The 69,067-nt window shown below is 27.1% G+C and overlaps 1 protein-coding gene and 2 long non-coding RNA genes across 3 annotated transcripts; 1 reads left to right on the plus strand and 2 right to left on the minus strand.

The window, feature by feature from the left end:
• Positions 1 to 27,149: 27,149 nt before the first annotated feature.
• On the minus strand, positions 27,150 to 33,203 carry LOC107171367 (transmembrane protein 205-like). Its single transcript, XM_015521606.2, has 4 exons — positions 32,786 to 33,203; positions 30,124 to 30,332; positions 29,780 to 29,946; positions 27,150 to 27,422 (listed from the first exon to the last, which is right to left on the minus strand). Exons 1-4 carry the CDS (start codon positions 33,016 to 33,018, stop codon positions 27,150 to 27,152), a joined length of 882 nt encoding a protein of 293 aa, XP_015377092.1. The 5' UTR covers positions 33,019 to 33,203.
• A 13,289-nt stretch (positions 33,204 to 46,492) lies between these two features.
• On the plus strand, positions 46,493 to 48,562 carry LOC149060875 (uncharacterized). Its single transcript, XR_016189935.1, has 2 exons — positions 46,493 to 46,866; positions 48,391 to 48,562. It is a non-coding gene; the product is annotated as an uncharacterized LOC149060875 (long non-coding RNA).
• Positions 48,563 to 61,172: 12,610 nt separating this feature from the next.
• LOC149060876 (uncharacterized) lies at positions 61,173 to 63,273 on the minus strand. Its single transcript, XR_016189740.1, has 2 exons — positions 63,090 to 63,273; positions 61,173 to 61,305 (listed from the first exon to the last, which is right to left on the minus strand). It is a non-coding gene; the product is annotated as an uncharacterized LOC149060876 (long non-coding RNA).
• Between the last annotated feature and the right edge of the window lie 5,794 nt (positions 63,274 to 69,067).

The following is a 69,067-nucleotide window of genomic DNA, read 5'->3' on the forward strand; positions in this document are numbered from 1 at the left end:
ACTTGTGAATAGCGACAAAGTACTATTAAAATGTTAAATGTGAAAAATTGTGCAAATACAAAATTCTCATTATAGATATAGGTACACTTCAAATTTTATTTTTAATTGTATTTATCTTTTTTATAATGTCATTATTTTATTAGTTGGCATTAACTATTATATTAAAATATAAATGTATTGTAAACAATTTGTTAATACATCATTCATTACTTATTCGTACAATTTTTGAACTTGTTAATCTGATGTGCTAAATGATAATAATGTGATTCATTTTATGATATATTATTATAAATTAATTAATATTGAACCTCTATCTCAGCATAGTGTTCTGCAAGATCAAAATGATTAATTATAATGTAATAATTGATGAACAAATTAGCATTAAAACCCTTCAAGTTAATAAAGTAAAAGTACCTTAATCGGCTGCTGGAAAAATTGAGATTTAAAAAGTAACATAAGTGTTAGTTTAAGTATACAATACATAATATTGTGTAGAAAACTGTATAGTAATTTATTTAAAAATGCAACGAATTTAAGTAGTGAAGAAATTTATATTTCACTATCAAAATCACACCTATTGCAATCACTATCTTAGAATATCAAACCATCTGAAACTAACTGAGATATATTATATGGACCGTAAATTTTTAATTACAAAGAAAACCTAAACCTAAACCTTTTTATATGACGAGCTCAGTTGGCGGGATGAGCATGCACATAACAGAGATGTATAAAACGTAGAGCATATAACTCGATATCTTCAGTAAAATATTTTTTTGTTTCCAAGCTGAAAATGATTTGAAAAAAAAAACTTTCAGTTGCAATGTCATATATTATTAATTTGTACATTTTTATGATTACAGACCATGGGTAAAATAGCGAAACCCGTCAAAAAACCTTACATCGCATTTGATAGCTGCGATCCTAGTTTAATACCCCAAAAAATAATTGATGTGAAACAATCAACTGCCGGTAGTCTCTATTTTCTTGTAAAATGGAAGAGGAAAAGAAATCCATCGTATTTAATTGCAGAGGTGGCAAAAAAAAAGTGTCCGACTCTTGTATGCGAGTTCTACCAAAAACACTTAGTTTTTGATGACACAATCGATACACATCAAACATGAAAAGGTAAATATAATTTAATTAAAAACATCAAAATAAAAACCTACCATTTGCAAATTATATAGGTACAGCTTAAATAAAATCATTTTTGAATAAAAACTTAAAAACTATAGAAATCATACTATACTAATATAAAACAATTCAGTATATTAGTGAATTGAATAAACAAATGAATCCTACATTTAATATGTGGAATCATGTTGATTATTATAATTTTTGTAATGTATTAACTATTAAATAATTCAAAAATTATATAAATTTATTAAGATTATATTTTTTTAATACAATCAAAAAGTCAACAGATTGTTTGTTAATGAGAATAACATATTTTGGAACTTTGTAAACATAATATTATGTAAAATAAATTTAGCTGTACATATAAATTTTGATGTTTTGGAAAAATGACTGAGCAAATTAAATAGCATAAATCATAGCAAATAGTACTTATTAACCACTTGGTCAACCGTTAGAAATCTCTAAACATGCTAAGAAAGAGTAATACTACAAACTACCTACCTATCTACCGATTTTTTTAGATGAAACTAACATAAAATTAATATAAACTATTTTCAGATAATGAATGAACTTTGCGATGGAGTCTTCCGTACCTATGGAATGTTCAATAGATTAAGAAGAATTTTAGACGTATAACAAATTTTAATTTTAATTTTAACTTTTAATGAACTTATGTTATTTATTTATTTTTGTAAAATACTTACATAATGAAATAAATATGCACATTTCAAGTTAAGTATTTATAAATGTTATAGTACAGAAAAATAATATATTTAAATAATACATTAAGTTAAGCACTTATTAATTACATATTATTATGTTGTAAAATCTTATTAGTTTAGTATTTAAATGCTTATAAAACCCTAATCCTATGTTATAATATTCCTAAAAATGCAAGGCTGGGCAAGTTAATTTATTTTTTTTACTTAGTATGTTAAATTAATCTAGAACAATGTAAATTATGTTTAAAGCTAAAAATTACCTTTATATGAATGTTTTACAATTTTTAATTAAATATATGTTTTAAAATTAATTACTGTAGGTATTTGTATAACACCATGATCCAATACAATCCATAAAGAATAATTAATTTTTTTTAAATTTATTTTGTAGTAGTCCAAATTATACTAAATATTATAATAATACAATTGGTTATTACTTATTAGGTTATAACAAATTGGTAATAACTAATTGATTACAAAATTTAGAATTTCAAATATTATGCAATTTAGAATAAAATATTTATAAAAGCTTGTTCATATATTTAATTAGGTAAATAGTAAATATCACATGTCCATGAATAGCATGAACTCCAAAATTGAATAAAAATATAGTAATAAGTAATACAATTAATAATGATTAGGTAGATACTAGGTAATGAGTAATGAATGTAAAACATGTATGGGATATTGAAAATAAATCATTATATTTTTCTATTATTTATGACGTGGTGACCCCTTTAAAATTTGTTCATATTATATTGGCATGTATTATATTCTGTGAATATGTGATGTAATAACTACTATTATTGCTTCTTATTCATTAATTTATATTTGCTTAGTATTTCAATTTTTATATAACAAGTTTTTTTTCATCTGATGTTTAGGAATAAAATTAATATTATGTGGAGATGAAATAAATTAAATCAAAAGTTTCTGAATAATGTGAAAAAAATTTAACATCTTAAGTTAGAACTTTAAAAAAAATTAACTCAATTTTTATTACTTAAATAGTAACATAAATTTAACTTTTTAATCTGTTGATGGCCAGCCTGCAAGCATGAACTATTTATGATAATTTTAGTTTTCAATTTTTATTCATTATAGCCTATATCTATGAAAATTGAACATTTTACACATTTTAAACTAAATATTTTTGTACATTTTAACAAAATTTAAATTTTCAAAAAACTTAAAATGTCAAAATTTTTTATAATTTTTTTTATATATTTAGAAAATGATTAACGTTTAGTAAAAACTGAATGTATCTGCGGTTATTCGCTTTTTAATAAAAACAGAATATCAATTTTCAGTTGAAGTATATTTGAATTGGAATAGTAAATGTCAAACACATTTGTACTTAAACAAATAAAGGGTCATAAAGATATAATCTAACTTTCTTGTAAAATTTTTTATTGGGAGGAAAATTCATGAGCAATTTTATTTTGCATTTTGAAATTTCAAATATAAATATAAAACCATAAATCATTTTTTTATTCACTTAACATTTTTGTGATAATTTATTCGAAAATATAATTTTAAACTTTTATAAAACAAAATCAAGACTTCTATTATATTATTACGTATTACTATATTGTCTATAATTATGTTTATATTATGAATTACGTATTTTAAATCGCATTTCCTCAATAACTATATTTACTCATGAATAAGAATACATTTTTTTAGACTTGCAGAATATTATGCACGTTTATTCCTTTAAACTGCAATAACTGCATGTTTAATAAGACGTATAAGCGGTATAACACTGGAATTTGTTGTCTCCGCCTTACAAGTACGTAACATTCTAAATTTGCTCTCGGCAGATCACTTGTAGCTTCATAGCGTTATTAGTTTAAAAAATAGAGTGAATTGACCTCTGATGAGAATTGATGCTATTAAGATTATCTTTGTTTGTATATGGTTTTTTTTATAATGATTCACTCTAATTTTTAAACTAACGAAACGAAGCTATACTACGTGATCTGCTTAGCGTAAATTTGCCATGTTCCGCACTTGTACCTTAGAGATAGAGAGAGAGAGAGAGAGAGAGAGACAACAAATGTGTACTTCCATTTAAAAAAATGCATACTAGATCAATAAAGATAATAAATCATACATTTTAAATTGTATAAATATTTGAAATTTGTTTACCGCATGGCGTATGTCCGCGGTGCTTTTTCGTATGTAGAAAATATAAATTTGAAATTCAAGTTTGAGTACCAAGCAAAATAGCAAGTTATTAGTCACCTCAATTTAATATTGGAAGAAATCTCAAGTTTAATCACCCATATGTATTACTTTAAAATGTAGAATAGTCTATTTTGATAATACCGAGACATAAATTTCTGCATAAAAAAAATTAAAAATTATAATCAATTATATACAATGTGTTCATCGATTTAGGGAACACTGAATTTCTCGGCCGGATTTGTTTGGAATGAATCGATTTTTTTTTTACATTTCAAAATTTTTTGAGAATTTGGTCTGCGCATGGGCAGTAAAAACTTTTCTTTTAAATAGCAACACCTATTTTTAATACCATATTCGGGTAGGCCTATTTTTCATGTAATTTTCATGTGTCAACTATGGCTCTAGGATCAATATTGACTGAATAAGCACCATGCCAATTTTATTAAATAATACATTTTTAAAATTATATTTAAACATTTATAATTAATTCTTATTGGTCACTTTTTGAATATTAGTACGTATTTTTTTTTTTAGAAAATATGTTATAACTAGGGCTCGGATGTTGTTGCACTAAAAATGTTATAAAATTGATTGCATTATTGCTGTGAATAATACCAGAGATTGCACTTCAAAATTGCAATAAAAAAATATTTTGTACCAAAAAATTTTAAAAAAAAGCAGGTAAGTCGTGGATGTCGCTCTGCTGTACTGTAGGTTACTGTAATGGATGGGATTAAATTTGAATGCAATGATGGGTATCATCATCGTATATGAAAAACGATTCTGAACGGAGATGATTTGTCAGTCTAGGATATATTATATTTAAATATTGTCATATAGGTATTCTATTTTGAAACAAATATTTTATTTTTTAATTAAGACGCATTTTGCATAAGGCATGGTTAATCAATTAGTGTAGTTATCATGTAGTTATCATAATTCATAATACCTTATATATACGAATACCTGGTTTGAGGATAAATCGTTATCATTACGCGATTTCATAAAAATTTAAAACTCAAACGCTCAAAACATTTTTCCTATAATGACGCTTCAAATAGCTTTATCTATAGCTATTTGAAGCAAAATTTATGGAAAACTTAGTGTTCAATTTTATAACCTTAGATGATATAAATACAAACAATATTATGAGTTTTGAACAACAAAATAATTTGCAAATATTCATGGCTTTGACGAATTTTTGTCACTATTTGAAATTAAAATGCTAATAAAAATTTAATTTGAATTTCCGGTGGACATTTTTTTTGTGATAAAGATTGACAAATTTGTAAGGAATCATATACTAAATTTTCAAATCTTAGATTTAAAAATAAAATTTTTTATGAATTTCTAGCTTATAATGATTTACGAATCTTCGTGATTTTTACGTATGTTGTCAAAATTAAAATTTAAATGCTAGTAAAAAAAAAATGTGACTACACATTTCTTGTATTTTTCAACTGCTATTCCAAAAACATTTTAGGAGCCATGTATTAATTTTTAAATCTCAGTAATAAAAGGAAAATTTTTTATGAATTTCTAGAATAAAATAATTTATGAATTTTCGTGATTTTTACGTATGTTGTCAAAATTAAAATTTGAATGCATGTAAAAAAAATGTGGCTATATATTTCTTTTATTTTTCAACTGCTATTGCAAAACTATATTATGAGCCTTGTATTAAATTCTCAAATCTTAGAATTAAAAAGAAAAATTTGTATGAATTTTGATCTAAGATGATTTGAACATTGCCGTAATTTTTACGTATTAAGTCAATATTTGAACTTCAAATACTAATAAAAAAAAATTGTGCCTATGTATTCTTATAATTTTTTAATCACTATAAGAATAACTTATGAAGAACTTTGTATTAAATTTTCAAGTATTTTGATATGGCCATAAAAATTTTATCGACACTTCAAAAAAACATTTTCAGACAAATTGAAAATTTCAGTTGTCTATAAATACCTCAAAAAAAGTCAAAATATTTTGCAAATTAAATCATGTTAAGAAAATTCCAATCTAAATAACTGATAAAAATTTTCAATTATCTATGACTTATACATTTTGAATAATAACAAATGTTTAAAATCGTTTGAGGATAAATCGTTATCGTTACGCTATTTCGTAAAAATTTAAAATTCAAACGCACTTAAAATTTTTCCTATGATGATGCTTCGAGTTTTCTCTATAGCTACTTGAAGGAAAACTTAGTGTTGTATTTTTAATCCTTAGTTATAAACGCAAAAAATTTTATGATTTTTCAATTTCAAAATTACTTGCAAATTTTCGCGTTTTCGACAGATTTCGTACAATTTTGAACTATAAACGCTTATTAAAAAAAATTGTGACTTACGATTTTTAATTTTTTTAGCTACAATAAGAACAACTCGTAAGGAACCGTGTATTAAATTTTCAAGTTTTTTTGGTCGTCCAACATTTTTTTACTGACACTTCAAAAAAAAATCGAAAATTTCACTGGTCTATATATAAATAACTCAAAAAAAGTCAATTTTTTTTGAAAATTAAACTGTATATATATAACACTAACATAAGCATTTGGTGAAAATTTCAAGTATTCACAGTGATTAGTTTTTGAATTACAACCATATAAAAAAATCGATTTTTTTGAAAACTGTTGGAAAATGTTTACTTTTGACCTTTATAATGCACCATGGATCTTCAATTTTACATTGGAAACCACCCCCAAAGTTTGAAATCGAACCATTATTTCGACTAGTTATGCTGTACACAGACATAAAAAAAAAAAAAAAAACACATCATTGTAAAAGCAATACTGTAAAAGCAACAACTCAAAAGGAACCTTGTATTAAATTTTTAAATTTTTTTGGTCATCCAAAATTTTTTTACCGGCACTTCAAAAAACAATTCTCAAAAAAATTGAAAATTTCAGTTGTCTATATATAACTCAAAAAGTCAATAATTTTTGAAAATAAACTGTATATGGATAACACTAACATAAATATTTGGTAAAAATTTCAAGTATTTACAGTGATTAGTTTTTGAATAACAACCATAAAAAAAAACCGATTTGGTCGAAAACTGATTTTGCGTAAAAATTCCCTTTTTTTTTGTTGTTTTTCTCGATTTTTTTGAAAACTGTTGGAAAATGTTTACTTTTTACCTCTATAATGCACCAAGGATCTTCACTTTTACATCGGAAACCACCCCCAAAGTTTGAAATCGAAGCATTATTTCGACTAGTTATGCTGTGCACAGACACAAAAAAAAAAAAAAAAAAAAAAAAAAAACACATCATTGTAAAATCAATACATTCATCACTTCGTTCAGAATCTAAAATTATAATAAACTGATACTATAAGCTAAGTATATATATAACTGACTAATAATATATAATTAAAATTTCTGGATGCTGCTGATAGACTGTAGTACGGCCGTATACATACCGATATGTGTATATAAATGTAATCAATAATTTATCCACTATCGTAGTATTCATTGTCTTAATTAAAATTAAAATATTTATACAATAGTACTATTTAGCACAAATTTTTATAAAAAAAAACTTAGAACGGGCAATTTTGTACAACATACAACTTTTTTTAATTTAATTTACACCTCTTGATTTTTCAAAGATCAATGTGTAAATATGTAATAGGTCTCAAAATATTAAATAATATATTTCAACGTAATTCGTCAAGAAAAGAATAATATTTTTTAAACATAGTAATTTTATCAAAAAAATCTTATCGTCTAGAGGCGATTTTCCAATTTTTCAAATTAAAAAATTTTCAGCATATTAACTATTTTTAATTTTTAATTAGCTTCTAAAAATGTTAGTGCGAGTGAATTTTTATAATTATATCTACCTATATTAAGCTGTAAATATTGTTAATTATCAACATACATATAACGGCATTGTTAGTAAATTAATTAAAAAGTAAAATTAATATTAAACAACACAAACAATTTGAAAGAACGACACAGATTAATCATGCTAAATATACAGGGTCTCCCACGAGTATTTAACCGTTGCGATATCTCTTGAGATAATTAATATATCATAAATCTGATTTTTTTATTGGACTCATATACACAAGGACTACATAATTTTTTCATTAAATAAAGATACCGATTTTATAGAATTTATTTATCTGAAAATTTTGACCTTTTATTGAACATTTTATTATCATTAATTTCACGATTTTTAATAAATTTTTTATCTAAACCTTACGATTTACAGATTACTGACTCGATATTTATGTGGCAGTCAATAAATTTGCTTAAGTTAACAGAAAACAGGAACATATAGAGTACGAGCATATAATATATCATTGGTATAGCCAGACAGTCGAGTTTGAAACACAGTCAGGACTGTAACACGATCAAGTCTGAACCACAGTCAAGCCTACATAATTAAATTGATTAACTCGTACTCTGCTACTCCTGTGATCTTCAATAAACTACCCTCAACAATAGCGTTACTCGGGTGAATGTGTAGTAAAGAATATAATTATTAGTCAATCATTAAATAAATACTGTCTTAGTTACTATATTGTGTCCAATTGTGATAGTCTATGAACGCAGGTCATAAGTTCCTAGGATCTGTAAAATATAACTTAGGAAACTGTATTTTTATCTGTCCAACAACCCGGTTCTCAAGACCAGAATAGCTAACCGATTACTTCTTAACTGGATAGGATTTGGTATAAATATCAACAGCCACTTATTTTAAATAAACGAAGTAGATGTGTTACGACGGCAAAAAACTGGTTTTTATTCAGGCAGCAAGTCCCATTCTAAGGCTAATGGGTATATTCTCCCGCGACCCTCTTTATTTATTATAATATACAAAATAGATTTATTCGATATTTACAGGTGGCCGTGCCGTGCACTGAAAAAATATCAGGAATGGAGTGGGGACGGACTCAAACATACCACCACCGCAATTCCAGTCTTCTGGCGATAAGGATCTTCAAGAATGTTTGTGGGGGTTGTGACCAACCTGTAACCATAACCGGTGTAGTCTTTTCTGCGAAGCAGTGATTCAGCAGACAGCCACGTCGAAACGACCATATTCGCGAACTCATCACATTAAAAATTTAATATTAAATAGTAATACATATTTATGAAATAATATACTAGTTGTTATATTTATACTGACCATCAGATCGTAATATATACTGCAGATAAAGTAAGTAAATGCGAATTATATCTTATTAATATAAAGTATTCTTTTAAGTTATAAGGGTGCTACGTGGGTGTAGTTATTAAGGCAAAACATTATTGCAAAATGCAACCACGTCGCTGCCTACAGAGACTAATCTATTAAAATAATTGATAATTAGTAAGAGTGAATCTATTCACAATGATATTGAGTAATGCCCCTATTTGCGCTCCGATTTCAAGCGCGAACTGTCTACGGCACCGCTGTAGCCGAACAAGAATTAAAAACTCGATTTTTCGCTGAAAACATGCTTTACATGATAAAATCTCATGCTCCGTAGTGGACAGATTTTATTATTTTTCTTTATATGATAATTATTTTTTTAGATTATGCATAAATATTGTATTTAACAGGGAAATTATAAATAATGATAAGCAATATCTTAATATTATGAAAATATTAAAACCAAGGGAGAAATGTTACCTTTCTAAGATAAACATATTCAGAACTGGGTATTTAATTAAGATTTGAAGAAATATTAGAGAAAAATGCTGTGCTGGTTGTCGTGAATATATTTTACCTTTTTATATGACGAGCTCAGTTGACAGGATGAGCATGCACCATAGGCGTGCGAGATGTGCTCTTGCTGCCCTTGTGCGGTTTGAATAAATTTGAATGGGCTGAAGTTTATAATAATAACATATAACATAATATAATAATACTTGTATAACCGAATTAAAATAATAAAGAATAGTGTATTATTGATATTTGATGTATTTTTAATTTTGATATGGTTCTATCTATGATTAACCAATGATTATCGTTTAAAATATTTTTATTTGAGGATCAAAGTTTAAATTTTAATTTTGAGCTTAAAAATTATAACTAAATACCCAAGTATGGGATGGTAAAAATATTAGATGCCCCTGACTTGAAACTCTGCGCACGCCCATGGCATGCACATAACAGAGATGTATAAAAAATAGAGCATATAACTCGATATCCTCAGTAAAATAATTTTTGTTTCCTTGATGAAAATTATTTGAAAAAAAAACTTTCAGTTGCAATGCCATATATTATTAATTTGTACATTTTTATGATTACAGGCCATGGGTAAAAATGCGAAACCAGTGAAAAAAACTTACACCGCATTTGATAGCTTCGATCCTAGTTTAATACCAGAAAAAATAACTGATATGAAACAATCAACTGCCGGTAGTCTCTATTTTCGTGTAAAATGGAAGAAGAAAAGATATCCAACGTATTTATTGGCAGAGGTTGCAAAAAAATTGTTTCCAACACTTGTCTGTGAGTTTTATCAAAAGCACTTTGTTTTTGTTGAAGCAGTCGATACACATCAAACATGAAAAGGTAAATATAATTTAATTAAAAACATCAAAATAAAAACCTACCATTAGCGAATTATATAGGTACTGCTTAAATAAAATCATTTTTAAATAATAACTTAAAAACTATAGAAATCATACTATACTAATATAAAATAATTGAGTATATTAGTTAATTGACTAAATAAATGAATCCTATATTTAATATGTGGAATCATGTTGATTATTATAATTTTTGTAATGTATTAACTATTCAATAATTTGAAAATTATATAAATTTAAAAAGATTATATTTTTTTAATACAATAACATATATTGGAACTTTTTCTATTAAAATATTATACTATTGGTTCCCAAAAGTTAAAATTCTTGTTATACCTACCTAAAATCTAAATATTCTGACACAGTTCACATAATATATTAACGTAACAACTGATATTTCTCTTACCTGCAATGATAAGTTGTCAACATAAATTTGTTTATTATATTATTATTATAAAACCATCCAAATGCTGGTGATAAAATTAAGGGGGTTGTTTTCAATCAACAGGAATTATTGATACAAGTATATCACAAGTCACAGTATTTGAAGTATATCCATAAGTATTAGGTAACTGAATAACATAATATTATGTAAAATAAATTTACATGTACATATAAATTTTGATGTTTTTGAAAAATGACTGAGCAAATAAAAATATAGCATAAATCATAGCGAATAGAACTTATTAACCACTTGGTCAACCATTAGAAATCTCAAAACATGCTAAGAAAGAGTACTACTACAAACTACCTACCTACCTACCGTTTTTTTTTAAATGAAACTAACATAAAATTAATATAAACTATTTTCAGATAATGAATGAACTTTGCGATTGAGTCTTCCGTACCTATGGAGAGTTCAATACATTAAGAAGAATTTCAGAAGTATAACAAATTTTAATTTTAATATGAACTTATGTTATTTTTTTTTTTTTTTTTTTGTAAAATACTTAAATAGTGAAATAAATATGCATATTTCAATTTAAGTATTTATAAATGTTATAATACAGAAAAATAATATATTTAAATAGTACATTAAGTTAAGCACTTATTAATTACATATTATTATGTTGTAAAATGTTATAAGTTTAGTATTTAAATGCTTATAAAACCCTAATCCTATGTTATATAATATTCCTGAAAATACAAGGCTGGGCAAGTTAATTTATTTTTTTTACTTAATAAGTTAAATTAATCTAGAACAATATAAATTAAGTTTAAAGCTAAAAATTACCTTTATATGAATGTTTTACAATTTTTAATTAAATATATGTTTTAAAATTAATTACTGTAGGTATTTATATAATACTGTGATCCAATACAATCAAAAACGAATAATTAAATTGTTTTTATGTTCTTGTAGTCGTCCAAATTATACCAAATATTATAATAATACAATTGGTTATTACTTATTAGATTATAACTAATTGATTACGAAATTTAGAATTTCAAATATTATGCAATTTAGAATAAAATATTTATAAAAGCTTGTTCATATATTTAATTAGGTAAATAGTTAATATCACATGTCCATGAATAGCGTGAACTCCAAAATTGAATAAAAATATAGTAATAAGTAATACAATTAATAATGATTAGGTAGATACTAGGTAATGAGTAATGAATGTAAAACATGTATGGGATACTGAAAATAAATCATTATATTTTTCTATTATTTATGACGTGGTTACCCGTTTAAAATTTGTTCATATTATATTCTGTGAATATGCGATGTAGGTTTCTGAATAACTTGAAAAAAATTTAACACTTTATAAAGTTAAAAGTTACTTTAAAAAAAATTATTTCAATATTTAACTTGTGAATAGCGACAAAGTACTATTAAAATGTTAAATGTGAAAAATTGTGCAAATACAAAATTCTCATTATAGATATAGGTACACTTCAAATTTTATTTTTAATTGTATTTATCTTTTTTATAATGTCATTATTTTATTAGTTGGCAATAACTATTATATTAAAATATAAAATTAACAAAAAAAAAATTAATTTCAATTAAATTATAATAAACTGATACTATGTATATAACTGACTTTACAATATTTGATTAAAATTTCTGGCTGCTGCCGATTGACTGCAGTACAGTATGTATATATAAAGGTAATCGATAATTTATCGACTATCGTAGTATTCATCGTTTTAATCATAATTAAAATATTTATACAAGAGTACTATAATTTAGCACATATTTACAAAAAAACTCAATACGAGCAATTTTTCTGCAACATAAAACTTTTTTTAATTTAATCTACACCTCATGATTTGAATTTGTAGCTTGTTTATGTATAATTTAGAACACATTATAAAAAAATGCAATTCCATGAGGATCCGGTCTTTAAAGTGATATTGAGTCAATAATTGTTGCGCGACTAATCATAAAACAAATAATAATACAGACATGAAATTTTAGGGACATTAATATAATTATGTGGTGAAATAATGTAGGTACCTATATACTTATTGTTAAGTGTACTTTAAGCCAAAAGACTAACTTGTTAGGTTTTTTCTCATTTATTTTAAAATAAAAAAAAAATCAGATGAAAGTCGGTTGGGGTTCCTAGTCATTCAGTATGAGTTAAATTTTAATACAATTATACATCAATCAAAAACGATTCTGAGCTAACATGTTTAACCTAAATTATTAAGTATATCTTCTAATAATATATATATGTATACAGGTTGATTCAAAATTTTTGTTATGGCCATTTTATCACATAAATATACAAATGTATTGTTATATAATTTAGGTATATTAAATTAAATAAGTACCTACATAAAATCAATTAGTTATCCTAGTCGTAGCTATGATTATTTATTGATAACATATGTAAATATATTTGATTTTTTTTTTTTGTTTGTTTCTTATTATTTTATTACTTATTATATTTATAAGAATATCAGGTATATCTATAGCCAATCAGTTATTGTAATATAATTTTCATGTTTTGTGCATTTTATTTGCAATTCACCTAGATACACATTTTTATTATCATTCAAAAAATACTTGTATTGTATTCATATTTTCCAATGATTTATTAATGGATTAAGTACTTATTGCTAATCTCGACTAAAAATGTTTTAATGGTATTCTAACATTTATAACTTTGCTTAAAAAACTACTATATGTATTGAAAATTTCAGACATTATAATGTAATTATAATATAACAATGGTCATCAATTGTCATCAATTTTCATAAAATAAAATAATTGTTTATTGTAAAAAAAATATTCGTTTTCAATAAACCTTAGTACCTATACCTATGCAAAAATATGAAATTTTTCATAGATGTTTTTAAATTTGTTACAACTTGAAACAAACATTGTTGTCCTAGGGAAATTGGTCTATTCAATAAAAATATGCAAATTAAATAAGTCTCGAGTCTTAATTATAGTATCTTATATTGTTAACTGTATTAAATAATCAATAGAAATACATGTAGGTACTGTATGTGTAATAGTGTAACTATAGGGTTGCGGTATATACTATATACATAATAGCTTAAAATAATTATTATTCTAAATATTTTTAAAATATCATAACAATTAAATAATCTCTAAATAGAAATTATTATTATTATTATTATAATTAATATTAATGTCTTAAAATATTCGTTTTATGATAAGATTTAATAAAATTAATTATAATACTATACTTTCAAATACTATAAATTATTGTGAAGGAGTAATAATAAATTATAATTTATATTAATAATAATTTTAATTGTTAAAAAAAACACTGGTTCACATTGCCCGGTATTCCACTTTGTCTGTAACATATTATACAGGGTGTCCCACAAAGATCTGACATTCTGACAAATGAAATAACTTTTGTTCTAATCAATATTTTTTTTAAATTTCTTTTAAATATAATCAATAGACACTTACGCTACATTTTTAGAATACATTTTTTATTTTTTAATACTGAAAATAAAAAACTTAAAAATTGATAAAATTTTTTTTCGAAATATTCAATATAGTCAATTTGTAAATCTGATTTTTAGAAAAGTTTATATGGTAAAAACGCTTATTTAAGTCAAAAGGCTGATTTTTTACAATTTTTTTAAATATAAATATTTTCGTTAAGTAAATTAAGATCTAGTTTATGTAAGAAACTTTGTAATTTCAAATAATATTAAATTTTTTTTTAAATGTTTTATAAGAACATTTTTGAATAAGTGCTTGTTAAAATCTAATTAATTTTTTTATTGTATTTAATTTAATAATATGTGATGTATAAACTATAAATTACTATAATTTACCTAACGAAAATATTGATATTTAAAAAAATTGTAAAAAATCAGCCCTTTTACTTAAATAAGTGTTTTTAACATATACATTTTTCTAAAAATCAGATTTACAAATTGGCTATATTGAATATTTCGAAAAAAATTTTATCAATTTTTAAGTTTTTAATTTTCAGTATTTAAAAATAAAAAATAAAAATAATGTAGCGCAAGTGTCTATGAATTATATTTAAAAGAAATTTTTTTTAAATATTGATTAGGGCAAAAGTTATTTCATTTGTCAGAATGTCAGATCTCTGTGGGACACATATATAATATATAGGTACATATAAATAACGTATGCTCTCCAATCTACTTATTTCTTATATTGGTATACAATATTATACATTATTAAGTTTTTATTAATATTCGTTATAACTTATAACTGTGATAACTGATAAGCATATATTTTAATATAAACATAAGTGATAAGTATAAAACACTGACATTTTCCATAACATTTTCATAATTCTCGGATAAGAATTTTTAATTTTAACCAGTTTTAACTGTAAGCAAAAAAGTGTCAAAATTTAACATGGCCACTACTAACTGTAAGCATGGATTATTTATGAAAATTCTAGTTTTAAATTTTATTCATTATAGCTATGAAAATTGAACATTTCACACATTTTTAATAAATATTTTTTGTACTTTTAAAAAAAATTTCAAATTTCAAAAGACTCAAAATGTTTTAAAAATTCTATTATGTATAGAAAATGATAAACGTTTAGTAAAAACTGTAGGTAGAGCACACTGGTACTTATAATAAAAATATATAAATGTAGGTAAGATGTATTATGGAGGATTTGGACTATTCCAAAAAATTATTGTCCCAGCCCCCAAATGAGGTTCTGTATTGGTCTAGATATGTACCTGTATAACTATATTAATAAGTCCAAGGCGTATATTTAGTGTTTTCTTTTTACCTAATAATTAATTAAATTGCCTATTTTCGTATACGATATAAGACTTGAACCAGTTGAAGTTATTCTCAATAATTTTATATCAATACTTTAAGTATAACATAATGATTAAATTATATTATATAGTCTTAATAAAATATTCATTCGTATCTTGAATAGGATTTGTCAAATCTGTTCTCCTATAAAGAAAAGTTTTTAAGAACTGTTCAGATGACATATTATTGTGGAAGTTCAAGAAAGGCTTTACGACTTCCTTACAAACATAAATAAAATGTCAGGACAGATGAAAATCCGTTTAATATTGACATTACCTTATGGGTATGACAACAAAACTTCTTCTTTAATAGACGTTGAAATGAAGGACCAATTTTCTATTCAAAAATAATATTTTGATACTTAATAATTCTAATTCCCATATACTAATTAAAACAATATTACGATATAACAACTATTATATTAATTATTTATTGCAAAATATTCCATATTAATTACCCAAAGTACACAGTATAGGTTGGTATTGTCCGTTTCAAAAATTGTAATAATGTATTTTATATAATGAAATTTCGTCAAAATTCACGATCTGTACAAATTTCACTACCTATCTGTTTATCCAGTTTATGGAATGAGCGATTTCATTATGTGGACGCGACATAGTATAAACCTAATAAACATAAGATGTATAATCAAATTTTGCTCAATTTTCATAATGACACATTTTTACTAAGTAGATCTTGCTTTTATCATGTATATAATTATCTAAATTTTACGCTAAGTTAACAGATTTGAGTTGCTTAATAAAATTAAGTATTTTTTTTAAAGAAATTTTTATAATTTTTTGAACAAGTAGTAGTTCTTAATCATTGAATAAATTTAAATTTTTACTATTGTATTTATGGAAAAATAGGTAGTAGGTGCTTATCTAAATTCATATTTAAAATTCTGAGAAAAGCAATGAATGTATTTATTTTATAATAGCTGATAATGTGTATTTTTTTGTCATCATATAATAGATCAGAAAATATGCTTTACTCATTGAAGTTGAAAGTACCTAGTGTCTTGATAGTAGCAGATTACTGTCAAAAGCATCTCCAGTACTTTTTAAAATAATCTATAAACTTAAAAATTTACGAAATAACTAAAAAATGGGATATTTAAACTTTACCAGTTTTTATCAAAATTAAATTAGTTATTATATTGCAATTTTAAGTTATAATTTAAAAATTTTGATAGTGTCAGAAAATATTTTTATACAATCATTTTCTGAACCCTGTATGATTTTCAAAATATTTTAGCTATCTATAGCTCTATGAATAGGCATTTTTAATAAAAAAATTTTTTTTAAACACTGTCGAACTGGATGACCTGAGCGGCCTCTTACACAATGTACGTTGCGTCATTGCTGGGGGACTTACGCGGGCGATTCGCTTGAACTTGGTGGCAAGAAGTTACCATCACGCCATGTTCGATAGAAGGAATATTTTTATCAAGAATAATAAGCAAAACAACTTACCACGTAATTGTATAGAATTTATGAGGTTTATTTTGTTGCGATGAGACACTTGTTGATCGCTTGACTAGTGGTTCGACATTACCATTGGACATTCATAAAGTTAGCAGCACAACTATATGACAGACACTCATGAAACACAGGTAGAGCTTTCGACACTTTTGTGCTGCTAAATATACTACAGCAGCACAACTTTATGTCAGCAAAGTTTCACCCCTATAAAAAATGTCAAGCATGATTTGTTGGACGTTGTTGGACCTATCTGACTGTTTGTGTTTTGAATATTCAAAGCTTAAGAATATCTAAAACTATTAGTTCAATAGGTAGCATAATTTAAACTGCTGAATTCCAACAGAATACGTAGAATACATTATATTTACGTTTAATTTAAACTAACTTTCATTGTAATGCAATTAAAATGTATGATACTTTGTTTAATATTTAAGTTAAGTTTTGTTTTAAATAGTCTATTTAGTTTTTGTTTAAATGTTTAATTTCGTCCAGGGTACCTATATCATACTAAACCTAATAAATCAGCTTATCGACATTATGTTTAATAACTATATTATAAGTACTGTTTCTAACATATGGAAATGATTCCAATTATTATTATATTATTATGAAGTTTATAGTACCACAGTTTGCAAACGATTCAATGCGTGCTACTTTTAAAAATGATAATACCCTTTTGTAAATTTTAGTTTTATTTGTAATATTCCGTGTATTCAAATTATACAAACTTAATCACAAATATAATTTTGAAAATACTAAATAGGTTAATTCTAACTGAAATTTATAACGAAAATAAATTTATTTTTTAAATGCACGTGTATTTAAATTACACATCTAAAATTACAGTTTAAAACTCACATAGAAGTGTATGGTTAGGTTTTTTACCTATGGTTTTTAGTTACATTTTATAGTAAGGTAGACACTGAAGGATTTAGGGGGTGGGGTTCTTGCGAGCAGAAGCACCCTTCGTTCCGCTTAATATTATTATTAAAATGTTTTTTTGTTATTATTATTGTATATGACTTAGATATAACATATAACATAGAGTTAAACATTTTAATTCTAGACTACTACTCAAAAAAAGGTTAATTTTTATTTTAATCCCGAAGTTTTATTTTATATGAAAGTATTTTCTTTCAACCTATCTTTTTTTTTTATTTAGTTAATATTATTTATATAAACTATTTTTAGTAAATTATTATTTTTAAATCAAATTATATTTTTTATACCAACTTAGGTTTATTTATTCAACTAATATTTTTAGAATAATAATACAAACACAATATTCGATTTAGATTTTTTTTTACAATCGCGGATTTCTATTTTTTCAACTTAGTTTTAAATATTCAACGTGAACTTTTTTATTTAATTCAAATAGCATAAAAATATAGATTGATTACAGATATCTGAATTTTCTGATTAGAGAAGTTGAAATAAAAAATATAATTTGATTAAATAATATTATTGATAAACAAGTCAAAATAAAAAAAAGCGGGTAAGTCGTGGATGTCGCTCTGCTGTACAGTAGGTTACAAGTGGGTTACTGTAATGGATGGAATTAAATTTGAATCCAATGGTATTATATCATTGTATACGAAATACGATTCTGAGCGAAGACGATTTATCTGTCTAGGATATATTATATACAGTAGAATCCGCTTATTTGGGACACCGCATAAAGGGGACAACCGCTTAATGGAGACAAATTGTCATAGTCCCGAACGGATGTATAAGCTTAATACAATTTAACTTCGTTTATCCGGGACAAACATCGGTTATAAGGGACAAAAAAAAAAGCGTTTAACAAGATATTTTGGCCTAAATTATCTGATTTCTTATCGAAACTGTAATTATCTAATCTTTATGGCTCTATTATATTTTATATACGGACGTATATGTACAGGCAATGTACGTATATCTTACGTCAATTATGTCAATCATTTTTTTTCCATTTCCACAATAAGAGTCAACTAGCCTACGTACAAAATCGAAAACCTTTAGTTCAAGTTCGTTCGTCGATGTGCATTAATGTATGTGCGTTTTTATTATTCCCAGTTTGTGATAGTACGTAATAATATTATGTCTCGTAAAGATTTAACATTGATTGAAAAAATTTCTATACTGGATAAAATTAAGGCTCAACCTCATAATACTAGTCTTCGTGAGTTAGAGAAATTAATAGGCACGTGCAGATTTTATCAATAAACAAAGATTTAATAAATTAAATCAAAGAACAATGGACGATTTTCTGCAGCCTAACAAAATATAAATTAAGTATGTTAATCAATTAATGTATCATAAATATATATATGTAATAAAATAATAATCTAATTAATTTACGATATAATATAATACTAAATTGTAAATATAATGTATAACTGCTAATAATAATAATAATAATAATATGTAATTTTTAAATAAAGTATGAATTAAGTGTGTATGTATGTATGTATTTTTTAAATAAAGTTATTATGTATGGATATATGCACTAAAATAGTTTTGGTTTATTAGTTATCCGGTTAATCGGGACAGTCGGATAATGGGGACAAATAGGTCACCGCCCAATGTGTCCCAATTAAGCGGATTCTACTGTATTATTAAAAATTTTCAAATCTTAGATTTAAAAAGAAAATTTTTTTTGAATTTCTAGTTTGAAATAACTTGCGAATTTTCGTGATTTTCGTGATTTTTACATATGTTGTCAAAATTCAAACTTTGAATGCTTGTAAAAAAAAATTGTGACTGAATTTATTTTATTTTTCAACTTCTATAGTTAAAATGTGTTAGAAGCCTTGTATTAAATTTTCAAGCTTTTCTACCGAACAAATAAATTTTTATCGATATTTATAGAAAAAAAAACTAAAAAAGTTGAAAAATTAAAATGTTAGTAAACAGCTCAAAACAAATCTAAATATTTTGAAAATGTTATCAAATATATAATATGCCTATATAAACATTCAGTTAAAATTTCAAGTATCTGCGGTCATTTGTTTTAGAGTTACACCAAAATTTCATGTATCTATGGTCATTCGTTTTAAAGTTACATCAAAAACCAAAATCGATTTTGTCGAAAAATGAGTGTGCGTAAAATTTCCTGTTTTTACCTTAATTTTTGGTTTGTTTTTCTCGATTATTTAGAAAAGTATTAAGAATTTTTTACTTTTGACCCCCCAAAGTTCCAACTAGATTCACTTGAACGAGGTACTGAAGTCAAAAATCGAAGCATTTTTACTGCCCCAAAACATGACAGACACAAAAAGAAAAAAAATAAAGAAAAACACACATCATGGTAAAATCAATACATTCATCGCTCCGCTCAGAATCTAAAATCTGAATTGAATTAAAAAATATGTCTTACTTCATTAAAAAAACTACATTTTTTATTCTACTCAGCCCTTTTTTATTTAAATTTAAATTTTGAAGTAAACTTCATTATTTCATTAATATTCTTCATATAAACTTAGATTTTGTTTCTTCAATTGCTATGTTTTAATGAAATTATATTTTATAATTCACTTAGATATTTTTATTCAGATTAATTTTTTTTATCATTTGTAAAATACGCCAAAAATAATAATTATTAACATTATGAAGAGTTAAAACTAGTCGGGGTGAGTTATTGTTTCATATATATCTATATATATTCCCACTTTAAAAAGTTCATTAAAAATCATGGTTTTATTATTTTTTTTATTTTAGCTAAGGAATATCAGTAATTTCCTTTTTATTTAAAATTTTTTCGATATTCAGTTTTTAAACATTTTATCTGTAAAAAAAATTTTTTTTATCATCCCCCTCGGTTTATTTTTCGATTTCTAAGCTTTCTGGTGATTTACAAATTCAGGGAATGAATTTACAATTATTTACAATGGATTTATAATTGTTTAAAATTTGTTCGGAGGTGATAGATCAAAGTAGGGGGGCCAACTTTCATGTAACGCGCTTTCAATCACTTTACCAAATTGTTTATTATAAATGTATAAAAATAAATAACTCAGCTGACAATCAAGTACGGAGTACCCTTGGTTTTTCCGCGGCCGCCTCCGCCTCGTGCTATCTTAATTTATCTGATAACGACTGCACCTGCCACCTATATTATAATTGCTATATATTAGAGATGTTACGAACTGTTCGATTTTCGAACCGAACTCTACGTGTTTGGTTCGGTTCGAAATCCGAACTGGAAATTCCAAATAATCGAACCGAACCAAATATCTAATAGTTCCGTTCGATAATCGAACCAGAGAAATAAAATTAAAAGTCGATAGAGTAACGGCTAAAATTATAAATTATTATTAAATAATTAATAATTAATAGATTAATATATATTAGTTGTTTAATGTTTTAAATATTGACGTTTTTCGCTTATTCTTATCAGCTATCATCATATTAATAATTAAAAATTAAAAATCTCATGCATAATAATTATTAACTAGGTATTAAAGTATTTAAAGTATTTAAGTAAATAATAGTAAAATCTATATTCAATAATTCTGAGGTATGGTGGCTAAATGATAAATAAATAAATAAATAAATAAATAAATAAATAAATAAATAAATATTAAATAAAATAATATTATAGGGGTATAACATTGCTGACATAAAGTTGTGCTGTTGGCAGCAAAACTTTGAAAAAGCTCTACCTGCAAAAATAATGTCCAACAAATTTTCAGATTGGTCCAACAATGTCCAACAAATCACGCTTGACATTTTTTATAGGGGTGAAACTTTGCTGACATAAAGTTGTGCTGTTGGAAACACAACTTTGAAAAAGCTCTACCTGCGAAAATAATGTCCAACAAATTGTCAGATTGGTCCAAAAATGTCCAACAAATCACGCTTGACATTTTTTATAGGGGTGAAACTTTGCTGACATAAATGTGCTGCTGTAGTATATTTAGCAGCACAAAAGTGTCGAAAGCTCTACCTGCGAAAATAATGTCCAACAAATTCTGAGATTGATCCAACAATGTCCAACAAGTTGCCAACATATTTGTTGGATGTGTTTCATGAGTGTCTTGACAGACACTCAGAGTTGTGCTGCTAACTTTATGAGGGTTACTATTGGGTCACTTTAATCGCGAACCACAAAAAAGAACAATAATTTGGTTCCCTTTATAATAGCGGACAACAAGAAAAAGAACAATAGGGTAGAAGACACGTAAACATCAGTGGCGGCTCGTGAACCGTATGATGGGTGAGGCAGATATTTTCAAAATGTAAACACACCATAAGGCAATGGGAAATAATTTCCCAACCAAAAAATTAAAATCTTGAAGGTTCTGTTAAAATAATTCATCGGTAGAGTGCGTCAAAACAAATGTCAACATATCACTAAACACAGATAATTGTATATTATATTATATATATATATATATATAATTACTATTATTAAATCTCTATTTAGTATTTACTACACAATTTTATATTATTATTATTATTATTATTATTATTATTTTTTTTTTTTTTTTGGGGGGGGGGGGTTATATAAAAATGAGTTTTAAGTTAACTTTTAAAATAATTCAATTTAATATTTAATATTAACCTTTAAAAATATATAAATAATAAAGCATACTCAATATTATCTGAAATATCAGAATAAAGTCAACTTTAAAAAAAAAAAATACTTATTACATAAATTTAATTTACTAAAACAATAACAAAATTCATTTTTTATTATGTTTTATAAATTAAATCTATTCTTCTGTCTTTGAGTAATGCAAATTTGTCAATTATTATTTTTATTTATTACTCTACTAAACTATAGTACAAATTACAAGACACTAAACAGATAAGAACCGATATCTTTAGTTTGTGATAAAAGTATTATAGGAGGTATACACTTACACTAAACAACATTACGACAACCTACCAGTTCCTATTTCCATTAGTGGAAGTTACGTCACTTCGACAAATGACTAATGGATAATGTTGACAAACTCTGAGGCCCGAATCATTCTGCCTCATTTCATAATAAAATTCCGACTTCCCCCTCTACCATGATATATTTTATAATCGTCTGAGGCAAAATATTACTAGCTTCTCGGCACTCTTCGGCTTTCGTCGAGATCGTTCTATCGTTTCTATCGTTCTAACCTAACCTAACCTAACCTAACGAACATCTTTGTCGTGATTTTTGATAACAGTGACGAAGTATAAAGTACTATCATAATAATATTATACACGATAAAATACATTTTTTTTTGTCAGTCTAATAATATTATATAATAACATTAATAACAAAAAGATATTGTATTTTAAAATGTATAATGTCGATTGGAAATAACAATAATTATAGAATATGTCCCTCCTTTTTCTTCATAATACTTAGGTGAGGCTGAGCCTCACTTGCCTCCCTTGAGGAGCCGCCACTGGTAAACATGACAATGCCAATATATATTATAGGTATACACATATATAGCGAAAAATAAAAATGTTAACATCTAAATTCATACAAAAAATGTTTTTATTAATTAATGATCTTTTTATTATAAGTTATCGTTTGAAAATCAAAATTTAATAGTGCTTCAACGGTTTTGCCAATAAATATGATGGTGAACAAAATTAAAATGTTATACCTAGGTAAATTTAAAAAAAAAACAAATCTAAATGTTAAACAAAAAAAGTTAATATTTTTTAAAATAATTTGTACCCACAAATTTAACGGTACAATTACTCGGTAAATTACCAAAAAGTTTTTTTATGGAAAATCCACATCACTAATAGTTCCCGGTAAGGTTACCGTTCAAATCATTGATACATTATACAGTAATAACGCCGAATAAAAGTAAAGAAAAATTAAGTAGAAACTCCGAAATATGTATTCTAAAGCGATTAGTATTCCATTTTTTTAAACCTTGTTAGATAAGAACTTTTTGACATACTCTGAGAGGTTTTTTAAATTGTCTAATGGTTATAAATGTAGGGAAAATTAGCATATTAAATAAAATTATAGATCTAAATGTACTACATTTTCTTTTTCAACTTAATTATATTACTATAAATAATAAAATCTAAAAATTAATTAATTATACTAAGCTGTACCTAATAGTTAATAATTATAAATTGTATTCATGTTCAACAGAATTTTTGATCTACCTAGGTAGATGTCGATGTTCTATAATAATTACAATGTTTCATGTTAGAAAGTTGGAAGCAATGAGAAAGTATTATTCTGAAAAGGATTCATCTAACAATAATAAAAATTAATAATGAAGAACGAAAAACTCTAATTAAATGAATTATTTTTTAATCTAAAAATTAGAATCTTTTTATACTAAACAATTATTAATTTTAATTTTATTAATTTTTATACCAACCTATATGCATTGAATTGTTAATATAACTTTGTAAAGTTATAATCTATACAAGTTACTAGATGCCTTAGAACTTGAACTATAAAAAATGTTGTACAAGGAGTAAAATATTTGAACTCCAGCCTTAAAATTGTTCTCCTGGACAATTTCATATAAACGATTTAGAACATTTTCATTTTAAACCCACGAGTTGCAGTCAATTTAATTATTGTTTTATGAAGTATAGAATAAGTAAATTTGTTCAAAAAAAAAAATGGCATAAAATTCAACCCCCCTCCCCCATATCTGGGGTAAATCCATATTTTTTCCAAAAAAAGTTAAAGTTAAATTAAACACACACGCATATATATATATACACACATAGAAATATTATTGTTGATTTAACTTTTTACAATTTTGTTGACAGTGTAGTTGTTAATTATACAAATTTTGTAGTTTAATTAACACCAACAGGAGTATATTTAAACCATATGGTTTGACTATAATTAATATTAAAATAACAATGTACATATTATTATTTCAACTTATTAGTTATTAATATAGTTAATTTGAATATAATCTTGTTAAAATAAAACCTTTATATATTGGAAATAACACGAAATGTAATTACCTTAGCAATTATAATTTTTTTATTTTAAAACAGCTAATAAAACGTTGTTTTTAACTGCGATTTGATTTTAAATTGGCAATGCGCTGTTGAGTGTTGTTATTTCAACATTAATAGTGTTGTTTTAATCAGGAACTGATGTTATCAATGATTGTTTAATTATTGTGTTAATACCTATTTTTAGTAGAAAACCACAAAATCGGTACTAATATGTATACAAACTCTATGTGTCTATGTAATAGGTATTTGCCTATAATTATTAACATAATTATGTTGTACAATGTTTATAAAATAAAACTTACCTTATACCTACCTATATTATAATGTTATTGGAATTTTATTTAAACTATATACCTAGTCTGCAATACCATAATGCATCAAAAATAATTATATTTAAATAACATTACCTATTAAAATACCTACCTAGATAAAAAATAATGGTATGGACATAGGAAATTACATTGTGTATCAAGATGACAAGATGAATAAATTTAAACTTACCTAGCTAAAATGCAAATTGGCAAAAAGTACCTAGGTATAATAATAATATAGCATATTAAAATATATGGGTAGAATTATAAAAATATTCTCTTAAATACCATGGTTTTGTTTAGTTTTCTCATCTGGATAGGTAGGTAAGTAGTTAAAACAACCCAGTGGTAGCGAGATCGAATCCGTTATGATGATCGATGGTCGCAATTATAAAACCCCATGTATTTTGCATTTTTATTACAATTTATTTTCAAAATCAATTAATTAGACATTTACATAACATTAGGTTGGTGTTGTTTTAAAATGTTTGGCCATTTGTTAAAATAAAACATAGAACACCCAATACAACAACAAGCTTGTAGTTAATATAAAATGAGTTGGTGTAGATTTGACAACTAATATGATAGTAAATCCAACTACATAATATGCAATTTAATATAACCAATAATTTGTTGTTATTTTAACGTAATTTGGAACTTAAGAGGACCAATATAGCGGGATAATTTGAGAATTACAATGTTATCTTGACACCAAACCGACCTTAGTCGGAATATAACGTGCAAGTGTGTATGAGATTAACTCAAATTGGTGTTGAATCTACAAAAGTTTTCTATGTGTGTATTTATATATATATATATGTATAAATCGTAATTAAGTTTCAAATAAATTTGTAGAACCGTAAGTTTTTCTATGTTTATCAGTTGAAAATATTTAATTTCGTAAAAATTACAGGATTCATACTTCCTAAAAACTTAACCAGTCAACCATACTGTATTCACTTTACATTATTTATAGTATAGTTGTAGTGACATATTTTTCTAGTAGGTAGCGTTATAACAATATTTTAATTCAGTTTAAATATAATAGTATAATAAAATTAATAAGTCTAATATAGGTATATTTTATTATTGCATTTAAAGTGGCTGCGGTGGAAAGAGTGTCTCATATTGATGCCGTTTTCATCGATGGTATAATATAACATTATTCACGGCGAAGATGTGTAAGTTTAGCCTTTCGACGGACCAATATATTTAGTGCTGTCACAATAATGCAAGTTATACTTAATCAGTGGTGTAGTTATGTTTTTGTTTTGTGAGGGGATCTATTCCCACTACCACCACACATAACTACGCCACACTGTACATAATCTATATGATATATGTATATACAATGAAACCTCTCTAACGAACAACTCTACTTAGCGAAATCTACTCCCCCTTTAAATAGAATACGAAACTTCAGCTGCCTAGACTAACCAGTATTTGAGGTTTCACTGTATTTATAAAAATTAATCTAATATATTATTATACATAATTCGCAGCGATCGACTCTTGCAGTGTGTTTGTAGTTTCTCTGCTCTCCTATAGGTACTTCCGGTCGCCAGCGGTGGTTGTCGTGATGTTATTAAGCCGCGATGTACGTCAAGTGAAAAATACTGCACATGATGGTGATTATGTTCCCAATAGCCATGAACATGTGTATCTTTCGGAAAATCCGATGCATGATCATGTAATGCGGGCACTCAGTTAGTCGGCCCAGATCGCAGCGGCCCACTTCCTTGCCCAAGCCCACTGACTTCTCGATGGCTGTCTTAGTGGCGATAAGTCTCAACACCGTTGGCACCACGTACAGTCTGATCGTCAGTTCCAACAGAAAGCACGTACTCAATGCGAAAAACTGTAGTGCAGGGAAATACGTGAAAACGCCATTATTATTATTATTGTTCTAATTAATTATTCTAAGTATGTGACAGATGAAAAGACCTTTGATATACCTTTTTTTAACTCCATTAATTGTGAGCCACAGTTTATTTTTAAGCACGTGTAGTATTATTTGGGATATTTTCCCAAAATACAAGTCTAATATTATATCCGATCACAATTATAGGTAACTAATAACTATTATACTTATACTCGTACATTTAAGCTGGGGTGGACTGGCTATGTTTTGCCTGGGGTGCAAAATAAATTAAGGGCCTGTATTTTTTTTTCAAAGAGTCCAGATAATCAAATAAAAAAATAAATTATGAATAACATTTTATTTTTATTTTATAAAGAGCAGTTATTTTATTTTTATTGCGTAAACACGAGTGATATACGATGTAATATTTTAAATATTATAATAACAACAGTATTGTCAATTTCAATTATAATTTATCTTTATATCCTACATTACCTACAATAAGTGTTAAATTAAAAAGGATCCGACAGTGGTTATCGGTAGATTGGATCATACATACGAATGGGGAACCGGGGTACTACATGGTGTATAGTACTCTGGCCCAGTCCACCCATGCATTTATGTCCGTTTATGTGATTGTGAATATTTTACTTATAACACGATTGTAAACGAATTTTGCTTATCAATGAATTTATTTGTTTTAGCCGAAAACCGATCGATTTTTTAATGTTTTAATTAGGCTACATTGCCAAATTTATAATTTCAAAATATATTTCATTTTATATATTAATAATACAATGTTTCATTATAACTACGTTACGGGATAAAATAAAATGATACAAAATAATAGGTTATGTTTAAAATATTGATTGATTAAAAAACAATTTGATATAAATACTAATTAAACTATAAAATAATGTTGAATAACTACTAATAATTAGTATTAAGCAAGTAAATAAAACAAAATTAAAATAGTTTTTGAAATTTTTTTTTATTTAATTTTTTTCCTTGGTAAGAATTTCAATTTTTTTGTAAATATAAAATTAGATTCTTATGGATTTTATAAATATTGTAACTTTTTATGTTGATTAATTTTAGATTTATCTTTTTTGGCCATAGGATTATGTACGAGTAGGTACATCATTTTTAATAGAATTTTTTATTGTTAAAGTTTGTTCCTGTGTTTGTTTTAAAACTGAAATCACTAGGTGTGTTGGTGGATGGAGGTAATAAAATTGAAATCCTGTGAAAGCTGTCTGTCTCATTAGTAGTTTTAAAAAATAATTATAAAACTTAGAAATATTATATTTACTGGTAAAATTTCAGAATTGAGAAAGAATTTATATAAATAATATAAAATCTTTTTATTATATAAATATGTTGACTAGGTATCACTGAATCTGGCAATGCCATCGCCACACGGAAAAAGCAGGCAAAAAGACTCACAATCGTGATGCAGGAAAAGATCTGTTCGCAATCGTTTATCACTCGTATGTTACGCGCACGTTTTCAGTTTACATACGCCTTTTAGTATATTGAAGCCGTTGAGGGAAATACATCATCGTCGGAGTGGCGCGTATGAATTTAGCTAATGTGATTGAAAATAGGCGTATGATATGCGTCCATATGAAACAGGCTGTCAATATTGTTAAACAAAAGAAGAATACTACAAATCTACAAGAACAATTTTATATTTTTGCTAAATTAATAATCACGAGACTTAGGTATTTAGGTATATTAAAAAACTATAGGAACTTTCTAAGGAAATTATTTTCAGTTATTGAGTTACGGCCTCGTTATAACGGGTGCAGTCGATTTGGATAAAAATTGACCCAAAACAATAGCAATATGTATTACTATAACAAATATTATTTATTAATAATACGTAAAGAAACATGGCTGGATGTGTATAATTTATCTGCCAACAATTTTAATTTTAATTATGGGATTTATGAAAAACATAAAATAATTAAAATTGAATGTATATTTACAAAAAAATAAAAATAAATAAATAATACAAAAATCTAGATCTAGCACTATAAAACTAAATTTCTATAATATTTAAACAATTGCAGTATAAAGTATTATACTTGAAACTCCAGTTATACATACATAGCACTTCTTTATACTTTAAGTACTCTACTATTTTAATCTATATTCTGTATAATAATTAGCAATTAATAACCAATCCCTGGATTTATGAATAATGAATAATGGGAAATGAAAATTAATATGAACTTTATCAACAGTTGACTAAACACCCTTTATCAAGCAGATAGAGATAAACTACTATACCGAGGTTATATGTATTTTTCAGTATTACTATTATTATTATATTTATGAATTGAGTATACCTGCGGAAACGTATGTTGGTCCCACACATTCGTGGTGACATGTATTTTTCCGAACTGTACCAGGGTGATAGCGCTAAGTACACTGTTGATCGAAAAATATTTTGGAAATAGGATCTTTTGGACATCGCCAAAAGCGTGCCTGGACAAGTTGAAATACAAGCTCAGTCCTGTGGAAACGAAAACATATTAATAAATATTTTACTACGACTCTCCAAGTATATGTATATATATATATATATATATATATATTTATATATATATAAATATAGAGAGAGTAGGTACTCATATGTCTATGGACTATCTATATATTAAAATACTTGCAACTTGCGATCTATTTTATTTACCGGAAACGATTGTCATCCAAAATTGAGAACCTAAATGCATACTAAACGATGCCAGATAGATAAAGTGTACGATATACCGTGGTTTCACTTTTACACCATTAAAATTGGCATTCGACGTTGTCTCCAGGTCACTGGGTAGCATCGACACGGTAACCAAAACGACGGCCAAGGCCATTATGATGTGGGCTGACTGTGCTAAGGATAACACTCTGAGGGATAAAAAACAAATTATTATTTATTATTAACCATGGCATAATAATATGTAAAATGTAAATGATTATAATGTGGTGTACAAGATTTTTTATCGCAAATATATGTTTACATTTTACATACAAAAAATAATTAATTATTGATTAAGATATTATTAACTATTATAGCCATAACGTCATAATATATTATAATGTATTTTATTTTTTTTTTCGCTTGCCATTATGCAAAATCTTGCTTATTGAACTGACTTAACGTAAAATTACACTAGGAACGACGTGTGTTTAAGTTCTATTTACGATCATTATTTAAGTACTTAGATATCTGTTTATTTTTTATCAATATTATCATATACGGGTAGGTATAACACTAGGTACCTACACTAAAATATTTTTAGGAGACTTATTTAAGTCAACCTTCTCGTGATATTTGCTGGTTAACACGATGGTATAAAATCGATATTGATTATACACCAAACGTGTTATTTTTCTAAAAATGTGGTTTACTCAAACAGTACCTATATTAATTTGTACCCAAACGTGTTACGATCCTATCCATATTTTTTTAACGAGATAGTTTGCGTTTCAATTTAACATACCAGCTATACATGTAATATTGTAATATGCTACATAAAGTTTTTAAGTCAATTTTTTTTATAAATCGTAAAAAAGTCTTAAAGAATATAGGTATATAAACAACTTTATTTCTATAATTATATAAATATATCGAGCTACTCATTCTATGAGTTGCCTTACGACACAGTTTATCGATCAATACAATTGTACATAGTTTATGGAATAAAATAAAGTGTAGATGTATAAAGATAAAATAAAATAAAAAAAAGATAATAATCAAATTAATAGATAAACAAAGAGATAATACAAAATTATCACTATATTGTAGTAGTTATTAGTTACGATAAGGCACTGAAGAGGTCTTTACAGGGCGCTAGTTACGAGCTTAAATAATAATTGATTATATGCAATGTGTTTTGCAAATTGCAATAAGGACAGATATATTTTTTTGAGATCACTTCGTTGCAAACCGTGGTTCTTGAAGAAGTCCTGCAGAAATTTCGATGCGATTCCGCGTGCGTCGAATAGAATAGATTTTTTTTTGGAATAATTGAATAATTTGAAGCAAATTATACATATAATATTATTAGTTAAATATATAAAAATGTATACCTCGAAAGTGGGTTAATTTCACTTCAAATCTCACATCCACTCTCGTGGTGATGCTTTAAAATGTACCACAGTTCGCAAACACTTTTTAAAAATAACTATTTTTGGAATTGAATAAATCACTTTTTAAGGGAACTATAGAGGCTTAACATTTGTAGTTTGTACCTGACATGCTTTATAATTAAAACAGTGCTTAGAAGTGTGTCTAAGTTTTTAAAATTATTGAAATAATGTAATTACATCATACTGTAAAGGGTATTTTACAGTTTAATATTTATTCAAAATTAAATGTGGGAATTATCTTTTTAATGGTATTATCATAACAATTGAAAGCTTCTATTTTTGTAACACTAATTTTTACCTCATTGTATAAATTACAAAATTGTATAATTATTTTAATTTTATAATATATTTATATATAATGGTAGTTATGTGACACAAATTAGTAAACAAGTTATTTATACAAATTATAATTTAAAGTTAACATATTGTTTGGTCACATGGCTAATTGTCTTCTGAGTCATTTGATGTAATATTTGAGTTTAATTAAAATACCTTATCTAACCTACCTTAATTACATATATTTTAAATGTTGAATAATATATAAAATTCTAAACAGTCTTCGATTGAAAAAAAACATAATAGAAACAGGCAGACAGATTCTATCACTACTCTATCCTAACATCATAAATAAGTTTCCATACGGTATAATATTATCTATGCATATAAATTAATGTTTCTTTTTATTAATTTATTAATTATGATTTTCAGTAATGTATTTCATTTTGCCATTTAGGTTAATATAGCTATTCTATACCTATAAATGTATAATTGAATAACAGCTATTATATTAAATAGAGGCAAACTGTATAAATTGATTGGAGTTTATGTAAAAAAAAACATACCTAAGGTTTGATCAAAACCACAAAGGTTTTTTTATTAAAAAAATTAAATTAAATTATGTATCATACAAAGTCCGTTTTCTATGATCAGGCCTACGTTTTAAAACACCAGAATAAAAATCACCGAATAAAAATCGAAGCCTAATTAGTTATTATTATCCGTTATACTATTACTAATTTAGGTTTAATTTATCCCCCCACACAACAATGAGTATAGGATCCAACACCCTGCAGCGATAGCGATGATGGTTGCGTTTTAGAGCCCATACAAAATTATTTTACTGCCATCGCTGCAGTGTGTGGTGGCCTTAGTATTTCATATTTTTATATGTATTATTAATTATTACATTATAATAATTTGATGCTCACTTGTAGATCAGCGATACATTCAGACTTCTGAATATCAGCGCACACTTGTTGAGTGTGATCCTAGTAACGGCGGTCTGCGCATTACCGGTTGATGGTACTACAGCAGTCTTCGTGGTTTGCCATTCCTCGTCCATGGACTCATGAGTGGTTGCGTCGGTCACGGGTATCTTGAAAAAGTGATGTGGATGACGACCGTATCTGTGTTTTGGCGTTTGACTAACCGTTTTACTCATTTTTGCCGTAATCGTAAATATTAAATTGTACAGGGGTTGATGGCGAGAGAGACAAATGTAGCGTGAAAAAGAAAGAGAGGAAGAGAGACTTAGAAACGTAAAGAATAAGATCTATGTTGTCTTCGGATAATCGTTTTCGGAGAACGGTGATGCAGTAGGTAACCTGGATATAAATGAGTAGACAGTGTTTGCGTACGTGCGTATCAAACGTGGACGTTGTTGGAAGTGAAAACTGGCAGTGAAAAAGATCATATACAACACATTAACCAGTCTGTAGTGGTACGGTGGGGGTGGCGGTGGCGAATTGGCCTACGTGACTAACGCACAGGCGACGTTTACACCGAAACACTATTTTGCTCATTATTGTCAACAATAATATAATCGATCATTATATAGGTACATTATATTGAAGTGGATTCCGAGCGCCCGGCGCCCTCTGAGAACGCGTTTCTGGCCAATGTAGACGCTCTGTTGGACATTTTTTTTTTGTGTGGGCTTGGTATTGTATAGCCGATATATCAAAACAGCATCAATACAATTACATAGTACCAACTTCCATCGATTTTATTAAATAATATTATACGTATATGCGATACCTAACTTGATTCGATCATTGTTTTATTTTATTATTCTGACAGTGGCGCCGAACCCGATGTGCTGGTGGGGTGACCGACCTACTCCTAAAAGTGAGTGGGTGGGTCGTAGATGGTTAGTGTAGCCGTGGCCGGGGGTAGGATATGATTGTGATGTATAAAAATAATTCTTATAAAGATAAATAAAATATAAATATTCCCGAATATAAATACTTATGCGAATACGCGATTTAACCGGGTGTCACTGGGTGGGGTACTGGGGTTAGTATTAATTTTTGTACTTTGCCTGAACTTTAAAAATTTATTTCGGTGCTACTGATTATTCCCATATTATAACATAAAAATAATATAATTGTACATACTATTTTACGGTAGGTTAAACGCTGCTAGCCTAGACGTACAGATGATAATGGGTGCGTAATGATTTTAAATTGTTTTTTCCTGAACAAGATTAGTTATAAAGTTTTGGAATATATTAATATTCTGAATGAAACGAACATACAATATTACTACAATATAGTTTCCTATGTTTATATTTTATAATTTTATTATTAGGTATTATAATTTAATATCATTGCATACATAAGTATGGGTGGCAAATAATATTTGTAAAATTGCGATTAGATACGTCAAAAAGATCATTGTACTTTTAATTTGTTGCGTTGCCGAGTGATCTTTTTTTTAGACGGTAACCTGTATTTTTATAAACCCTCGTCAGTGGATCATAAGTATGGGAGAAAATACCAACGGACAGCCGTCGAACATTGAACCGTTGATTCAAATCAGACCGCGGTCGAGTAGGTAGTGGGGCTCTGCGTTAACGCCCCTCCAAACCCTCTGACAACGTAGTGACCAGTCTTAATAGGTTGCACTGTACGATCTATCAGCCCTACGATTTGATCGCAGCAATGAATGCGAGAAACCCGTGATTCTAATGTTATAGTTACGATGCAGCCACAGGTAGTGTATTTAATAGAGAGGGGGGGGGGAGGATATAAAATGTTAAAAGTTTGAATCCACATCCTAAATTGTTATAAATTTAACTTATAAACATTATTAACTAAAAATATGCTTGAAAAATTGTAGTAACAATAATATACAAGTTCATAATATATTATAATATTAGAGTTTTAATTTTCTATTTTTCCTATAATAAGCTTGGTTTAGCGTGCGTTACTTCTAAAACAGAATAGACAATGACTCAAGATTTCGTTTCAAAAGTAAAAAGTCAAACGATTACAGATATTCTATGACACAGTTTTTAGCCAGAAATTCAGAAACTTCGCTTTTATTGGTGAAAGACAAGTATAAAAGACTCGATATCCGCGGTCGTGGTCTCACACGTTGCTAAGTGAGCTTTTTCTAAAATAATTACTTACTAACATATTATGTTATTACCTGAATCCTATATAGTAAAATAATATAGTAATTATGGATAATACTCCCAATGTACAAATCCATTAATTCTCAAACAGTTTCAGTTTTTGACAAAATAAATATAAATTCCTTAATATTGTCCATATGAGTACTTAGAATTGTGTCAAAATAGGTTAGTAATATGATGGTATTTTTTTTTCACAAAAGTAATTTATAAAATTGGAGTAGTATAAAAGAACATAGGTTACAAAAATTATAAATTTTAAAAATGTGTTGATTAGTTGTGCTATTAAGAAGACAGGTAATAACTATTAATTATTAAAATTATAATTTTTGTACCAATATGGCTAAATTTGTGGTACATACTATTATAATATTGCATAAAATAATATATTTAGGATAGTCTGTGTCAAATTTTTCAGAAAGTTCATTAGGTATTGTTCATTATTTTTGCAATTATTGAAGTCATTCTTCGTATCAATAGATGTATTCCAAAACTACAAAATGGGTTTTTATTAAAGGGTTTTGTTATAGTAAAATGTGTAAATGTCCAGTATACACGTTATTGACAGGATGAACGCAGGGGGGGAGGGGTTTGAACACCCCCCGAAATAGTAGGTACAAAAAATAAATTATCTGACCTACAAATGTATTAGTGTATTACTAATAACATTTCAAAAAAATTAAAATAAATTATTAGTGATTAAAAAGTTTCCCTTTTCCCGTGGTTTGTAAATTAATGGATACAGTAAAATCACCAATAAAATGTATGATAATGCAGTTTCGAAGTGAGTATGACAGTATGTTATAACTTATTAATAACTGATCGACATCGAAGGTCGCCAATCCGATGATGTACGTAATGTAGACGGACAACTAGTGTAATTGCCGTCTACCGGAAATTCCTACAACTAACCTACACTAACCTACAAATTTAAATAATTAGTAATTAATTATTATCTATGATATTATATTATCATGTAATATGTATATTATATATGTATTATGTATTTATGTATATATAAAATAAAATATAGAAAAGTGTAATACAGACATACAGTATGAATAATATGATATTTATGATATTTATGATATTTATACCTTCTTTAAATGTTTTCACCACCCCCCCCCCTCCCCCCCCCCCGAGAAATTTTTTCCTGCGTTCGCCCTGGTTATTGAGAATCGAATTTTACTTACACCTTGAAACCGATATCAAACCAAAAAAAAGAATATTAAGTACTCAAACCTATAATCATTATAGTGATATTTTTTCTTTCAGTTCAACCATTCAGTTGAAGATTAAATGGTAATATTAACTAATTATGTCTAAAAGCAACACCTGCATATTTTATTTAACGATAATAGGAAAGTAATCGGTTTACTTCTAACGTTGGATTCCGAGCATAGTCAATGGTCAATAAATTACCAATTATAATCAGACTACTTCAGATACGAAAATAAATAAAATAAAATAATTTACCAGAACACCTTAACAAAATCCCAAGACCCCAAACAAAAGCAACCAAAAAATTAACGACATTTAAAAATAAATCTCAGAATTATACAAACCAATTTAGTAGTAAAACATTTAAAGGACCATAACACTAAAAAAAAAAGAAGTCTATTTTAAAATATAGTATTAAGTGAAATAAAAACAGAGATACCATTAAAATATATTTACAACTATTATTTAGCCTGCGGCAGTCATTTGAAAAAATACGCATGACGTCATAATTTCGCCGCCGCCAATTACTCTGTATACGATTTTACGGGAGTAATACGACTTTTGCTGTTTAATCTCTAATAGTCTGCTATAAGTCTGCTAATACTCAATTTATTGATGTAGACCTTTATAATAATTCAAAGTTCACAAATTTTTCTTTTATTGCATGTTTTTACAATAATAAGTTCATTATATGATTCAATTAAACATTAAACAAACATTTATTTATACGACTGTAGACTATTTTAGGACTGTTGTACATCGTACTATTATTGTGTAAATGTAACTATATTTATACATGTTTGTAGATAATATTTACAGTATTGTTTAATTTAGTATAATGTTGTGTTTATCGTAATATAAATAACAATGTTTGCCCAGTGGTGTATTAAAATAAAAACTGTAATAATTAATATAAATAATACTGTTTAGTCGTCTATTTCGTGTAATCATATGTTTAGTTTTCGTATGCGCGGTATAGTTTATATTTATACAATAAAATAAAAGATTGCACCTATTAAAATGTTGTGTTCCGTTTATGGTTGTTCTAATCATAGTGAAGAAGGTATTAAAACAGGCCCAGAAAAAATACATTATTTTACATTTCCTAAAAGAGAAAAATCTCCTGAACGATTTAAAAAATGGAGTGATTTCTGTAAAAGAAAAAATTTCGTTCCAGGAAAATCAGCTGTAATATGTTCAAAACATTTAAACAAAAATGATTTAAATCAATCGGATTTACTTCGTCAAAAACGTATGCCGAAAAGGCGAAAATATTGCTAAGAAAGTTTATCATTCGTTTATAAATAAACCGTTTAATAATTTTACAATAAATTAATATTAAATTAAAAATTTAGTTCTTAAGCTTCAAATTATTATAAGGGTCTAAATCAATAAATTTATTATTAGCCGAGTTATACGCGTTTAAACAGCGAGACTTGTAATATTCCCTTAAAAGCTTGTACAGAGTAAACGGCAGCGGCGAAATTATTACGTCACACGCATTTTTCAAATACCCATAACTGGCTAAATATTGGACGCTTACAATTTTTAGTGGTGCCTATATTATTTTATTATTTAGTTATAGTTCACAAAAATAAAAAAATAAAATTTTTTTCAGTTGTGTACTCCTTTAAGAAACATAAAATGTTATTTTAAATAATTAATAATACTTACTAAAGTAAATACATTATACGCTACTGACCTTTATTGTTTATGCGAAAGGATTAATAATAAAAAAATAATATTTGAATTGGTATTACAAAATTGATAAATTCAAATAAAACGAATACCGTATTTAATAAAAGGAACATTTTTTGTTTTTATTTGAATTAAGACTCAGCAACTATGGCCATTGGCAACAATGGGTTTAATTCTAAATAGTCACCACGTTTCCCGATTTTCAAAATGTTGATTTTAAAGGTTGAAATCGGAAAAAATAAATTGTTATGTGTAATTTGTATATCTATATTCATATAATAATAACAATAGCAGTAGGCCGATAACGGGAAATACGATACGGCACGGCGGTCCGAGGGTTTCTGTCTACCTGGACTCTGACCTCTTTTTGTGTGTGTTATGAATTGTTCCGAGGCTATATAATATTTATTGAGTTGTATAGAAAAAACACAGACTAAAAATAATAATACATATTTTCTTATCGAAATGCGATAAACGTGTTAGTTCATCATCATCAGTGTACTGCGATTGTGATTAGTGAACTGTGTACGTTTGTGTGGTACTGTGGTGTTTCCTTAAATTATTTAACTACAATTTAAGAGTATTATCATTTACATTACGACTAAAGGCCACTGTACTAAGGAGCAATACATAATTCTTATTTAAACGACGATGTTATTAATGCATTTATTGACATCGTAAAATTACAAACATCATTTATTCCACAAAACGTAATATTTTATCAAACACCACTTATGTATTCAGCAATATTACTACATACTACACATTCACTTTTCATTTATATTTTCTAGAGTTGGAAGACCTGACCATTTGAACGTTTATGCACCACAAAATAAAACCCTAAATGTGGTATACCAAGAGGTTTTGACTTAAGACATATTAGAATTCAGCAACAACGTATCATTTGTAAATATTCATAAAAAAGTTATATATAATCATAGAATCATTTTTTAATATTATTGTTATTTTTTTGTCTTTAAAATTCAGCAACCACTACACTTGATAGCATTAAGTAAAATACATTTTTTTCTTCTTTAAAACACAACAATTTGTGTTGATTTAAGAATTTTATTTTGATAAAACAAAAACTACACACGGGCGAAGCCGGGTAATTCAGCTATATAACATAAAAATATCTACTCGAACAGGGGCAATGACGATCGTACTCCCCCACCACACAAACACACACACACACACACATAATGCTGTACTTCAGTGGTCTCAAACATTCGGCCGGCGGGTCACAAGTGGCCCGCGAACCCTTTCTATGTGGCCCGCAATAAAATACATTTTGAACAAAAATATAAAAATTTGTTAAAATTGTTAATAAAATATTAAATAATAATATTATTTAACGTTCATGATATATTAAGTCACATTTAAATAAATGGATTTTGTATGTATTTTTGCATTAATTTTGTCTTTAGTGTCTAGTGTATAAGTAAAATTTGGTCTGCGAATTTTTTTTGAAAAAATATATGGCCCGTAGGTAATTTGAGTTTGATATCACTGCTGTACTTTGTCCAACAAATCTCACCAAATTCAAAATAAACACGTTCGTAAATATTTTCAAAAACATTAGTAATTTTTGAAATAATGAGTGTTCAATGATAAAAGAATCACCCGGTATGCAATTTACATTAGATGTAAGTAAATATTATGCGCTATTTTTGATATCAATGTATTTATACTTTTCTTATTTAAGCTTCTAATATATTAGGTACTATTGTACAAACATATATCATTACTTATTGATTTTCAGTTAATCAAAATAGGATATAATACATATTTAAATAAATTTATATGTCATTGAAAACAATGAAAACTTGCCCAACTGATAAAATCTGAAATGAGGCCACTGACCAGCAGACGGATGATATACGATATACTAAATACCATTTCTGCGAACCATATAATACAAATATTATACGCATAAACGGGAGCCAGTAGGTACGTAAGATAAGTTTTCATACATATATAAAAACCATTACAAAATACCTAATTGGAATATCATACGAAAAATGTACAAAAAACCTTTTGCTTTGCCTATAAATATAATTATTATTATTATTATTGCCTTAATATTACCAACGGGCAAAAATTGTAAAGGGCATACATTGAGTGCACTCTATGAGCGCAAACGACAAGATGGCCGGAGTAATCATGACTCCATGAGAGTGCATTGCAAACCACGTTCGCGGTTGATGATAATACGTATAGAAAGCGCCCTGTAGCTAAAATTGTATTGCTTATTTTTATTATTGTTATTGTTATAGGTAGTATTATTACTGCCACAGTTGGTATACATGATGTCGTATGCTATTACGCCGTGTTTTACACGTGAATTCGACCAACGCCAAAAAAAAAAAAAAACTTTTGTATGATTTTGTCGCATCGGACGCATTGTGTTGTGACGATGAAACATCAGGGTCAGAATATAATTCGTTAGCATGAGTCGCGTTGGTTAGATTTACGCAGAACACGGCGTTACCCTCCAAAATGTACCAGGAGCACATGCATCCGAATATCATGACCGCCGACTAGGGGGCGTCAAGTTCGGAGTTCGGCGGCTCAGTGCTCACTCACCGCCAGAAAATCATGGTAGCGACCGTTTATCTGACTAGGCCCCTGGTACCTAATATAGTTTAAATCCATTGATCGACCCCTAAAAAATCAAATTGGCCGTAACCATGGACATATAAAACAACTAAATAGCCGACTGTGAATTACATTCCCATAAGAACGTTGAAGTCGGGCCGCCATATACCAACATGGCAATGTTTACATAAAAACTCAATAGATAAGATACATATATTGATAAGTGATAATAAATAATAATTCAAATAATGAAAAAACGAATTTCTTTTCATATTCTATAGTCAAAATGTTAACTACAAATTAAATTACATAAAGTAGTAATAAGTACATAATATACTACAGTAAAAATATTTGTATTAATTTTGTTATCATTAATAAATATTCTTATCAACCATACGATTTTGTAAACATAGCTCTGTTGGCATATGGCGGCTGACTTCAATATTATCCCGTAGTCAACTATCTAGTTGTTTTATATGTCTATGGCCGTAACTGAAAATGAACTACGTATTGCCAACTTCCTAATACACTTGGACTGAGTCCTGTATCCCGTGGTCCGTGACAGACGAGCAATGGCGTTCTGGCGTTGTCACGTGACTTCATTAAGTACAATGTTATGACCTTAGAGCAATGGTTCTCAAGCTTTTTTGGTTCACGGTACATTATTATACGTCATAAGTTTTCGCGGCACACTCAACACAAATGTAATGAAATAAATTACTGTTTTCAATATTTTTTTACCAGCATAATTATTAATAACAAATAGGTATCAGAAACTTCTCGTGGCACACCTAGTCGATCTCTCGGCCCAGTATTATGCCGCGGCACACTGATTGAGAAATACTGCCTATGGTTGAAACCCTAAAGATATGGAAGAACTGTCTTATCAGCGGTAATTAAAGAGTACAATTGATGCCAAATAAGTACACCTTATCGAGTATCGACTATCAATATAAAAGCATTGATAAAAAGCCTCAATTTCTTTCCCCTCCGGGAACGTGGCCTCAAATATATTCAACTTAGTCGTGGCCTATCCATATCTTTATTATGTATAGTTGAGACTATCTAAACAAAAATTATCATGTTATCTAAATTAAAATCTACAGGTCATTTATTTTAATAAATTAAAATTAAAATTATCAGCTTAAGAAAATACATTTATTTTTATTTTTTCATTTAATTATTAAAAATTATTGGTTTGTATCATCAAAAAAATAAGGGCGCTACGACACAGATATATGATGTATATATATATGATATATATACAGATATATTTTGGCAAGGGAGGCAATAACTTAGATCCAGACTCCAATCCCTCCTTGATTTTCCCAGTTAAGACCTTAACGTGAGGCAACGATAATTTAAATAAATCTTCATAAAATCAAGTATATGGTTCAATTAAATCATGATATGGTTTTATGCGGTTAAGAATTAGGTTAAACATAAAATTACCAAAATAGCTTTTAATAAGTTCTTTCTAATAATAATACCTTTATTTATCAAGCAGTTATAATAAAAAATAATAATAAATATATTTAAAAAAATTTAATAAATAATAAAACATAATTTGAAAAACTTTTAAAATAGGTAAGTATAATATAAAAATTTCTATTACTACTTCATAATCAACATTATATACTTATTCCCGTTTAATAGTATTTCGTAGTTTTGTTTTAACCATATTTAATTTTGAAAAAGTTCTTTCACAACTACAACTTGTTACTGGAATTGTCAAAAATAACTTTAATGCTTTTAAGATACTAGAGAAAATATTTAAATCACTAAAGTACTTTAAACAACAGCAAATGAATAATGTTGAATGTTAATAATAATAACAATTAATATAAATAATTAATAATAATCTATATTCTATTGTAACGTTTCGAAGTATATCTTTGATATAGTAGCTATCAACCATATAAGTCAGTATTATCACAACCACGGACTAAGATATATATCTTAGTCCGTGATCACAACAAACCAGTAACCCTTGTTGAAACTTGAAGCTATCTCATCAATATAATATGATATACGCTCTAATCGAATAGTGCCTACGTGGCTACGTCATATGCATCATCACATCTTAAATTGTCATCAATTAAAATTTTACTTCATGATGTCTTCATAATTTTCAAGATAGGTACAGTCAAATGTTTATTACTTTAATTTTATTAAAAAATTGGAATATACCATGCTGCGGTGTGTTCAAAAAGTATACATAATTATTATAGGTACATAGGTTAAATATGTTATCAATTAAATATGACTTACATATTATTACTGTAGGAAAGAATCGAATGATTTGGGAGTTTTTGGAAATACCATGTAGGCATGGCGTATAATATTATGTAGGTACACCAAATTTTCTAATTAAAGATATTTTTTTGCGAGGTTCTAATCTATATAACGGTGCTTTTTTCCGGATACCTACCGTCGCTACAATATGGAGATGGTGTTAAATTGGAATTCAGAGATATACCTGATTAAATGAAAAAAAATTCTAAACAGCGTGTAATATAAAATAAGTTCCGTGATCTGTATTTTGATATTGATATTAAAGTATTATATTTTATATTTAACTAATATGTACTACGGAATAAACTGATTTAATTTTTTTGAAAAAATAAAACTTTTTTCCTCATAGCAGTTTTATATTTTATAGTGCTATTCCTAGAAGTATTTGATCAATAATTATTTATTGGAACAGAATTTGTTGATGATCAGTCATTATTTTTTTAGCATTAACTTTACGCATTTTCAATGCACTACTGTAAGAGTACTTTTAGAATTTTACCTAAACTTTGTTTTGCAGTATTTGCATGATATTTCTTAAGCTATAATGAAATAATCTAAAAATAAGCTAATAAAAAGTTGCATTCATACATAAAATATTAAAATAATAGTTAATTTATAATACATTTGATTTATTTTTTCAATAATGATTATCAGTTCATCATATTATATTAAGTAATATTATGGAATAATATTAATATATATATATATATAATATTATATTATTATTATGTATAATATTTAATATTAATATATATATCCATAAGTATGGAATGGAAAAATAAATTACTATTATAACTATATGTCTATATAAATATTATACATTATCATTTAGGCTAAAAGCTCATCGGCCATCACTACTTTGAGTAAGTTATTTTGATTTATTATTGAATTCAAGTTTCACACACCCATTATAATAACAAAGTATAGGTTTGACAGTTCTACTATACAGCATAGCGGGAACGTTCTCTGACTAAAATATTTTTGTTTACTAATTCTAGACAGATAATTTTATGTGTACAAATAATGAGTCATCGATATAGCTGCGGATCATTAGATAGGTATGTAGGGTAATTATTTAATTATTTAATCTAAATTATATTATTATCTGTTGACTGTTGAGCATCTGAATAACAAACTATTCTAATAGCTTCCTGCAATCATTTGATAAAATAAAATAAAAATGATTATTAAATTAACAGTGAAACAAAAATTATATGCTTAATCTACGCCATTCTTAAAATATTAAATTTAGTAATATAATTGCTGATTATATTTATTCTATTTTATGAATAAAAGTGGTATCCAAAGGTTATATTAAGTATACGTGACCATAGGTTGCTTGTGATATTTCATAATTAAAAAAAAAGGCTGCAATTGATAAATGTATAGGAATATTAAGAATTTGTTACTTTTGAACCCCCTCCAAAGTACCAACTAGATTCACTTTCTGATCGAACGAGGTAGGTACTGAAGTCAAAAATCGAAGCACTTTTACTGCCCCAAAACGTGATGACAGACACAAAAAAAAACACACACACACATCGTGGTAAAATCAATACATTCATCGTTCCGCTCAGAATCTAAAATAAAACGTATACGTTATGTTTAATTAGTAATTATTCATAAAAATATAATAATACATAGTTTAGTAAATCAAAATAATTAAACTTATATTATACTAAGAAATTGTAATGCCTAGGTATTATTAATAATTGTTCAAATGTTCAATAACTTATTGGGTTTTATTTTTGCCTCAATAATTATTTATAATAAGTATATAATTTGTTTATTGTTTAAAAGCGTTGGAACTGTTGATTGGGCCACTTATATTTATATATTATTCTTAATAATAGATCCATTCAATCTAATTTAACTTTTTGTTAATTATAGGTACTATTATATAATAAGTACTCGATATTGTAAATATCCTTATAGGTAATATATTTTTTGTCAAATTGACCGACTGGACGTAAGTTAATTAAAATAAAATAAATTAAAAATGTGTATTTTTTAAATTAAATTAATGCAACAATATAATATAATAAATATTATAATAGTATAAATATTTTAGTTATTTTTTAAAGGTAAAAATTCCAAGTGTATAATTTGAATAAATTAATATAAAACTTTGGTAAAATGTAGGCAACATTAAAAAATTAAATTAACTATGCTAACAACCAATTAAGATTGCATTAGTTGAACCATAAAATATAAATTAATACTAAATTATAAAAAATCATAGATATGTAGTAGCCCATAATATTCTCCAAAAAAGATTACAATTTTATATACTTAACACTATTGTTAATAACACAAGGACTTGCATCAAAAAAGAGTACTGTCCTATGAAAAATAGTACTTCTGGTCACCATAACTATACTGTACCTTTACCATTGTTACTACAGTTCACTAGTCCACATAATAATTATTAAGAAGCTTTTAGTTAAATAAATTATAGAAATTATTATTAAAAATAAAATGCGAAACTTACTTTTGAAATGACTGAAATAAACGATTACAGTCTACATAAGTCGACGTTCAGCAGTAAGTCTCCATTCAGAAGATAATGTTCTAAATTGTAATTACAATAGATAAGTATACGGTATAAAATATACGGTTTTAGAATTGTAATTTGTTTATTTAATACAAGTTAAGGCTTAAGACCGATAAGACGTCATGTCCTACGACCTACGAGGCTACGACTACAATTAGTCTACAACTAGACTAGTGACATTAATTAGTTATACTCTATAGGTTGTGCATAAGAGATTACGGTTGATATTAATTGGAGGTAGGTAAGGTTATAAATTGTTACCTCCAACGTATGAATAATTATCGGTTCCGATTATAACAGTTCGAATTAAACGGGGAGAAGGGGTTTAAACACCCAACAACCCACCCGGGCAACCGGGGCAACGCCACTGCTTGTTGTATAAATATTAAATTATATAGGCTAATACATTACACGTCTACACACCATGTTGCTGCATGAATAATCACTAAACATTTTAATGAATCAGTGGTGAGATAACTAACTTTTGATCATGATATCGTGGTTCATAAATCATAATTGGTCCATTAAATATAAATTTGTATGTGTTTTTATAGTTGTATGTGATATTACGACTAATAAGACTTTAAGAGAGTTGTGTAACCTTGATTTTAGAGCATTTATTGTAAATAATAAAAATGTACTAACTATTTTCTTATAGTCTTATAAATTGAGAGTATTATATTAATATGAAGACACAGTGATGTAATACCTAATATTATGATTTATAATACATATTCAAATTAAATTAATCATTTGTTAAACAAAAAAACAATAGTAAACAAAAGTATAAAATATAAGTTTAATTTATAATGTTATTTTGAATTGCCGCCATAAAAGGGGTATCTAGTAGATCAAGGGAGATCTAAACGCAAAATTTAATTTAATTTAATTTAGATCCCCGGCTAGTATATTGTCAATTAGTTCCCTATGGTTATTTAGATCCCCTGTCAATTAGATCCCTTAGTGTCATTTAGATCATGGGGATCTATTTGGACGGGGATCTAGGTGGCCGTTCACCGACTATACCTCCCCCCAACCAAAAAAATAACGCATTGTAAAGTACCTTCCAGTTGAGTTGAATTAAAGAATCAATAGGTATCATGTAGTGTTAGATTAATGCAGTTGTCTGAACACTGCGCGCCGTATCCAATCTCGAAAGCGACTACCCCACCACCAAAACTACCGAAGACAACGTGTTTCAGACTGTCCGTTTCTATTTAGGCAACGCGAACCCTGTGTGATAGTACTACTAGTCAGTAGTCTTGTGTCACTGTAACCGTCCACTATACCACATACAAAATGCCTGGAATCTTGAGCACTAATAGAGATAGTGACGACAGTCAGAGTACTCACTCTGATTCCGAGTTTAGAGAATATAATCATCAACGCTCACGTCAGCAGTCACTGCCACCGCAACCACCGCAACTACCACAGCCAGCAATTCCAATAGCCCAGAATCAAAGGTCGAGAAATGTCGCCCGCAGAGGTCGTAGATTCTACGGATCGAGGTAATTAATTCATTATTATTAGGGTGGAAACGCATAAAAGTCAGAAAATATTTTTTCAAACCGCATTTTAGCTAAAAAATTTTTCTATTAAGCATGTGTTTTAGCATAACCATATTTTAGACGACAAATATTTTAGCTGACAACACTATAATTTGGGTACAATATAGATTGGATTAAAGTTTTGATAAAATATTGTCATTCATATTATTTGTCGTATAAAATATTGTTCGCTGAAATATGTGTTTGGCTTTAATACTCGTACTATCGCATACATTATTTCCGGACTTTTTATAGTGTTATTTAGAGGTCGAAAAATCATCATATTATGTACGAATGTTGTGCCTATTACATCCAAACAATATGGGGCAAGTTGTTGTTCAACAAAACTGATTACCTATGTGTTTTAGCTTTAATATTTTAGCAGTTATAAAGCTGATCAACCTATACCATTACACTTAAAAGTCAGATGGTTAAGATTAGTATGATTAAAGAAAATTATTTGCACGTTTTTTTTTTTTTTTTTTTTTTAAAGTAATTTAAAATATTAATAGGTAAGTTACTACCATTTTTAATTTATAAGATAAAATATTTTGTTTAGGAAGTATAGGTAGGTAGCAACTCTTATGGTCTTATAGCTTCATATTTGCTGTAATATTATAGCTATCAATTCAAAATTGGATCAGGTGTACAACTATTTGCTAGTATGTTTTACGATTTTTTGAAAGTCGTAACAATATATTATGCTGGTCACTGTTTTAGATAATATTATAACATAATAATAGTGACGCTGATGAGTTTAAAACACAATTTAGAATTTATCGAGTAGGTACTATAGGTACTTATAGTAGTATCCCTGAGTATATTACATAGCAGACGCACATGGGTACGCTAAATTGTATTATTTTGTTTAATTATCATACGTGGAAACTTAATGATAGTTTTAAGTGTAACAATCTTTCGGGTACTGTGTAATTTTCTACACATAGCATTTCTTAGTTGTTCTAACGCACAAACGTTAACAAGAAAAGTCGTAAAATTGTAGTCCAAATAAAAATATATTTCCATATGCTTTTATTTGAATCACATAGGTTTAAATTCGAACATAATTACTATACAATTTATGAAAATACATAATAAATATTAATTATTACATATTGTATATTATGTCAAAAGGTTTAAAAAATGTAGAATTGAAATGTGTGTTTTAAACAAAATACTATACTATTGAACTTTGAGAGATATGGCTGGAGTCTATCTATTTCGGTTAGCCAATTTTGGGTCATATTTGAAAAAAATTTTCCATTGCCTATGCTTCTTTATTTAATCTAGTATCATTGAATTGACAAAAATATGGATTCTCGTATTAGTGAAGTCAGTCTTATATAAAATGTATTTATTTTTATTTTGAATAGTGGGGGAAGGTGTTTAATGTTAATTTGAGTGAAAGCCAACAACTAATCATTGAATTACAAACATTACTTATGCATTTATTAATTAAAATTTTTTTTTTAAATTTTTTTTCAGGCGATCCATTGCAAAAGAAGAATAAATGTTAGGTACCTATCAATATGAATGTTTTTCAACATAAAACACAAGTAATTGTACCTATTTATGATTAATGTTTGCGGATGATAAAATCTGTATCGTAATAATGCATTTTTTTCTTCAATAAAATAAATATGCTTAATTTGTAAAATGTTTAAAGATTATTTAACAAATACTGATCCTAATACTTTCTTATAATATGACTCAATATTTTACATTGAATATTTTTATATTGATTTAGTTATAGGTACACTTTGTACATTAATCGTTCACCTTATGTAACATGATCAGTAAGGTTTAATGATTATAAATACCTTCATGTTTTAAGTGATTTTATAATTGGTAAGTTTTATGAACTCATTCATATACAACTGGATTACCATCTACAGCGCCTCAGAGGTCCACGGACTATGGGATAAGAACTCTCGGTCTAATGCTAGACGCCCTAGATGTACACACTGACATAAGGTCACAACTCGCAGATAATTGAATATTAAGAACAGTGGTTCCCAAACTGTAGACCACGGGCACATTCTAAGGGCATCGCGATTTACGGCTCATAATAAAAAAAAAATTTTTTCAAAAATTCGTTATTAAGGGCATTGAATCACACGTATTTTTCGTACCTACATTTTAGACCAATAAGCGGTGGAAAATTACACATACTTCCGAATGTCCGAATTTAATTTTTAATATAATACTATGTTTGTATTCTTTAACAAAATAACTAAGCATTCTAGGAAGTCGATTTTCAATTTTCATTTTTAAAGGACTATAAGATTTGGATATTTTTTTAAAAAATCTTATCAAATAATTGCATTACATTTGTATTTATTTTGGACTTTTTGGGTTTTATTTAAAAAAAGTGGTTTCTACAAAGCAGTCTATAGGAGTTTACGAATTCAACACTTCTCTCGAAATTACAATCAAACTTCACGATGTATATTTAATTCACTACCGCTTTTGGTATTATTTATACCTACTTTATAGGTGATGCATAAAAGATAATAGTTTGTTTTTCCTGATTTATTGACATGAGCGTTCGCGTTCGAGAGTGTCATTCACGGACGGCTCATCGCGGCTGTCGAACGTACCTACACACACTAATGATAATTTACTTCGCACACAATCACACTCCGTAACGAAAATAAAACATCGAATTGCCTATACACGACCCCGATATATAAGTAATATATTATGATTATTATAATTTATAAATATTAAAATTTGAAAATACCATGTATATTATTTAATCCAAAAAAGGGCACATCGGAAAAAAAGTTTGGGCACCGTTGATTAAAAAGATTGGAAACTTTTTATCAATGTAAATAATGTAAAATATTGGTATTCATATAAATCATAAACATATTGTATAGGTAGGTACGTGTGTGTATTCTTAAGAGTACAAATAATGTAGGATTTAATTTATCTTAATCATACAATACACACATACTGATATTGATGTTCGTTTAAGGTTTAAAAATGAATAATTAGTCACTAATGTGTGAATAATATTTTATGTAATGAAATTATGTATTATTGTATTCTATGCAAACTATTGTTATTTTATCTCTTTAGTTAAATTAGCTCGCTATTGATTCATCATATATTTACTGTTTACTCTATGTTTTTAAAACTTGGTAGGTATAAATGACACAATTTTTGATTAAACAGATTTTTGACTTAAGTACCTGTTTAAAATTTAAAATCAATTACAGATGTCTAACTGTGATGTACATATTATAGAATACCTGTAAATACTATTAATATTGATAATAAGTTAAATGGTGACATTTTAAACTTTTATAGTATTTAATAAGTTGTTAAAATGGAAGAAAATAGCCATTTAAAAATAATATATGATTAAAAAGGCTGAACAACTTCAAATTTGGACAAAATTAGATAATTAAACAAAAAATAACTACCCAGCCAATTTTTTATGAAATTGATTTAATTCAAAAAATAATAAGCTCAGATACTTGGTTCACAAAGGAGCAAATCTTTATTTTAGATATGGAAAAAGTTTAAAAAAATATATTAACTCTATTTTAGCCATTTTTGATTTTTATTAATTTTTTTTAAATTAGTATATTTGAATATTTATCCAAATACCTATGATAGTTATTCAAATACGCTACGCCATAATCACTTAGAATTATTTTTTGTTATTATACAATGAATTCTAATTTTTCAAATTTAACATTTCCATTACAATGATATACTCGTCAACAACCTCTACTGTACTATAGTCATATTCACCAAAATAAAACATTTATTTTTAATGAAATGGTTTATTATTCATAAATAAATAAATAATTCTCTAAGCAATATAGGTACCTAATTCAGGTTTAAAAATAAAAATAAATGAAAATTGTTACTTTTATAATATTTATAGAATGATTTTAATTATATAGGTATGCTTATCAGGTGATATAAGTTGAATATTGTTGATGCATTTTAAAGTCTATTAATTCATTTGTTATTTCTTTAAATTTTGTATTATAAGAGTCATATTTCTAAAAATGGTACATCGTGACAAGCTTTTAAAATACGGAATTTAATCGCATAAAACATGGCAACTAATAAGTTGGTCATAAAAATTACCAAATTCAAATCAATAAAAAAAGATTTATAAATTTATAATGTTTTCAAACAAAAATCAAGACTGATTCGTAAATCATCATTAAAATTTAAAAAATAAACGTATATACACTAGGTACCTATGTAATAAATTAGCAAAATCTTGCATTATACGCCTCAATCTCTTAAATATGCTAAATAATATTGATTTATGAAAAACTTAATTTACATATTTATAATCAATTTATTTAATATCGTAGTACCTCCGCTGGGAGGCTTCTGCATGCAGTCTGTCTTATCTGCCATTGTATTTATTTATTTTTATTAATATTTTTTTAGCTATATAGGTACCATAAATTGCTCTTATCGTTCTTTTTTTTTTTTTGAAACAGATTGAATAAAAAACTTACGAACCAAAAAAAATTATATTTAATATTATATCGATAATATTATTGTCTCGACAAACCGTCGCGTCGTAGCGTTTTTAAACAGCACAAAATTATATCATAATATGTATTACCTATTGCAGTTAACACTTAACGTACAGTTCTTCATACAGGTAGTAGGTACGTTTGTAAGACGGAGACAACAACATATGCCTATGTAGCATCCTCTCAAGGTCCGTTTTACCTGCAGCGTCAACTATCGGTACGGGAAACGAACATAAGTCACCGTCTAGACGTCAGGCTGTCAGAGAAAACGCACCTAAATGTGGCGTTTTATACATTTTTATAAGACGTGTTCTTTGAATAGTTCTTAAAACCATTAATTTTATCATTGTGAACTGACGTAGGTATACAAAAAACACTCAATTATATATATACTAATATATTATATTCATAATTTTGGATTTTATTTGATACATTGAACCTATTTTTAGTTTAAACGTGACTAAATGTAGTTATTATTTTCCGTACTGACCAAACTAGATATCATGTGTGTGTAAATATTTATAATTGTATTGAAATTCTATTATTATTGATATGTTTAATAATATTATAATATTATATTTAATATTTGCAGCTGTATAATTTTGTAATAAACCCTAATAACAAAAGCGCTCTACCTGTAGACCTAACCTAACCCAGTTAACTGCATAAGTAAATAACAATGAAATATACGGTTTTACATTTGCATTCACCGTCAACGTTATTGTAAACATATTCTGAGAAATAAATCCGGTCATACAGTTTCTGGATTACAATTACAATGTATATTAAGATATATAGGTGTATAATTATGGTAGGTAAATACATATTTCACATAGGGACACACCTCTAAAAAAAATATATAGGTATATTATATTATATATTAGTATATAGGTTTATTATTTTCCCTAGTAAATTAAATACACATGATAAATGATTAAGTTTAAATAAATCCAAATAATTAACATAATATATAAATTAACCGTAAATTTTAATTAGTTTTTTTCCGTATAAAACAGTATGTCTCGACTCATCTCTTTTCACACAGGTTATCATATTACAGAATTGTTCAATACATTTATAATTTAGCGATCATAAATCAATACATTTTTAAAACACATTTAAAATATACAAAAAATAACAATACATTTATTCTATCTTGCCTGTTAAATATTGAATAATATGCGAAATACTATTTTGTATTTGATTCATAAAAAATATGAATCAAATTTGATCAAATACATTTTCTTGCGACGAGTCACTGAATAAGGTTCCGATATGCACATGCACGATGCATTTTATTGCATAGTGTTACCGCTACCAACCGATGTCATCAAACTGTAGGATATTAAAATAAACAATATAGTTATATATAGTTTATACTGAAATTAAAATCATATAAAGTAAAAGTATAATTAAGGCGTGTCTTTGTTGGACCTCTTGGATGTTGCAGTCTTAAACAAAATTTCTCGAAAATCATACCTATACAAATTAAGATACCTACTGCAAAAATATAAAGTGTCCCATAAATATTTACCCATTATGATTTATGATATCCTGAGATGATAAAGATACCATAAATCTGTTTTTTTTTTTTTTGTTAGACTTACGCAGACAAGGGCTACATATAATAAATTTTTTGGTAGAAATGTTAAAATATTATCTTTATTAGTCGATGGATAAAACTGCAAAAAACTTATTTTTATCCGGGCGGTGAGTTTCTCTTTACGGCTAATAGGTAATCCTCACAAGATACCCTGTATTTATATAAACAATAGCCTTATACTATAGCCGCAATACAACATTGTCATCGTATACCCAAGTTTAGTATAATAACTAGACTTCAAAATTTCAGAATTATATCCATAATTGTATTATATTATTGCTATATTATAGTAATAGTAAATATATATATATATATACACACTAGTATTATACGTTACACAAATATACTGCGCACAATTCTTTTTTCGTAACCATATGTAGATATACGTTATATGTTATACCTATTCCTACATTTCCGTACAACGGACATTTGGACCCAGACGTACCACCCGTCGCTTGACATTTTTTTTTTGTTTACAACTGTGACCATTAGCCAGTTTGTAATGGTCTGATAGAGGCTACTGGCTAGGTTATTCGTCAGAATGTTTCTCCGAACTACGTATTAACATTATATATATAAGTAGGTACAATACAATGGGCTTCTTAAAAAAAAAAAAGGTCACATTCGTATCGGTTTCACACGTCATATGAATTAGGTACGTAAATATTGCAGCACAGGTATATTTTAAAAACCTTTAAAGTAATACATATTATAGTATGTAGCATATTATGCTATATGGCTAGCCAAACCATGACTTGTCTCACCACTTTTTTTTTTATAAACCTAATAATAAGCACCATTATGTTAGGTTATTATTATAGAATAATTTCTTTTTCTACTCTTCGTAAAATGCCTAATGTGAAATATTGGTATCAAGCAAAGGCCCAGAATAGTTAAATTTTGTCCATAAAAAAAGTCACAGCTATATGAGACACTTGCCGCCCTAAAAATAATTTGTGGTAGGTTTGAGCTCGTAAATGTATAGTTGTGCCTTCTGTACAAATAAAGCGATTTGCATATGATATAGGCGATTGCGTCAAACTCCCACAGTGTTATGGGTTAACTTACCTTTCAAAAATGTAATAAATAATAAATACACGAAATTAATAATATATTTGTAATTAAAACGTCATTCGTTATAATCAAAATATAACAACATAAAATGTGGATAAATAAGCAAAGAATTGCGTCGCGCTTGCGCACAATGAACGCCCAATTCGGTGACTCGTCACTGGAGTATCGGCATCATTTATTTGTATTGGTATAATACGCTGAGGCTTCTTCCGTAGTATATGATAATATAAGGAAATAGGTAGTGAGGAGAAAGCTTTTGCGATATTTTATCAGTTTATCACAGACCACTGTTAGTAATCAAAATAAACATACATCAGTAATGAATTTATATAAGTTTTATAAACCCATAAGTTTAACATGTACAAAAAAAATTAAAATAGCAATGTATTTTCTTTTTATAGTTGAAATATAAAATTTTCGATTTTTTTAGCGATTTTCGTAGAAATTAAAATAATTTTTTAATTTTGTCAACATTTAAGGAGGGCTGCAGAGGGAGGCTCTGGTTATTCTACTGTATTGTAACAATAACTTGTATAAATTATCATTCCACAAATATACAATAATGACGTCATAATATCGGTCGTATGATGACCATTAAAATTGAACACTTGTTTCCGTCATTTTTATATTAAGACGTATATTCATCGAATTCCGAAAACGATATAATATTGATGTTGTATTGTAGTATTGAACACAATACACACAACCAGGCGTCTGCACGCACTACACACACACACACACACACACACACACAAACACACACATTCATACATACCAAAACATTTTATTTGGGTAGGAGAAGCCGAACAAAATAAAGGCGACGCGTATACCTACCTGAGACCCGAGTTGACCACATACAAATCACTTCTCAAGACCTATATATCGTTTTAACCTTGATAAGTATTATATACTATTAAGAGAGCAAAAATGTTATTTATTAATTTTATTCAGTTTCCTAATAAAATTAGGGTACTTTACTACAGAATAGAAAATTGCCACAATAATTTTGTTTCAACAACTATGTGAAGATAATTTCGACTCGAACAATTACAAATTCATTAACCTGTTGCCGTCAGGCCAAAAAATATTTTAAAAATCGATCCAAAATAATTACCAAGACGCAATTAACGTTATCTCGAATTTCCAATTAGGATTCAAATATTTCAAATCTAATCACTCCACTAAAACTCGGCAACTCTTTACTCTTTATTTAATACAGTAATACTCTAATAGAATGTGTATTGTGTATAGAATAAATTTAAAAAAAAAACGACAAACAGGCGCAGCTGTCTTAAACGTGGCACAAGCCTAAACAATTTTCCTACAAGGAATAAAATTGAAATACCTACTTTATATTCAAGCATATTTTGTATAAAATGTTATACGTAATCTTATTGTTTTTATGTCATTGCATTAATATTTGAAACAGCTAAAAATAATATCATATTATATACAATGCGATCCATTTAACTGGGTACACTAATTATATAAAAAAGTATTAACTTTTTTAATTTTTAGGTTTATGTTTTTCCAAAAACCGTATAGGTATATTATTTAATTTTTTTCATCCTTATATTTATTGGTAATACCATCACTCTATCAAATTTTGATTTTCAAATGGTAACATATTATTAAAAAAATACCATGAATTAATAATACCATTTTTTTTTCATGAATTTACATGTTAACATTTTAGTTTTCGTTGATTAATTTACGAGATAAGTACAGCTCGGACTGAAAAGTGCGTATACGAGACACGAGAGCTATAGTCATGAATTCGATATCGTAATCGTTGAAACCAAAGTAACAAAATAAATAACAATTGATTAAAGATTACAATTTCACTTTAAACCCTGATCATATATTAACTTATCGGCTAATTGGATATACCGAAATTTCCTAAAATAATAAGTGAAAATTTGAAAATATAATAAAATTAATTTATGTTAATCACAATTCCACAGATAATTATTTAAAAATTTAAATGGTATCACCATAGAGTTCTTCGTATTACCACTAAGCACCAAGGTATTCCTTGATAAATCCTCAATTGGTTCTATAATATTAATTATGATTACATGTATAATGTTATGCAGAAAGTAAATAATAATTATAGGTACCATCTAGGATTCCAGGGGATAATAATGCGCAATGATGTCACGATTTAAAATAGTCCTATCAATTAAATAATAATATTTTAATGTGAATTACAATTTACAATAATAATAATAATAATATTAATTATTAATTAGTGTGGCGATTTACAGTATTTACGCATAGACTAAATAGTAAATAATATAACATTGTCTATTTCACATCTTTTTCTTTGGTGACTACGGTTCATGCAGGATTTAAAATAGTTCTATCTTAAATGGTGGGTATTATTCACATGATATAGTTTAGATTTCTCCCATAAGTTACTCAATACTTTTTAGTATTCACCAATTATATGTAGGTGTATTCATATTGGTAAGTGTTTTTGCACGAACAATTTATAATTATTACAATTATTATTAATGATTTTATTTTAAATAAACTATAATGTACTACCAACTATAAATATATTATTTATACTTAACTATTTTAATGTATCATCTGCCAAAGTAAATATGTCTTGCAAAAACTGAAAATACTTCTTTGTCATATTTATAAAAATTGATTGTGTTGTGTAATTGGTTATATAGGAATAAACGGATACAAATTGAAGATGAAGGAATGAATGATCAATTAAAAGGAGTGAAGTTGAACGATCAAACAAACATAGTAGGTAAGTGAATTACTTTCAAAGTATATGATATATTGCCATTTAAATTTTAAATTTTAAAATTTGTTTTTGTGTAAGAATTTGTTTGGAAAAATTACCTTGAACAGTACTGAAAATTTCAAATGTTGAAGTCTATTAATCCAAATAAAAGAGCATCAACATTAAAACTCTAGGAGTTTTATTGCTACGCTTGAGGTAAGATAAATATTGGAATACAACTGAATTATAAAGTGTTAATTTATTCTTGTGTAATAATACATACTTAAAAATGATGTAGTTCGATGGTCAGAAATGTACTGGAAGTTATAGTTCAAGATTGAAGCCAAAAAAATTGAATGCAAAAATATGTTAGGTACCTACCTGCCCAATATATTATGTTGACTAAAAAAATAAAGAATCAATTTGATAGGTATATAGTTTGAACTATTTAACTATATTAATATTGTTTATACATTTTATATTATAAGAATTTCATATCTAGAACAATATTGAAACAATTAAAATTTATAATTTAGAGTAAGTCATAGATTAAGAAGCTTAAATCTAATATATTATAAACCGTCCTTTATATACATATGTGTTTGAATCTTAAAATTTTAAATATTAAATACTTTTTAACATTCTATCAATATAGGTTTTTCAAATATTATGAAATAGTCTTGTAAATCAAAAAAATTAGAGTTATGATATTTTACCATTTTTAAATTAAATTCAAAACTATCATATTTTAAGATGTGGCAGTAAAACATTTTTATTTATTATTACCCAGACAGTTGTATTTCATATTTTGGTTACAAATTATAAATTATAAAATGCAATACTGTTACAACTCTATATATCGCTGTTTTTCACTTGACATATCACACAATAATTAGTTTTTATTTAGCGTAAGAACGCCACAAATCAAAATCAATCCAACTTGAATTTTGACATCAGTTATTAAATTTGATTTATTAAAATATATATCTACAACCATATAGTAAATATGGCTCTCTTGCTCAGAAAATTAACTAAAATTGATGTAATTCAATACTGGTACATCGTTGTAGTGGCTAAACAAAATATGTTATTGAAAGTGGCTTTCTTGCATTCTACAGTGCTATTTTTTTATTAAAAAATAGCTATTCATTTTGTGTGGTGACGGTTTTGTTCTAGATGTAAAATTATATAAATAAATATTGTATAGGTTTTATTAGAAAAAAATGAAGAATCTCTAATGGAAATATGAAAGACATAGAAATTGGTACAGTGACAAAACTTTGAGAACTATTGGAAGATTTCTCATGACTAGAGTTTTTAGTTGTTTTATTTATGACTTTCATTTGGTCAATTTTTTTAAACATTAATTGATTAGCTTTTATTATTTTTATGAAATAGACATTTTTGTTCCACAGTCTTTATAATATTTTTTACACATACACAGTAGAATTAGTGATGTTTTTGAAGTTTTTTCCATGGTACCTATATGTATAATACATTGTCTATAACTAAGTTGTTAAAACAAAACATTGAATTATTACTACATCCTAAATTATCATCTATATTAACTGTTTATTTTATGACCATGGATAAATAAAATAAAATGATAATGACTTAATAAGTTAGCAAAATATAACTGTATATTATATTACTCTACCAATACTAAAGGAATATGCTTATTTAATAAAAAATAGTATCCAGTAGGTACCTATACTATTGGATATGCTGTAACCAGTCTAAAATAGTTATGATGATAATCATACAACATCTTATATTACAAAATCAACAGTTATAATTAATTTAGTATACTTATGTAAAATATATTACTTATAAACACAGAAATAAAAAAAAGTTACTATAAATTTACTAAAACTGTTATGATTGAAAACTGCACAAAAATATGTTATGTTGTATCTACATTTCATTTCCTTTATAACTTTATCGAATAGCAATTTAAATACAAATATGAAAGCCATTATGACTAGGTCATATGTTATTCATATTTTGTATTACTTTTGGATTTTAAGTCGATACTAACGAGTACACAACACACTATATTCTTTAATAACTTTATTATATATAACTTTTATTTTAGCCTAAACTGAAAAAGTTTCCTGCAGATGCAGCTAATTACAACCCAAAGCTATTATTCGATAATCTGAGGGTCGATGTAGAATATATGAATACTTTTTTGTTCAAAGTCTCCAATATTATGCTGAATGAATTATCAAATAGATGTTTTTCCATTTGTCGAGAAGATAATATTTTTGTAATATTTTATTACTATCTAACTTATTAAACTTATTTTTAATTGTAAATAGATTTTAAAATGCTGTTAAATGTAAGCTCCTCAGGTATAATGATTTATGATATTTATGTAATTACTTAATTAAATCAGACAAAAATAAATTGAATTATCAACAGGGTCTTGCCAATAGGTGTCGCAAGGTGAATAGAAATATCCAAACACCATTAAGTTTTGGCCAATAATTTTTTTATCAATGAATTTGGATCTTAGGAATAAGTTCAAAAAATTATCTTTTTTCTTCATTATTAATTAGTAAGGAATGGATTAGAATGCAAATCTCATTTTTTTCTGAATGTCTAAAAACATTGCTTTCAAAGCACAAAGTTCATTTCATACATCAAGGAATTAAAAAATGTAATTTTTTATTTTGCATTTTAAGACTATTATATTTTTAGAGCATTTTTCGACATTTTATATATGTTTTTTATTTTTTTATATAGGAATATATAAAATTTGATTAGATAAACCCAGACGAAACTATTGACACGTGTAAACACACATATATCCATACATACAAGTTACAACATATTATAGTTTTTTTTGTATTTTAATATTTTAATCAGATAAATTTTTCATTGTAATGTGTTTTTTATAAGGTTTTTTGTAAAATTGTGTTTTTATTGAATTTAAATACATTTTAAAAGTTTTCTAGAGCATTTTTAAATTAAAGCAATTTTTTAAGGCATTAAGTCGTATTTAGGACTTTTTCTTATTTTTTATGGCATTAAAATCCGTTCCCTATTAATTAGAAATTTAATTGAGTATTATCACCTGCAATTTATTAGTATTTTGTTTTCGAGTAAAATATATTATTATTATGTATTGTAAATAAAAAATGGTATGATTAATTTGGTATAAATGTTTATATTTTGTTAATTATAATTAGTATGTTTATTTCATGAATAATATAATTGATTTTGTTTTGATTTAATTAAATTTATATTTAATCCTAAAATAATGTTAAACACACAGTTATAGGGTTTCTCTTGTTGAAAACTTAATTAATAATTATTATAATAATATGTTCTTATATTCATCAAAAATTATAAACTAATTTAGTTTTATTGCGTTAATTTTTTCTCTATATATTTAATGATAGTATTATAATATTATTTATAAAAAACAGTAAATTCAACCTCATAATTTAAATACTTATTAAACTATTGTAAGATAAGGATCCATATTCAAATTATTTATTGAAGATAGTTGAAAGGGGTTCAGTAAGAAAAACAGTAAATTGTAATAAATTATGTTATCCCTTGTACAAAAAAAAGAATAAATGTTTTAAACTAATAAGTAATTTCTTTATCTCCAAAGATTTAACAGATTTGAAAAAATAGAATAATACATAATACTAGACTTATTATAGACATTGATAAATGATTTTTAATTGACATATTTTAGTTGCCTTAAATATCATGAATTCATACTATTAAGTTAACATATATTCGTTAACACAAATCAGCATATGTTATTTTCACACTGATTGTGTTCTGCCTATTCTGGTTACTCCTTCACTTTGATGGTGACAGCTAAAAATATGCTTGGCACGATTGAAGTTGGTAGTAAGTACAATACATTTTATATACAGTAATAATATAAATAGTCATAGTATGTTATTATTTATGATCAAGTAACTAGTACAAACATTCAATAATTATAAGATTTTATACAGAATGTGATGTTAATATAATTTTATAGTTACTGATATATATATATATATATATATGGAATTTTGACATATGAGTATATTATTTTATGTAGGTATATATAATTTTAATATCATTGTAAAATTGTTCAACAATACCAGCTCCGTCCAAAATATAACATGCTTTGTACTACTTTGAGTTATACTTTAAGGAAGGATTGAGTTTTTATCAGCATTTAAAATTTTTTAATAAAATTAAAATATTTTACAACTAATTACAATTAAAGAAACACAATTATTCATTTATTATTTTTATACATGGTCTAATTGTGCATAAACATTGATACATTAATTCTGCATTTACGTGATTTTATATATTACATAATAAACATATAATATATTAAATTTGGATACTTATAAATAATTAAAATTAGTTTGTTGAAAAATATTTTTATTTTGTTATTTTAACTTGATTCTTCTTCATAATATTCTTCTTCGATAATTCGCCTTTAAAAAAAACAAACATTTCAATTATAAATGTATAGCTAATGTTTTTGTGACTAAACAATTGGGTATTAAATGCATACTCATTTAAACATCATAACCTCCACAGGCTCCACATTTAAAATAATATGAATAAATACTATACAATACTTAATAATTTAATAATCATATTTCAGTCAATTTTACTTTATGCATTTATCAGTATTTGGTACTTACAAACAAACATAAAAAACAAAAAACTAATAGTTTATATTTTGTAAACTACCAACATATGGGGTGAGGAGTGATGATCTCCCTTATGCCTACCATCATGGGCGGATAGGCCATTTTTGGACTAGGTACCGGAAAATTTTAAAAAGGGGCCTCCACATGAAAAAAAAATGTATAATATATAATATTAAAGGGCCCCATTATCGAAATACTAAGAGGGGCCCACCCGGAAATGCCCGGTGCCCGGTAGGCCTATCCGACTATGCTTACCATTGATGTAGGTACGCCAGGCATGTCAAACCGCTAGCCGTCAGCTCAATTTTTTGTGACCCGCGGCTACCAATATTAATATCAAAAACATAATAAAAACTTAACAAACTATTAATCCCTTGTCATACTTATCTTAGACTCTTAAAGAATTTTTTTTATTAATTTTTATGTGTGGCCCACATGGTAAGCTTTTAATATATTTGGCCACTTGATACTTTGAATTTGACATGCCTGATGTACGCTATGAATAATATTAATCGTTATTAGTGTCTCACTCAGCATTATTTTCGAATATGATCTAATATTGTGTTACCGAGAAAAGGTAGACTCTGCATCCAGCAAACCCCCCTGAAAGTTACTACATCACAGTATTAAGTGTACATTATTTAAATTTTATCATCGTATATTCGTATATATACTATATAGTAATAATTCATATTTAATATGCATATAAAATTCATAATAGGTAGTTATGAAGAAATGTGTACCTTTCTATGTGGATAAAAGACAATGTACCTACATGGAAATATTTTTTTTACTTAAACTAACTTTATGAAATTTTTAAAAAATCTGTGCGTTTTCTTTTATGAAATGCTATGAATGGAAAATCCCACGGAAACCGAAAGGGGTTTACGCTAAAATCTCAAAATACGTAAATCATTAAGAATTGACGTATGGTTAATAAAACATATTATTAATATAAATGCCATTCGGCGTCACAGCGGCCAGCGGGTGCATAAAACCTACCTACCATACTGATCGATACGAGGTACCTATTACCTAGATCTTGAATAGTACTTTCTGCATATCCGATATGGGCATCATTATTATTATTTTATATAATTTAATTTTAAAAAATGTGACATAGTATGCATAGTATGTTGTCATGACTTTACTTCCAACAAACGTAAAACATATAAAACAATTACAGCAGAACCAATTTTATATTGATAGCTACAATAATACAGTAAAAGAGAAGATATATACGAGTAGGTATCTTTGCAAAATATTATAGTATAAAAATTGAAAATGTTCATAATTTACTGATTAATAATTTATATTTCGCAAAAAATTAATGTGCAGATAATTGTCGTTAATCTTACTAATCTGGAATTTTAATTGTAATTATACAGATAGGACAATTAGTATTCTATAATATTGCTATAATATTAAACTAAAAATTCATTATCGGTTTTGTTGATCAAAAATGTACTCAATGTTGTACAGTTATATGACAGAAACAACTTTTATACACGTCATGGCGATGTCATCTTAATAATATTATTATAACAATGCATTATAGTTACCTAGGTCTTAGGGCATTGATGAACCTGTCGACACCTGGTATCGGTATCGCCGGTGGAACAGGTGGGAACCAAGCTTCCATACCGTCCGGTAGTCGAGGTTCCTCTGGATCTAAATTTTCCGTATCGTCAAACCAGCGACTTGTCCGTTCGTAAATGAGGACTCTTGCCATTTTTTCTGTGGAGATGTACATCAATATAGTGACACAATACAACTGATTGCTGTCGCACATGGTTCGTGCCGTCTATGCAGTCAAAAGGACGACGCGTCATCGGTAATTTTGGTGGTGGGAGATGGTTGTATTTGATATTGGTCATATCGGTGGTCAGACCCAACCTTTACTACCTAATATTTTTTGAAATAAATTTTGATTAGATAATATATACACTTCGCATACGTAAGATTAATATTGATTTATTTTTTTACGTTATTGATTCTTTGATTATTTTCAACTTAAAAGTAGCAGTTAACAGTAACAAAAAATTACTCAAGTGATTTTTGTTTCAGACGGGGTGTGTGGTTTACGGAGATATATAGCCAGGCAGGTTGTACAATTAAGCTAAATGTTCCTACAGAAAATGTCATAACTGTCTATCTACTCATTCAAATCCTCTCATCAAGAACTTATCATTCCTTACGTGTATTATGTAAATATGATTATGTATTCTCGTTGTTTTAGACCAATTTTGCCCTATATGATGTTTGATTTGAGCAGTGCCATGTTTTATGACCATTTATTTTTGATATACTAATTATGTTTATATGTTATTAATAACTTATTATATGATTAAGGTACTGTATAATTTTTATTTATTTTGAACTATATACCAAATATTAGTATCGAAGTACAGAATGACAAAAGTGTTAGCTATTCGGTAAAATTGGTGCCACATACCAATAATATTATACAGGTAGTTGCTAGCCCGGTGACCCTTCCAACAATTCATAGAATCGGTCTGAATAAGTTGTGCTGCGCAACCTAATAAATAGCACATAAGATGTGTGTGAAATGTTAATTTATTACAATCCTATTCTCATACTTCACTTACACACAAACAATTTTTTAACCGTCTCGACATTTTGGGAATAGGGGGGGGGGGCTGCAGCCCCCTAAACCCTTCCTTTGGTTACTCTACTGTATTGTAACAATAACTTGTATAAATTATCATTCCACAAATATACAATAATGACGTCATAATATCGGTCGTATGATGACCATTAAAATTGAACACTTGTTTCCGTCATTTTTATATTAAGACGTATATTCATCGAATTCCGAAAACGATATAATATTGATGTTGTATTGTAGTATTGAACACAATACACACAACCAGGCGTCTGCACGCACTACACACACACACACACACCCAAACACACACATTCATACATACCAAAACATTTTATTTGGGTAGGAGAAGCCGAACAAAATAAAGGCGACGCGTATACCTGAGACCCGAGTTGACCACATACAAATATCTTTTCAAGACCTATACATCGTTTTAACCTTTATAAGTATTATATACTATTAAGAAAGCAAAAATTGTATGTATTAATTTTATTCAGTTTCCTAATAAAATTAGGGTACTTTACTACAGAATAGAAAATTGCCACAATAATTTTGTTTCAACAATTATGTGAAGATAATTACGACCCGAACAATTATAAATTCATTAACCTGTTGCCGTCAGGCCAAAAAATATTTTTAAAATTGATCCAAAATAATTACCAAAATGCAATAAACGTTATCCCGAATTCGGATTCAAATCTAATCACTCCACTAAAACTCAGCAACTCTTTGTCTAATACAGTTATACTCTAATGTGTAAAAAATAAATTTAAAAAAAAAACGACATACAGGTTCAGTTGTTTTGAACGCGGTACAAGCCTTCGATCGTGCCATTTTTCACTTTTACATTGTAACTTACATGTTCCTAATTTTCCTATAAGAAATTAAACTGAAATATTGTGTATTCAAACATATTTTGTATTTAATTTCTGATTACATACGTAATCTTATTGTTTTATTTTAGTCATTTTTAAATCAATCGATGAACATATTTGTTCGAACGCGGAACGATTTTGCAATTAATATAAATTTATTCTGGACACCTCCGGTGTGGCGGAGATAAAAGTGCCCAGCAAGCTCCCCCTCAATATTGTCCAGTGATAGTTCATCGTCTGGAGGCCATGCTGCCAGCCAGCCCAGCGACCGACAGCCTTTTTGTCATTTCTATTATGGACTCGCATTTAGCGATTCCGTAACAATAATAATAAAAATGAGACGAAATTTCTTTGGCTCAAAATATTATAATCTTTATTTAATCGTAAATTTTGTTTTAATAAATTATCATTCCACAAATATACAAATATAAAAAATTAAATAATATACCTATACGGTTTTTGGAAAAACATAAACCTAAAAATTAAAAAAGTTAATACTTTTTTATATAATTAGTGTACCCAGTTAAATGGATCGCATTGTATATAATATGATATTATTTTTAGCTGTTTCAAATATTAATGCAATGACATAAAAACAATAAGATTACGTATAACATTTTATACAAAATATGCTTGAATATAAAGTAGGTATTTCAATTTTATTCCTTGTAGGAAAATTGTTTAGGCTTGTGCCACGTTTAAGACAGCTGCGCCTGTTTGTCGTTTTTTTTTTAAATTTATTCTATACACAATACACATTCTATTAGAGTATTACTGTATTAAATAAAGAGTAAAGAGTTGCCGAGTTTTAGTGGAGTGATTAGATTTGAAATATTTGAATCCTAATTGGAAATTCGAGATAACGTTAATTGCGTCTTGGTAATTATTTTGGATCGATTTTTAAAATATTTTTTGGCCTGACGGCAACAGGTTAATGAATTTGTAATTGTTCGAGTCGAAATTATCTTCACATAGTTGTTGAAACAAAATTATTGTGGCAATTTTCTATTCTGTAGTAAAGTACCCTAATTTTATTAGGAAACTGAATAAAATTAATAAATAACATTTTTGCTCTCTTAATAGTATATAATACTTATCAAGGTTAAAACGATATATAGGTCTTGAGAAGTGATTTGTATGTGGTCAACTCGGGTCTCAGGTAGGTATACGCGTCGCCTTTATTTTGTTCGGCTTCTCCTACCCAAATAAAATGTTTTGGTATGTATGAATGTGTGTGTTTGTGTGTGTGTGTGTGTGTGTGTGTGTGTAGTGCGTGCAGACGCCTGGTTGTGTGTATTGTGTTCAATACTACAATACAACATCAATATTATATCGTTTTCGGAATTCGATGAATATACGTCTTAATATAAAAATGACGGAAACAAGTGTTCAATTTTAATGGTCATCATACGACCGATATTATGACGTCATTATTGTATATTTGTGGAATGATAATTTATACAAGTTATTGTTACAATACAGTAGAATAACCAGAGCCTCCCTCTGCAGCCCTCCTTAAATGTTGACAAAATTAAAAAATTATTTTAATTTCTACGAAAATCGCTAAAAAAATCGAAAATTTTATATTTCAACTATAAAAAGAAAATACATTGCTATTTTAATTTTTTTTGTACATGTTAAACTTATGGGTTTATAAAACTTATATAAATTCATTACTGATGTATGTTTATTTTGATTACTAACAGTGGTCTGTGATAAACTGATAAAATATCGCAAAAGCTTTCTCCTCACTACCTATTTCCTTATATTATCATATACTACGGAAGAAGCCTCAGCGTATTATACCAATACAAATAAATGATGCCGATACTCCAGTGACGAGTCACCGAATTGGGCGTTCATTGTGCGCAAGCGCGACGCAATTCTTTGCTTATTTATCCACATTTTATGTTGTTATATTTTGATTATAACGAATGACGTTTTAATTACAAATATATTATTAATTTCGTGTATTTATTATTTATTACATTTTTGAAAGGTAAGTTAACCCATAACACTGTGGGAGTTTGACGCAATCGCCTATATCATATGCAAATCGCTTTATTTGTACAGAAGGCACAACTATACATTTACGAGCTCAAACCTACCACAAATTATTTTTAGGGCGGCAAGTGTCTCATATAGCTGTGACTTTTTTTATGGACAAAATTTAACTATTCTGGGCCTTTGCTTGATACCAATATTTCACATTAGGCATTTTACGAAGAGTAGAAAAAGAAATTATTCTATAATAATAACCTAACATAATGGTGCTTATTATTAGGTTTATAAAAAAAAAAGTGGTGAGACAAGTCATGGTTTGGCTAGCCATATAGCATAATATGCTACATACTATAATATGTATTACTTTAAAGGTTTTTAAAATATACCTGTGCTGCAATATTTACGTACCTAATTCATATGACGTGTGAAACCGATACGAATGTGACCTTTTTTTTTTTTAAGAAGCCCATTGTATTGTACCTACTTATATATATAATGTTAATACGTAGTTCGGAGAAACATTCTGACGAATAACCTAGCCAGTAGCCTCTATCAGACCATTACAAACTGGCTAATGGTCACAGTTGTAAACAAAAAAAAAATGTCAAGCGACGGGTGGTACGTCTGGGTCCAAATGTCCGTTGTACGGAAATGTAGGAATAGGTATAACATATAACGTATATCTACATATGGTTACGAAAAAAGAATTGTGCGCAGTATATTTGTGTAACGTATAATACTAGTGTGTATATATATATATATATTTACTATTACTATAATATAGCAATAATATAATACAATTATGGATATAATTCTGAAATTTTGAAGTCTAGTTATTATACTAAACTTGGGTATACGATGACAATGTTGTATTGCGGCTATAGTATAAGGCTATTGTTTATATAAATACAGGGTATCTTGTGAGGATTACCTATTAGCCGTAAAGAGAAACTCACCGCCCGGATAAAAATAAGTTTTTTGCAGTTTTATCCATCGACTAATAAAGATAATATTTTAACATTTCTACCAAAAAATTTATTATATGTAGCCCTTGTCTGCGTAAGTCTAACAAAAAAAAAAAAAACAGATTTATGGTATCTTTATCATCTCAGGATATCATAAATCATAATGGGTAAATATTTATGGGACACTTTATATTTTTGCAGTAGGTATCTTAATTTGTATAGGTATGATTTTCGAGAAATTTTGTTTAAGACTGCAACATCCAAGAGGTCCAACAAAGACACGCCTTAATTATACTTTTACTTTATATGATTTTAATTTCAGTATAAACTATATATAACTATATTGTTTATTTTAATATCCTACAGTTTGATGACATCGGTTGGTAGCGGTAACACTATGCAATAAAATGCATCGTGCATGTGCATATCGGAACCTTATTCAGTGACTCGTCGCAAGAAAATGTATTTGATCAAATTTGATTCATATTTTTTATGAATCAAATACAAAATAGTATTTCGCATATTATTCAATATTTAACAGGCAAGATAGAATAAATGTATTGTTATTTTTTGTATATTTTAAATGTGTTTTAAAAATGTATTGATTTATGATCGCTAAATTATAAACGTATTGAACAATTCTGTAATATGATAACCTGTGTGAAAAGAGATGAGTCGAGACATACTGTTTTATACGGAAAAAAACTAATTAAAATTTACGGTTAATTTATATATTATGTTAATTATTTGGATTTATTTAAACTTAATCATTTATCATGTGTATTTAATTTACTAGGGAAAATAATAAACCTATATACTAATATATAATATAATATACCTATATATTTTTTTTAGAGGTGTGTCCCTATGTGAAATATGTATTTACCTACCATAATTATACACCTATATATCTTAATATACATTGTAATTGTAATCCAGAAACTGTATGACCGGATTTATTTCTCAGAATATGTTTACAATAACGTTGACGGTGAATGCAAATGTAAAACCGTATATTTCATTGTTATTTACTTATGCAGTTAACTGGGTTAGGTTAGGTCTACAGGTAG

The sequence above is a fragment of the Diuraphis noxia genome, unplaced genomic scaffold (genome assembly GCF_037042655.1).
Source record: "Diuraphis noxia isolate RWA-SAM2 unplaced genomic scaffold, SU_Dnox_SAM2 contig0001, whole genome shotgun sequence".
NCBI lineage: Eukaryota > Metazoa > Arthropoda > Insecta > Hemiptera > Aphididae > Diuraphis > Diuraphis noxia.

What these genes read in the sequence shown, in the direction of transcription:
- LOC107171367 (XM_015521606.2), bottom strand. Translation starts at nt 33,018, where the DNA reads ATGAGTAAAACGGTTAGTCAAACGCCAAAACACAGATACGGTCGTCAT. An exon ending in AATGTATCGCTGATCTACAA is followed by an intron (nt 30,333 to 32,785) that starts GTGAGCATCAAA and finishes TTTATCCCTCAG; the next exon opens with AGTGTTATCCTTAGCACAGT. An exon ending in ACCAACATACGTTTCCGCAG is followed by an intron (nt 27,423 to 29,779) that starts GTATACTCAATT and finishes CCTGCACTACAG; the next exon opens with TTTTTCGCATTGAGTACGTG.